The sequence below is a fragment of the Lycium barbarum genome, chromosome 11 (assembly GCF_019175385.1).
Source record: "Lycium barbarum isolate Lr01 chromosome 11, ASM1917538v2, whole genome shotgun sequence".
NCBI classification, from domain to species: Eukaryota; Viridiplantae; Streptophyta; class Magnoliopsida; order Solanales; family Solanaceae; genus Lycium; species Lycium barbarum.
The window spans coordinates 123,826,285-123,881,460 of NC_083347.1; the positions used below are offsets into that span (position 1 = coordinate 123,826,285).

The window sequence follows — 55,176 nt, forward strand, 5'->3', positions numbered from 1 at the left end:
TTTTTTTTTTAGTTTCCACTGTGGTACCCACATTGAATTTCCGATCGCCTCACACAAGCGATTCATTCCAACACAACCCTTAATGGTAACATAAGTTTTCTCATATTTCCTCAATATTTTTTTTATTTAATCATAATCGTAGATTTTTTATCTAACATTAATTCACTTACCTCTTATTCTTAATTAAATGTTGTTCACAACTAATATTAATACCATTATAAAAGGTTATTTGATAAGCTAATTGAAAAATGACGGGAAAAAACAATAAAAGAGGAAAAAGGTAAGTATATATTTATTGGTATATATAATTTAAAATATATTAAGGTAAAATAACAAATTGCTCATAATGGGGGAATTTCAAATAGTAATTATTGTGATGAGTCACATTAGAGTTGATTAGAAAAGAAGGCTCATTATCATTTGTTAAGGGAATACAATTACCGTGATTGTTTAAGATTACAGAAACATAAATTTTGGATGGAAAAAGGAAAATTCTTAATTTTCTCATAAATCAAAACTTAAATGGAAAAGAAATATGATTGGAATGGAAAATAAAAAAAGGAAAATATAATGAATCCATGCTCCGCAAAGACTACGAAGATAAACATCCCAACTCTCCTTCCAAATTTACCCAACCCTAAATTCTTAATTTTTCTATCCCATTCATTATGCCTTGTAAAATTATATACAAAATTATATACCTTGTAAAATTATATATAATAAAAGATATTTAAATCAATCCTTTTTCAGAGTATTCTTTCTTCCACTTTCTTTTTCTCATCGCACGAACAATTTGAGCAGCATCAACCGAAATACTACTGTCTTCAGAAGGCACTGAAGTGATACTATTTTCCATCAGACTCTCGTCTGCGTAGTCGAAAGTGTTAGAAATTCGTATGAACCCTGTTGAATACTAAAGTTAAGCACGTCTGTAAGATCTAAAACCTTCAAATGTTCTGAGAAATTGAGAGATGGAAGTGAAAATCTCTTATAGTTTAATGAACAAAATCATGCACACGAATTTGAATCTTGCAATTGCAATTTGTGTGTTGAAATATGGATTTATATGAGTCCAGAAAAGTTTCTTGACATTTATGGGGTAATTACATTTTGACGTTACAAGAAGAAGAAGTGGCACAGTATTTAGGGAATTCTTTTTAAAAGTGAAGAGAGGAAATCTCCATTATATTTCAGGTAACCATTTATAATTCTTCTTTATTGCATTAAAAGCTCAAACCTGATGATACTAAGAATTGTGGAACGTGCATGGCTTTTGGGTGGATGTATAACTAAGAGATCGTGGGCCATGATTTTTGGGAAGTAATGGATTTAATACAATGTACAGTAATTACAGTAATTATAATGGAAGTAATGGCAAATAATACTATTAAATGGTGAGTGAGTCTTTATTATATGTTGGGGATGAACCTTTAATATTTTATTTTATTTTATTTAGTAAAATAGAGAATGAAGAGAAAAATGTTAAAAAATTGAGATAAAAGATAAATACTAATGGAGGTCATAGAGAGGTGTCACATCACCTTCTCTATGCCTAGCTTTATATTATATATAGATTAACTAATAACCAGTGTTTCAAAAGCCAGGAGCGTAAGGCGGGGTGTTTTACATATGCCTCGGCGAGGCGTACGAGGCACGGTGCGTGAGTCACATAGGTATTTAATTTTTAATATTTCATAAAATAATATAATTACAATAGATATTTTTAAATAGGTAAATTACATTAAAAAAAATAAAAGAAAACTATAAATAAATGAAAGATATATATACATATATATATACACACACACACATATATATGTGTGTGTGTGTATACACACTAACTTTCAAACAATCAAAACAATCCATTATACGTCACTTACAACTAGTAGTTACATATAACATAATTTTACAAGTATAAACAATACAATGAAATGTAAATCAACTCTAGCATCTTAACTTTCAAACAATGAAAAAATCACAATTTCTTAAAACAATAATACTATCAGACTATTAATTTTTATCTCCCTAAGCAAATAATCAATAAACTTTGTCAGTATTATAATTAAAATGTAACTCCTTCGTGAATAAAAATAAAATTACTTTCAAATAGTGAAATAATAAAATATGATAATTTTGATACACATGACAAAATACCAATGACAAGTGAAAATATACAATTCGGCTATGTGTTTTAAAAGAAATATTAAGTGATATTCACCCTCACGATGTTCTCAACTAGTAAATATTCAATACTATGACTTGTTATTTGAGTTACACCCAGTCTTCTTATTTCTATAGATGAAAAACTATTAAGTATCATTAATTTGTTAAAGAATTATGAGGGTCAATGATTTTATTAAGGAATTTAACATATAATTTGTGTAAGAACTGTTAGGCGACCCCGACGTTGGCATTAGGTGTGTTTAGGGCCTACAGTCGGGCGCTTAGGGTGTAGACCTCACAGGAACTAAGCCCTGCACGTGAGCCCCAGGGCGTTTTGCTAGTGCCCAGCCCCGGGGCGAGTCTTGAAATTGCCTTTTAAAACACTGCTAAAAACTAATTAAGCCATGTGGCATAACCACAAATATTTAAAAATGTATAGAGCAAAATCCGTAGATACCAAGTGGACGTATCAAAAGGTTACATGTGGCGATGGCGACAAGTCAAGTTTGAGTTAGTAAACGAGGTGTTCCGGGAAAGCATATGAAGCTTCGGATTAGTTATTCAGTAACTTGCTTCCAGAGGCAGAAACTACAAAGGGTCCAGAAGAGCGTGTCAACTCACCGGTCAAAAGCCATTCAATGCATAGCTGTTACCGAAGACCCCCTAGGTTTCCTCTAGCCTTTATTAGGCTTTATTACTCTTTATTAAAGTTAGCCGGACATGTTATTTCGGACTTTACCAGAACAAGAAGATCTAAATTACTGGTCATTAACACCCCCAGCCTCCAAGGCTGCGAGATTATAAAGTTTCGGGTATAGCTAAAAATCCTAGAGTCATAAACTCTAAAATTAAAAGTTTCGGGTACAACTAAAAATCCAAGAATCAAATTCAACCACTAAAAGTTTTTGGGAAAACTAAAAACCCAAGAGTCAAAGATTAGAAGTTCTAGGTGAACACTAAAAACCGAGATCAAGCTTTTTGTGGTGGTGGTATTTTTTCAGTACTAACTGTCCGTTGATGGTAGAAGAACCAGTGGCGGAGCTATCACATGAATCCCTAAGTATTGCACTCTTTTTCCCTTCGCCCGATTTTTGTCCCAATCGGATTTTTCCGGCAAGATTTTTTATGAGGCAGTCGTGAGAGTAACTACATGATTTCCAAGCAAGAAAGGGAAAATCTTCCACTTCCGAGTCACAACAACGAGTAACCGGAAAGTGGGGGACCATGTGTATAGGGCAAAATCCGTAGACACCAAGTGGACATATCAAAAGGTGACACGTGGCGATGGTGACACGTGGCGATGGTGACAGGTCAGGTCGTAGTCAGTAAACGAGGGGTTCCGGAAAAGCATACGAAGCTCCGGATTAGTAATTCAGTAACAAGTTTCCGGAGGCAGAAACTACAAAGGGTCCGAAAGAGCGTGATAACTCACCGGTCAAACGCCATTCAATGAACAATCGTTATAGAAGACCCCCAAGTTTCCTCCAGCCTTTATTACTCTTTATTGCAACATTAATGTTGGTAATTGAGGGGGCACGATTCATGGAATTTGTACCCTATAGCTCTAGGTACTCATTCTATTGTAAGACATCAGAAACATTATGCAACAATACAAAGTATTCATATTATTCTTAGCATTCGCTCTTTCTTGCTTAATTCGTTGAGGTTATAGTGATTCATTGCTCGTAGACTCTAGCTCAAAGCTTCTCCAAGGCCCAAGCTACACAACTAGCTATGCTTTACTTTCATTTATCTTGTTAACTATTACTTGCTATTTCATAATTTTGATTACATTGATTCGCGTGTCCTTGACCACTTACACAAATTCAACTGTAACGATTTCCGTGTAAACAAAAATAATCAGGAGAAAAAACCTGCAGATTTTTTATATTACCTTTAAATCTTAAAATAAATTTTCATTGAACTTTTGAATTTAAAGTTATTGCAATTTCTCAACTTTATCCTTATTAATTTCAATAGTGAGATATTAATTATTCCAGTACAAAGAATTGATTTAACATTTTAAATTCTTAACAGTGTTCAGAACTAACTTTTACGATATATAAAGCCATGGGGTCTTTTGTAACTCACCTACTTAAGTTCCATTTGAAACTGAAACCAACTTTTTAAACATATAATCCAAAAAAGAAAAAAATAAATTGAATAATTTTTTATTTTTTTTTAAAGCAATTCATCTATCATGGCCTAAAAATACGGGTAATGGTGACATCTAGCAAATTTAAACCGAGAAGGTATTTTAATTATGCCTCTTCGCACCATTGGTAATCGTTTATTAAGTTTTTTTAGCTTTGATTTCGATTCTCTTTTTGGCCTTACTACTTCTAATGCTTGCAAGTTTCTAATGACAGCAAGCAGTAGTAGTGTAAAATTTTGCATAATATTACAAGCTTAACAAAATATGAACAACAAAATGTACTCTTGGCAGGGGAAACAAATTGGACATAGGTATAGAATCAAGGCGCATATTACAGAGGAATGATGATGATTGACGCGCATGGTGGATGCTCTTAATCTTTACTTCACAAGAAAGATTTTATATGTTTATCTCTTCAGGTATTAATGTTCAAAAGTATTTTTTTATTTCCTTGAAACACACAGTCAAATGGATTGCTTTCTTTTCTTCTTGAATTACAGCCTTTCTTCAACTTTTTTAGTTGTGGATATATATTATTGATGCTTATGCTGGTATGTTCTATTTCAAGTTTCGCTTTATGTTGTGGTAATTGCATGTTCGTGTGTGTTCAACATCTCAGAATTTGGCGGCTCGTTTATTGGCTTTCATTTTTTTCCTTACCTTCTCTCTGTTCAGAGTATTCTTTAGTTGCTATCTTTCGTTGATAACGAATTGTTTATTTTAAGGTCTTCGCAATCATATTTTGATATCCTTTTAAATTAAAAGGGGGTAATATTTCTGTTGGGAATAAAATAGACCCGTAAAATAATATTTACAGTATTAGTGATAAACGCGGAACACTAACTTATGGTTAAATCAGCAAGAATAAAATGCAGCAATAATGACACCAAGATTTTACGTGGAAACCCTTCTGAATAAGGGAAAAACCACAGCCAAGAGGAGCAGCTGATATCACTATAGTAAGGAATTTTACACTGTGTAGTAACGAGTACAAATACTCCAAAGACCACTACACACTCAAAAAGAAAAAAAAACACTCTTTTGATTTTCCCACCTTACTACAATATCACTCACACTCTATTTTTCTTCACAGACTATTTTCTTACACAGTCTATGGTATACCTCACTTTGCTCTCGCTCAGATGTATTGTCTGAGATTTTTGGTGTGTATAGCAAATGATTTTGGTGTGTTACAAATGAACCATAAGCTGCCTATTTATATGAATGCATTTCCTATGATGAGGTAAGCGCTTACATCACGACTATGATGAGGTAAGCGCTTACATGACTTGTTGGCCAATTCCACAATTGCTACCAATGTGATTTTGTCAAAGGAAGAAAAATCTTCCATCCTTAAAATATGGGATAGGGGACTGGACCCCACAATTTCTGCTTAATTTTGATTGTTTACGTATAGATATTGTACAGATATTGTATAAGTAACGAAAATAGTTGTTTGCTTCAACCTTTGTCCATTCATATGCTTTCGAAGACGAAGTGGAGAAGGCCTTGCTAGAAATGAATGGCAAGAGTGAAAAATATGTTGTTGCAATTGTAATGACTGAAAGATTGGCTCAATACACTGATGTGAAACATTATTATCTAAAGAAAAGTCAAGGACTGAATATGTTAATTGGAATGCTTTCGTTTATCGTGATAGATGATAATTTTTGGTATTACGTTGTTTCGTTTTGGGTCATCTATGAATCTTTTTCTTTTGGCGAATCGTTGTTGTATATTTTACAATGATTTACGTTCTCTGAAAAATATCTCTGTTGGTTTGATGATGATAACTTGAAAATTATATATATGAAATCATAAATGTTATGATTTTTGTACGGTGTATATTTTATTTGTTATGACTTTTGTTTCTGAGAACCTAATCCCCCAGTTATTCCCGTACTTTTATGTTCAGAAACTTTTGCTTACAATATATTATAGGTAAAAAGTTATCGGCATCTGATGTATGAACAAACTAATAATTAAAAGACACGTGTCTCGCATAAACCATGCTTATCAGTTATTGATTTTATTTGTTCCTCAGGTTAAATTGCATGGTTTAGTGTAAATACTGAGTACAATTATAGCTTACTCCAATTTAGTTAGGTAATATTTTTTTACCTTGGTTTGTTTTTCAATCAAGAACATGGTAAATTTTTCATCATCAATTTGCTTGCTAAATCTAGGTCTTATTGGTGATTCCATAATCAGATTTGTGATTGTATTCTATATTATATGCTTAACATGATAATTCAATGTTATTATGGCTCAAGGTGAAATTTTAAAAACAGTAGATCGTAGACTTCGATTAATATTAGTTTCCAAAAAGTACGATTAACATTTTTTTTTTTTTTTTTTTAAGATTTTACATTTTATGTTTGAGCATAGTTTTAGGTGTAATTAAATTATATGCGATGAGATGAAGATATTGTTAATATTTTGAGATTCAATTAGTTAAATCGGAGATGATTAATAGTTGATTACGTGATTTTCAACTATTCATGTGAACTCATATCTAATTATTAGAATTAGAGTTTAGAAATATGAGTTAACATATTGGAGAAGATGGCGACGCATCAGTTTTTATACCGACAACAACATCGGCACACACATTTATGTAAACTTGAATTCTTTTAATTACAAAAGCAAAAATATGGAAGCAGTAACAACTACATATATCATAAAATTTCTAGTCTATAATAAGATTGATCTAAAAAAGATGAGAGAATAAAATCTACAATATATCACACACGGTCCATATACGTGCATCTGTTTCTATTATCTCTCTCCGCTCTTTCTTTCTTTGAAGCGATCCGTGCAACGCACGGGTACGTGTGCTAGTATTTGAGAAAATGATAAAAATGGTCTCTTATTTTAGAGTCCGATTGGATGGGCTTATGGATTATGACTTATAAATCAACAACTATAAGTTAAGAATTTTAGCTTATTTTTATTATTTTGGCTTAAAAATAGTTGCTTGAAAGCATTTTTTTTAATTTTATCCAAACACGTCGAAAGTGCTTAAAAGCTATTTTTCTTTAAAAACACATAAAATAAGCCAATCCTAACATACTCTTAGTACTTCCCCCTTTGTCCCAATTTCAATTTACGCATACAATACGAATTTCGAGAGTCAAATAAGAAAAAATTTAACGCGATTTATTTGTATGCCCTTGAAATATTTTAAATTATTAATTATTTTGACTTTATAGTACTTTTTATGTAGTTTCTAAATATTTGATTATTATTTAAATACTTAAAGATTATATGTCCAAAATTCACAGTCACATAAAACAATTTGAAATCTAATAGTAGATTCAAAGTAGTCACTTAAGTGTCAACTAAATAGATTTGATCATTTAAGTTTGCACTTTTGTTCTTTGATTGTTAAGTTTAACCGAAACTGTGAAAAAAAGAAAAAAGCAACCAAAAAACACTAGAAGTTTTCGTCAAAATTCCCAAAACTGCAACGTAAAAAAAATACACCAGAGAAAAAAATTAGATAAAATATTATAACAAAATTTGCACATTAAAATATCTATTATACTAGGATCTTGATATAGGCAAAAAATACCATAAACTACAACATCTATACTTCTAAGTTCTAAATGTCTAAATATTTTTTTTATTTTTATTGTTCAATTAAATTTAATAATTAGAATTTGATAAATATCTTAAGGTGATCAAAATTCTAAAGCTTGTGCTTTTAAAAAAAGACAAAAAGAAAAAAGTGTCCCACGCGCAAAAGCGGTTGACATTTTCCTATTTGCAACCTCCATGAAATCGTCGAAATTTCATAGCTTGTTTGGTCAAGCTTCTAAAAATAGCTTATTTTAAAAAGTACTTTTTTAAAAAATATTTTTAGCTAAAAGCAGTTTGTGTTTGGCCAATTAATTTAAAAAGTACTTTTGAGCAGCAATTAGTGTTTGACCAAGCTTTTAAAAAGTGTTTATATGTGTATTTTTCTCAAAAATACATTTCAAAAAAGTGCTTTTGAGCAAAAGCTATTTTTTTAAAGCTTCTGAAAAACTGCTTCTGCTACTCCCTAAAAACACTTATTTTCTCCCAAAAGCTTAGCCAAACACCTCACTTTTTTTAAAATAAGCACTTATTGAAAAAATAAATACTTTTGGCAAAAAATAAGCTTGGTCAAACAGGCTATCAATTGGGCGTAGATTGAAATCAATGGTTTCTTGAGTCCGGAACCAAAATGACCCAAAAAAAATGCTTTTGATTCAAAATACCCTAATAAAAAAATGGTGAAAAAACTATCTTTAGCGCAGTAATTTACTACGCTAAAGGAGTTAATTGTAACGACGACATTAACTCCTTTAGCGCAGTAAATTACTGCGCTAAAGCGCCCTTTTCTTCTTCTTCTTTTGATTAACTCCTCTTTCTTTACACTTTTTTACGTACTTTAGCCGTATATTAATCATGCTTTGAGACTCCGGAACTTCAATATTTTATATAGAATCCTATTTATTTTTGTGCGATTAATAAGATAGGCTCAATACGTCAAGGATAAGCAAAACTTCGAATTGCCGTTTTAGTGGTTGAAAAGTGCTCGAACTCTATTTTTATTTGAAGACTTGGTGTCATTAGCTTTAAGTTCTTTATGAAAATACTTACACTTGTTCATTAATAATAAACCGAAAGTAGTTAAAATACAATCATCAAAAAAAGAAAAAACTTAAAATACATTCATCAATTCATGCCCTTGAATTGATGAAAAACTAAACATACTAATATTCTTCAAAATAACGACATCATCATAAATTAAATATAAAACTAAAATCACAATATTCTTAATCATTGTCAGAATAGAAGTCCTCCATATCGTCCTCGATTGGTCTGCAAGCGAAAATATCAAGGTTGCGAATGGATGCTCCGTGATAAGGAGACAGCTGAAAAGATGTGGACTATTTCAAAGTTCTACACAAAACACACTTGTGATGTGGGTGACCTCGAAGATGATCATTGCAATCTAGATACTAATATGATTGCTCGTGTGTTAATTGGCGACATTGGAAAAAGCCCAAGGTATCCCCTTCGCCTAAGTTTATTTTAATTTTGATGTTAATACGATGTTCCTCGTTGCTATATACTAATATTTCATCTTATTCAGGTTCCCTATTAAAGATTGTATTACAGCCGTACTGAAAGTATATCGCAAAACCGTTAGTAGGCGGAAGGCGTATCTTGGGCGTAGGCGTGCACATGAGATAGTCTATGGCAATTGGGAGGACTCTTTCAAGAAGTTTCCGAGATACATGGCGGCTCTACAACACTTCAATCCTGGTAATGTTGTTGAATGGAAGCTCAAATCGAAGCCTAGTGTGCTCGGTAATATTTTTGAGTTTGTGTTTTGGGCATTCAAACAAAGCATTGATGGTTTTGCTCATTGTCAGCCTGTAATATCAATAGATAGAACACATGTGTACGGGGTATACGACATAAAGCTGTTAATTGCAGTTGAAACGGATGCAAATGGAGCTATATTCCCTCTAGCTTTTGCAATTGTAGCTAATGAGAGCATTAGTACGTGGGGTATGTTTTTGGACTACTTGAGGCAACACATTATTAAGGATCGCATGGGAATATGTGTTATATCAGACAGAAATGTTAGCATATTGCACAATATGTTTAATTACACCAAGTCTTCAAACAAAAATGGAGTTCGAACACTTTTCAACCACTAAAACGGCAATCCGAAGTTTTGCTTATCTTTGATGTATTGAGCCTATCTTATTAATCGCACAAAAATAAATAGGGTTCTATATAAAATATTGAAGTTCCGGGGTTTCAAAGCATGATTAATATATGACTAAAGTACGTAAAAAAGTGTGAAAATGTAATAAGACCCTGTTTTGGGAAAATAGGGACTCCTGTAGGGCAATAAAATACTGCGCTAAAGCACTTAATGGTGCCGTTAGAGTTAAGTGCTTTAGCGCAGTATTGCACTAAAGGTACTTTTGTACCAAAAATTTTTTGGAGGGTATTTTAGTTCACTTGGATTTTTATTGGGTCATTTTGGTTTCGGACTCTGATTTCTTCATCCATTCCTAGTATATATTGATTTCTGCTAGATTTGATGGGAAAATTAGGGAGGAGAAAGCCTACAATATAGAGGGAAGAGAAGACATGAATTCGTATCAAATACGAAAATGCATAATTAGAGAAAATGATGAAAATGGTCCTTAAAATATGGGTTGTACTTCCATTTGGTCCTTAATGTATAAACATGACAAAAATGATACTTGTATTTTAAAAAATGACTAATTTGATTCTAAATTATATAAATAAAGATAATCGTTACTTTTACTGTCAAATACTATTGACTCCTTACTGTCAAATACTATTGACTCCTTACTGTCGAGTCCCTAGATTCCATTTTGAAAGTTTAGTCTTCCCTTTGTAAGCGTGTAATAACATGTAATCTCAAACATTTGTTTATAAAAAGGAATATGGAGATATCTAGTTTAATAATGTGCCACCTATGATATTCTGATTCCTTATTTATGAACTATGGTTTGTTTATTTGGTAAGATTGTATAGTTTTTACAAATTTTCATATTTATGAGGAAAAAATACTACCTTAAGAAATTTAATTGGGAAAATTTCACTTATAAACAACTTATGGGTCAAAATTACATATTCATAGCTCATATTTTAAATTACAAACCTACAGCCCAACATTTCATGGCTCAACTTGAATATTCACCTTTATACAACAATATACAACTTTATACACATACTATAGACAATGTATACACCTTGTATAAAAGTGTATAATAATATATAAGATTAGTATACAATATTATACAACAATATACAACTTTATACATTTACTGTAGACAATGTATAAATCTTGTATAAAAATGTATAATAATGTATAAGACTAGTATAAAAGTGTATAATAATATATAAGCTTTGAGGAATCGGTGTCACTCACTTCCAACGCAATGAACAGATGCTCAACCACATGGATAAGTTTGACATATACACAGAGAAACGTGTATATGTTACTTTTTTTTTTTGTCATAATCAGGAATGCATGTGAGACTTTCAGGACATGAAAAGATGGTGCATGCATCTACCCTCATATGCAAACACCGCACCAGAAATGGACTGCATCTAGCAAGAACAAAGTAAATGGAGAAACAAGAAAATAGTTGTAGCTTTAAAATGGAAAAAAAGAATCACATATAAAAGTGTAATGGGAGGAAGGGAAAAAACTGAAGAGGAAAAAAATGGCTATGGCGGGTATTAAATAAAAATGGGCTAAATCGGGTAAATATTTTGCCATAATTGGCATACAGTGTAAAAGTCTCATATTTTTTTGAAAATAAGTTAAAGGACATATTAGTCATTTTAACACAAAAATTGTTTGTTAAAACCTTTAACCAAACACATCAACTTTTATTATCAGATTCAACATTTTTATCCAAACATGTAGCTTATATTGCACAACCAAATAGCGATCTTGGATTATGCCTGATTTTCGCCTAGATGATGGACCAGATTACTTTATTTGTTCCAAGTTCAGTTTGCGGAATAATGATAAATAGAAACGTAATGACACAATATTTTTACGTGGAGATCACCCGACTCACAAGGATGAAAAAATCACGACCTACACCTCTACAGGATTTGTAATGAATTTCACTACGACTATGAGCCTTAACAAATTCAGATTCCAAAGCTTGCGACCTAGAAACTAACTCTAATCCCTAACTCAACAATCTACCTAGACTATTCAGTCCCCTCCAGTTGCCCTCAACTTGGAGCTTTTGACAATCGTTTATACCTATTACAGTTAGGGGTGTTCATGGTTCGGTTTGAGTCGGTTATCCTTTTAAAGATGACCAAATCAACTTAGTCGGTTTTTCAAATGTTAGAATCAAATTAAATCAATTAAGTCGATTTTTCATTGCTTTCGTTTTTGTTGGTTTTCTCGGGGTCTTTTTGAATTTTTGTTAAATATATGACAATATACGTCCGAGCACATATTAAATTGACTATTTTCTAGTATAACACTATCAAATCAATTACTCCTATATGAGAAAAAAAAATATAAACCTAATCAAGTTATATGTACTTTCTGCAAATTTTATATGCATCATCTAAGAATTTAGCCATTTTCAAGGAACATAAAAGAAAAGTTCTTACAATGAATTTGTTTTTGTGTAATAAATTAAAATCTGGTTGTGATATACCAAGATATTTTGATGAATAATTAAAGGACTCAAAAACAAGTTATTTTGAACAAGAAATATATTCTTAGTATTATCAAAATAAAAATAACAAATCAAACTATAAAGTGAATACAAAAATTAGATTACTATAAAAGCAAAAAACATAAATTATGAATCAATAGTGAAAAAGATTAATATCATAAAATTTCAAACTCTCTCTCTCAAAGTGACGGCGATGATTGTTGACCACAATTTGTGGTGGAAGACGATGGAATAATGAGAAGAGAATTGGTGTTGCCGTCTTAAAGGAGAAAAATGTTAGATTCTGAAATGGGAAATAAATTGGGAATACAGGTGAAAGACAAAATATGGGTACAATGCTAATCTAATATATATATATATATATATATGTTTGTGTGTATGTAAATTTTAGATAGATATTTATGTTGTCGGTTTGGTTCGGTTATTTTTTGCTTAAAGTCAAAATCAAATCAAATTTGTCGGTTTATAAAATGAAAAACCAAAATCAAATCAAACCAAAAAGTGTCGATTTTTTTTTTTTGGTTTGATTTGATTTTCGATTTGGTTTGATTTTTTTATTTTCCGTGAACACCCTTGATTACAGTGCTTCTAAGAAAGTTGAAAAGATACAACTCGATAAACAATCCTAAAACAAAATACTCTACTTGAAGACTATACTTGAAGACTGTAAAGCATTACACAATGAAACAAGCACTTCAATATGGTCCTTCGTATCAGGTCTCACTTCAGTAGCCAATCAGAAGTCTCTCAAATATTGCTTTCGCTTATTTGCTCGATTTATGTTTTTCTCTCTATGTGAGTGCGTAACATTCTTCAGTAGAAGACTTATATATATATATATATATATATATATATATATATATAACGACTTGTGAGTGGCAATTTAATCGGTCACAAACACCTTACTTGATAAGGCCCATGTGGAGAGATAGCGTTTCAGAGGAGGCAACCTCTTTGCTATCACACGACTTGGTATGCTTCATGGGACTCCCAAGTTTATCCTAGATAATTCTTGCATGGACTCCTAGATCTTGTCGGCTAAGTCCGTGTCCCGAAATCACTTTAATTCAAGAGTTCTACTAATTGACCTGGTTCATTCATTTTGCCAATCATCAAAACATGCAAGATCCAACAACATAACTACTTATTTCTAAAATCACTATAAAGTGTTTTTCGACATTTATTGCTTACTAGTTACTTTCAATCAACTAAAATGCGCTAGTTTATTGACAACTCCAGAATCATCCAACTATGAGTTTACGAGTTCAGAAGAACCAATATTTCGAGGTAGAACCACATACGATAAAGTGAGCTAAATATTTCAGAATCCAACTCTATAACGCCAAAATTTTGTTATCCATCCCCATCTAAAATTATTAGGGATGAAAATTGTTTCGGCCACTGAAAACTATGTGTTGGTGGCCAGATAAATAACATGTTGTGCTATTATTATAGAGTTACTTGCAATTGTCTTTTAAATATAATTTGCAATTATCTTTTAAATATTATGCAGAAATATTTATTATATCATCCGCGCATACAACTTAAACTCAAAAGTTTTAGAGATCCCAATTGCATACATATATATGAGGTATCTCCACCTGAACAAACCCCACATGCTTTGCCATTTCTCAGGTTCTTGTCTGTGGACCCGATGAAATATACGTAGTCTAGTTTTCTGAACACAGACCTTTCTTCACAAAGGACAATAAACTTTGGTCAGGGCTTCAATTCTTCAAGGTCACATGGAGAAAAACTGTTAAGACATGAGTCTAGCTATATCCCTATCACATTGTTTGAGCAAATAGTTGATAGAGTATGGATTTTGTGCTACAAAATATATTTCATTTTTGTGTTGTATAATATGTAGAAAATTACGTACACCAGCCATTTAAATCAAATCATATTATTTCATCATAATTAAGTAGAAATTAAGAATAAAATGTGCATCAATTAATTATGATTTAGCAATGAGACTGTAACTTAAGACATGTTTGATGTGTCATATATTTATTGAGATGATGTAAACACCTAGTACGAATAAGTTTTTACGTTTATCTTATCTAGTTGGTACTTATCTTAAGAAGTGCCCTGTTCAGGTTAACCTTCCTTTTTTCTTTTAATAGTCGCAATACTTCAAGAGCCAGATGTTGCGCACGCTTCAAAACTCGGTGAATAATAAGTTTATCTATCCATTTTCGCTTAAAATAGATTTTAATCTACGGCAAAGTTCGAACTCTGTGTGTCGTTCACACGTTATGCTTTGTACAAACATGTTAACAGTGAAACAAATCTTGGAACATTTTTCTTTTGAAGGAGGAGATTGAAATAAGGAAAATCTTCCCCTATTTTTTATTGTTTCTTCTACAAAACTAGGTAAAGTTTATTTGTGCTGTACACGGGCCCACCCTCAAATGCAGAAATTAACGTAAGTGAAGTTATTTGTTAGGTATGATTAACAACTTTAATCTCAATTTTAGTTTATGATCATTAGACAATTTCAGTTAATATTAATGTGACCTTTTTTTTACAGTTAAGTTATGGTGTTATATAAAAATGTTTTAAAAGCAAACCATCAGGAGAAGTGCATGTATCTGCTCTATTTACAAAAAAAAAAAAAATCATTGTATGCCTGATTACAAACTCAAGTATCGAAATGCTACTTCATGTGTTTCAATCAATGTAAAAGAAAACATAAATAACAAGAAGGGACGAAAGAAAGTGAAAACTCATTTAATGATATGCCACTTGACATTAGATAGCGAGTTAGCTTTTGACACGAAGCTAAAGTGACTGACGTGTGAGGAGTAAAGGATGATACTCTGTCTAAAGTTAAAGGGTAAATTGGTCCAAAGTTAAAGGGTAAATTAGCCAATGAGATTATCTCATTTAAGACTAATTCACTTAAGGCGTTTGGACATGCGGTTTGAAATCATGATTTGAAATCATGAGATGAAATTAACGTTCAGACATGCATTTCATCTCAAGTTTTTAAACTGCAAATCATCCAAAAAGACATGATTTGGGATTTTAAAAAATTTAAATATAAAACTTGACTCATAAGTTGGTAAATATATTTAACAATTACTCCCACCAACCATTTTACCAACCTCATTAACTTCCACCAACTTTTATTTATGTCTACCATGTGGGGGGATTATATTAAAAAGTACTAGTTACATTACTATTCATGTCAGAATTTTCGTTTTTATTGAACTAAAGTTTGATCAATTAATGTTGTATTTTTTAGAAAGACCTTCTAGTAGCTTATTAATTTTGTTATGAACTATGATTTGCTCATTTGGTAAGATTGTATAAGATTTGGGAATGTTTTAATTGTTTTCACAACCTGTGAGTTTTTATATCTATAAGAGAAAATACAACTTAAGATATTCAAATTACATATTCAAACATAATTTCAAACCATGATTTGAAATCATGATTTTAAATCATGATTTGAAACTATAGTTTCAAACCAAAATTTCAAATCACGTCCAAATGACTTGTAAATACCGTCACATGTTTCAGGCGCATGAAGTAATACAAAATGACAAAAGAACCGTCAGATTAAATGTTAAAACCAAGAAGCACATATGTTGACCCTAAGCTGGTCTAAGTTAGTGGCTTATATATTAATAAAATAAAAAAAAAATTACGTTTAACTGGACCAATTAAAATTTCACATAAAAAAATGATAAATGGTAAATAACATCAATAAATAATATTATAAAAATAATAACTTAATTCAATAATTAAGCCTATATTAAGATAGAAATTGAATGACATGATAATTCTTTGCTTGTCTATAATAAATTTTAAGGGAAAATATAATTTGAAACAAATTTAATAATATTTTCACATAAAAGAAAGATTCAAATATGTAGTTGTGGGGTCACTATTTCCTTTTCCATGACATCATCATTTTAGTGACATGTAAAAAGTCTTTGAAATTCATAAAATTTACCTAAATGTATGAAGAGTTACAACGTTATAAAACTTCAATTAAGGGGTAAAAAAGACAAGAAAATCTATGTGAGGACTAGAAAAAACTGAGATTCTCCTTTATAAGAGAAATATGGTTTTTCAGGGTATAAAATATGGAACGACAAGTTTGGTATAATTGTTTTGTATACACCATTATTGATCTGTAGGGTATGGATGTGATGTTTGACCTAATAATATAATATTATTGGTGATCAAAATGTACAGGGAAAAAATCTAAGTGGTCAACAGTCAACAGATGCATGGAATCAGGATAATGATCAATCCCAACCAGAAAACGACAAGTCAAGCTAAATAAAACTATGTTAACCGAAAGTAACTGTCTTTCAAGCCAAAAGGAGAAACTACCCGTAAAGTAGCAACTAATAAGACAAAGGAAAATGACAAAAGCAATTATAAAATCCTGTAAATTATTGTTTGTGATAAGATATATACGCGGTTTACTATATAATTTCACCAGTTATGATTTACGCGTTTAACAGAATTTAATAATTTCGGCTCAAACTCTGTGTGTTAAAAATTTACAAAATATATTAAAAATTAAATTTAAAACCTAGTTACTAACATTTGAGGTCTCTGTCTTATTATTCAAATTCATAAAATTCAAATCATGAATATTCATCTAATTACTACAAGTTACTTATCATTTAATCTAGGTTATCATTCCATGTTATTAAATGAAGTTAACTTACATTTACCTTTTAAGTTACCTGATCATATAAATATCTTTTACACCGTCAATATATAAAAATTCTTATATCCTAATAATATTACAAAGGGCTCCATCTTAGGGACGCCCCTCCAAGACAAACTCCGAATTGTCGCATTTTCCACTGCCCTATGTCCCTTAGAACATGGAAAAAATTATGCACCTTTCCCTACTCTAAGCTTTCACTTCTTCCATTTTCTCTTGTCACCCTTTTTCCTTTCTAGCCACTGACCTAAACAATCCAAGAAAACACTTCTTTTTATATGTATTAGCTAGCCAATCAAAAAAAAGATCTTGGTTTTGATATTCAAGAAATGGACATAGAATTGGCTAAGTGTGAGTGTTGTGGTCTTAAAGAAGATTGCACACAAGACTATATTAATGAAGTGAAGGCTAACTTTGAGGGGAAATGGTTGTGTGGGCTTTGCTCAGAAGCTGTTAGAGATGAAGTTGATAGAGGGAAGAATGTGCAGCAATTTCTTGGGATGGAAGAAGCAATGAAGGCTCATATGTCATTTTGTAGAAAATATATTAATTCTAATCCTGCAATTTGTGTAGCTGATGGGATTAGGCAGATGCTAATCAGGAGAAGGTCTAGGGAGCAAGATCAACAAGCACATCCCAAGTAGGAGATGAAATTTCTAACTACTCTTATGGTGGAACAAAATCTAAACATTTTCATGGTTAAACCCTAATCTCTATCCTTTTCTGTATTCAGAACTTAATGGCTCGACTAATTCAGATTTTCGCGCTATGTATAGCTCATTTATGGAGAAATGTGTCCTACATAAGATTTCTCCATTCTAAGGGCTCCCTAATCTCATCTTTCTCTTGTATGGAGGATGTTGTTTTGGTGGAGAGTAAGTAATGCATGTAGTTTTTTTTTTTTTTTTTTTTTTTTTTTTTGCCTCTTTGGTTATATGGATATCGCTTATTATGCGTTTAACTTGTTTTTCTTTTTTTTGGTTTTATCATTATGTATTCAGAACCTACTAACCTAATTAATTCATATTCATATTACATATGGTTCATGTATATTCCATTTCAATAAAAAAAAAAACCAATCACAGGATCTTTGCTGAAATGATATTTCCTCCATTTTATCTTAGGGTTGTAGGGACACGGAGACTAAAAAATTACTTGGATCAAACGTTTTACACCAAACTAATAGATCCGTTACACGTGTTTGCACATAAATTTCTCTCAATAAATTATTATTAATTGATATATATTCTCACCGCATTAAAGCACTAAACTATGGTAAAATCAACATAACATGATTTTACCTTACTACCAAAAATTTCTCCCTGATAATTCAATTCCTTATTTGAAATAATTATATATATCAACCTCCAAATTGCCTCATGATCATGGGGAATTGAGTCTTTCATTATGATACAAAATTAGGAATGCTGAAGTACGCCGATCACCTAAATTTAGCAATTGGGCCTTAGTTTGTCAAAGGATAAGTGTTTATTGGGCTTATCAGACAATATCACCAAGTACCTAGTGGGCCAACCAGACGATTGACCATCTTATAGCCCATAGTCCAAAATGCACGCAGAAGAGTGAAGCGGGACGGGTCATTGGCATTTATGGCCTTATTTTGTGCTGATCTTTAATTTTTTCGCGGACATAAGTTTATATTTTCTCATCATAATATCCCATCAGTTATGCCCTGCATGACTTTTGCCTTTAAATAACTTATGCCTTGCTAGACATAGATTCGATTGCTAGAGGACAAAAAATAAAGACCAGCCCATCTGAAGGGCAAAATTAAAACCAGCCATTTGAAGGACAAATCATCCAATTTCTTCAATTTTAACGCGATGACCCATCCGATTTCAAACAGGACTATGGTATATATTAGAAAAATTTACTTGACATAGCTACATCTAAGACTTATTTATGAATAATAATTACTTTATTTTTTATTTAATTTTTGTAGCTTTATTTTTCCAAAATTACATTTCATAACTGGTCCAGTAATTTTTGAAATACATGTAGCTCTCTATTCTCTCTCACTACACATTTAAGATTTATCATCTTCTCCAAACCCTAAAAAAAAATTCTCTCAAGAAAGGCGGCGGAGGAAGGAGGAGGGTTTTTCCAGTTGTTGTGGTGGTTCGGTAGGGTTTGTGGTTGTGGTGTTTCAATATATTTCAGTATATTTCATTATATTTCAATGTACTGTTTCAGTATATTTCTGTATATTTCAGTGTATTGTTTCAGTATATTTCGCTATATTTCAATGTATTTCTAATGTACGAAACAGTTTCTGATACATTTCATTGTATTCCATTGTATATACGCATACTACAATTTTATATTTCTTAAATAGTCAACCATATTTCATTGTATTCCAATGTATATTTTTTTGTATTTGGAAGTATTTCTAAAAGTTTGGAATGGAGTAATTTGGAGAGAGAAACGTGGGTTGTTATGGAACTTGAGCCGTTTGCGTGTTACATGGTTGATTTAATTTGATTTACCATTTAAAATGAAAGAAGAGAATATGTTCCATAAATACAGCCTATTTTTACTCCGCCAAATTTTGTATTTTCGTGTATTTCAAAAACGCGAAATACAACCGAATACAACAAAACCAGCAAAAAACTTTTGAATGGACTGATTTTGATAGAGAGATGTTAGCTGTAACGGAACCTCATGAGGTTTGCGTGAATCACGGAACCATTAATCTAAATTACCATATAATTTGAAAAAGATTTTTATTGCCATAAATATAGCCTTTTTTTAATTCAACAGTCACACTGTATTTCAAAAACGCGAGATACAACTGAAATACAGCCAAAAGCAGCTATGAATTGTAAATCTTCAACTTATAGCTATAACTTGTTAGAAGCTGTTAAAATGTAGTTATTTGTGTAAGTTTTACTATATATTATCATCAGGGTTTTTTCCCGGACTTTACTAATATATATATATATATATATATATATATATATATATATATATATATATATATATATATATATATATATATTATCAGCTTGTTGAAGAAGGCTCTAACTCATGCCATTCAATCACTAAAATGATTCCACCTTTTCACCGCCCCAAAATTGTGAACCTTATCAAGATTTAGATTCTTGTTACTTTATTCTCATGTTACCTTTATCGAGTGTGTAGTAGGATAATTAGGATCCCTATAATATTTAACTAAGAGCTACGAGTTTGAGCTATTGAGTAAAAACATACTTGGTAGATAACGTTTTACTCCCTAGTGGCATAATCATATACAATGAAGGGTGATTAGTTGAACATGGCATATTTGTCATAAAATTATATTGTATATATAAAAAAATTAAATTATAGTATAATATAAATTAAAAATTACTTTTTATACCTATATACTATTAAATCTTGAACCCTTAGCAAAATATCTCTCTTCCCCAGTGAGTGAGCCTACTCGAAAAGAATCTGGACTAATCAACCTAGAAAACTTTAAACACCAAAAGTTCAATTAGAATAAAAAAATATTCTGACGAGTTCAACTAGAATAAAAAAATATTCTGATGTCGTCATATGTAACCTATAAAACTAGAGCATGAAGGTCCATATTCTTGTCCATGCAACGATACGTTGCCATTAATTAGCTCTAAAGTATTGATTCCAATTACTCCTTTTCTTCTATTTCTTCTTCTTCTTCTTCTTCTCAATCTTGCCTCAGCCATAGTAATAATGTCAGGAAACGGCATGAAAAAACTAAGGAAACTGCCTCACGTGTTCGGAAAAGTCCTCGAATTACCGATCCCGTCCGATGCTGACGTTGAGGTGGAAGAAACACCGGAATTCTTCCGTTTCGTGGTCGAAATAATCGAGCAGCACGGTGAAAATATTCGTAATGTTAGGGCTGAGGCAGTTGAGATTCATCCGGGGGTTACAAAGATAGTGGTGAGAAATGGTGTCAAATCAGGTGGTGGTAAAGGGGAGTTACTGATGTTGGAACAATTGAAGGTGGACACGTGGAGGTTTAGGCTGCCCGCGTGGGCCCAGCCTGAGTTGGCGACAGCGGTGTTTGCTGACGGGGAGTTAATCGTGACGGTTGCCAAAGGGTGTGAGCGGCCGTGGAGGGTTTGGCGGAAGGGATGTTTTGGTATGTCACGACGATACCAGGATTATTGTTATACAATAGTAACATATACACTATTTTCATATTAGTTCGTAAATCTTATCACATGAAGGAGATTATGGAGCGCATCTGTATTGGAAAATAATTTAACTTAAATTTTTCATTTTGTCCTCATGAATGACAAGCTTTTATAGAACATATTTTATGGCTTGTTTAAGATAATAAGTTTCAGAAGTCTTATAGTCAATAAAAATGTTATAAGTAATATGTTTAAGAGCACCAATTTTAAACATTTCTTTTTCATATTTCCTTCTAACTGTGATTGGAGGGAATATATTAACAAGAAAAACTTCATACCTTTTAACTAGACAATATACAGAGGTGCTACACTTAGTTTGCTTTAAAAATCAAATATATAATCCAATTTTGAATAATTGACATTGAAAATGTTGAATATTGTACCATTCAATTATTTCTTGGTTGTGTAAGATGATTTCCCTTGAACATATTCCTCACGAAGAGTCATTAATTGCTCCGCAACCTGATTGTATTTTAAAAATTAGTTTAACTTATATATACGAATTATATGTAAAAACATATTTTACACTATCAAGTCACTTAAAATATATTTACTTGTAACATTATAAAAAAATATTAATTACCTCCTCAATGCTTCCATCATCAATGTCAGTGTTGAAAGACAGTAGCAACCTTTCGTAAAGCATATTCTCTACGTCCTCTACACCAACAGCTGCTGCTGCGTACATCATTTAACATTATCATTTATACAAGATTTTAAGTTATATACATTAGCATTAGCAGAATATTTTAAAAAAAATCTTCATCAGTTCAATAATCGATTATAATAGGTGGTTACTTTATTTCCCATATTACCATATTAAGTATGTTATGATTAGTTATTTATCGTTGTAAGTCAACTTAAATAATTGTTAGTGTAACATATAATTAAAAAAACAATTATGTAACAACGTTTTTTGTAAAACTAAAAAGAATCAACAAAGAGACCTACATCTTGAATGAATAAATATTGAAAATGCTAAATTTTCAACTATTTTCTTAATAAGTAAACATATATGAAAATCAAGAATAACACATTTAATGTGATATGGATGAATTAAATTTTGTTTTCATAGTACATTGGATAAACTAATTTTATCTTCAGTTTAATGCAGGCAAGGACAAATTAAAACTTTTAAAAATTCCTCGTTATCTTTCATGATCAAACTCGTAAGGAAAAAATGTGTCTTATGGGATTAATTATTGTAATATCATATTATTATATTATCAAACACATGCTTTGTTGATAGAAAGAGCAAGAATCAAGAAACGAAAGGAGGCATGTTCGAGCTTAGGGAATGGAGAAACGTTTGGCAGACAACGCTTCTCCCTTAAAAAAACTTTATGTGATGCGAATTTAAATTAAACGGGCCAGTTAATTTCAAAGATCAGATGGTTAAAAAAAATAATGAAGGAAAGGGTGAAGGGAGAAGGAACGTACCATTTGATTGAGAAAGGCAAGAAAAAATATCAGAGGAAAGTTGTTTCGATTTTTTAGGAGAATCTTGGCCACCCCATTCATTTTCAATAGCCATTTGCAATCCTGGCCATTGAGATAATAGCTTCGATATTCCTTCGTGAAGAGGAGACAAAGTTATTGACTCGGCTTTCATATTTCTATCATTTGTAGCAACACATGCTTCATCTTTAGCATAAAAAATTTCCATCGACGAGATCCCTCAACCCTTAATTAGAGATATCTCGGGCTCCAGCCCTTAAAATGGAGAAATTCTTGGTAGGGTAGGCTTTTCCTTTTAACGGGCCCTAGAAACAAGAATTCAAATTAGTTGATTCAATGGGTACCGGATACTGAATGGTTATACCAAAACAAGTTGTTGTTCTCTCTCTTCCCAAAGAGGAAAGAGGAAGACAAAACAGAACTAAATAGAAACAAAGAGATGAAAGAAACAAATGTATGTATACATACATACACTATATAATAAAGGGAATGAATTAGATATATAGCTCGAGAAGTGGAGGTATGGAGAGAGCTTCGGAGGATTGAATGGTGTGCACGCAGTTGCTATAGTTTTAAAACAACTGTTAAGAGCTGCAACTTCAAAATATTACAACAACATTATTGGGAGCACAAATATTTCATTCCAAAAACCTAAAACAACTTCATCTTAGGCACTAGGAATCAGGGGTGGATCATTTTGGAACAACTATTTAGTAAATGATCTTTTATTTATTTCTCTTGCAATTTTTGGACCTATCAGGCTACGGTCTAAAGATCTATTTTTAGCAAACTAAAAATCTTATGAAAAAAACGTTAAATCATGGCGTAAAATTTGTAAGTTATTGCAAACATTAGACAACAAGGTTGAACAATATATGAGCACACATTTAACCCGAGTCTAACATCGTTCGGAATGGTAATTTTTCAGGGGTTATATTTGCACAATTTTAAAAATAGAGACAATCTAAATAGGGAAACTTACTCAAATGACTACACTTTGTGTGTGTGTGGGTGTGTGTGTGTTTAAGGCATATATAGCTACACTTTTGCTAATTACATTTTGTAACTACGGTAACGTGTATTCAAATTCGGTTGTATTCCAATTAGGCTGTATTTCACTGTATTCAATTCAGATGTATTCGATTCGGCTGTATTCATTTATAACTACTTTTACATTGTATTCAACTTATTGTATTTAAATTCGGTTGTATTCAAACAACATAAATGCAAAAAAATACAGGGATATTCAGCTGTATTCAAAATTCACAGTATTCATTTGTATACAAAAAAATCTCCTTCGAAATACAGGTGAAAAATGCATAAAGAAACATTGCATTTTACACTAGAAAAAACGAATATACTCAAAATACACTCAAATCTGAGATACAAGAAAAAAAAATACACTCGGATTTGAGATATAAGAAATAAAATACACTTCAAAACTTCAAATTCACTGTATTTATTTGTATACAAAAAGATCTCCTCCTTCAAAATACAGGCGAATAAAGTGTATTTTTCGGCCAGATCTGGACAATAAAATGTATTTTCCGATCAGATCTGGATAATAAACTGTATTTCCGGTCAGATCTGGATGATAAAGTGTATCATAAAAACCAACTGCTTTAGTTGTTGAAGACCGAAAGGATGGTGATCTCCCATTGGACAGATTCCTTAATTGCCCTTCAACTTTGGAAGTTGATCGTAGGACTTCAAGCAGATTTAGCTGTAATGAAAATCTCGATGAGGAAGAAATTGATAGGACTATTAGAGCTATTATTATTGGAAGAAAGGTGGTTCGTTAGACTTGCCGGAGATTAGAGAGAGGGACCGGACGTTAGAGAGAGAGGAGGAGAGAGTTTCAGACGTTAGAGAGAAAGGAGGAGAGAATTATGTATTAGTTATCTTGTGTAATTGAAATACAACATTTAGCTATCAAATGTAATTAAAATAAAATATAATTACTAAATAAAAATATCACTTATATGTTCTCTAGTCTCTATCCCAAGTAAAATTCTCATCTAAATAATGGCCTAAAAAGGGACATTTGCGTAAATCAAACAAAATCCCAAAGCTTTAGACTGAACAATGTAGACCAACATTAGATCCCAATTTGGAAAAGGCCAGGAAAACACAGCCCAATTTTCACAACTCATACTTAACAAGACAAACATGGGTAGTAGCCCATAGGCAGATTGTAGACCAAAATCTCACCAATTATTTCCAAAAGAACCTTATCTTCTCATCAACACATCTTATCCACACCAACAAAACCTTCGCTCCACATTTTCCTCACTGACAATGGCAATAATTCATTTTACAACCTCTAATGTTGCGTAAGTTATTGCAAACATCATACAAGCGATACAAAAATCTAGGTTTTGTCCGTAAGATTGAAAAATATATTGGCATACATTTGAACGAGTCTAACAGTGTCTGGAAGGATAATTTCCCAAGGGCTATATTTGCACAATTTTCAAAATTAGGGACAAAATCTAAATGATGGCCTAAAAGAGGACATTTACGTAAATCACACAAAATCCAAACTACAATGTAGATCAACACTAGAGCCCAAATTGGTAAAGGCCAGCAAATGCGGCTCAATTTTCAAAGGGCAGCAAAAAGCAGCCCAAAATTTCCAGAACTTAGACAAATATGGATAGCCCATAACCAAAATTCCACCAATTAACTTCCAAAAGAACCTTATCTTCTCATCAAGACATCTTATCCACACCAACAAAACCTTCACTCCACATTTTCCTCACTATGGCCACAATTCAATTTACAACCTCTAGTGTTTTGTAGGGGTGTACATGAACCGGGTTGGTTCAGATTTTTCAAATACTAAATCAAAGCAATTGCGTCGGGTTTTTAAATTTATAAACCAAACCAAACCAATAAAATTCGGGTTTTTCAACTTAGGGTTTTCTCGGGTTATTCGATTTTTTCGGGTTTTTCCCCGAAAAAGTCTTCATACAAAACATACGACTTTTACGTCAAATATTTATTTAGTCCTAGTAAGATACGACTATATAACTAAGGTGTTTCATAAGAAAATAACACAAAATGTGAGATGGGTGATGATATCGTATTAAAATATTTAACAAAAAAGATAATAAAATCGGTTAAAATAAGTATTGCTAATTAATAAGCCATGACATCGTATTAAAATATTTAACAAAAAAGATAATAAAATCGGTTAAAATAAGTATTGCTAATTAATAAGCCATAAATAAAATGACTTTAATATAAATACTAAGTTATGCTAAAATAAGTACGGCTAATAATTATTAATTACATGACAAAGAAAAAAATTAAGCTATGTATGTTTACGCTCTAAACCAATTATGCAAAACTAAAGATTAGATATCCAACATTACGGTAATTCCTAGTGTTAGAATTGAATTTCTTTTGTTAGAACTAGTATTGAGTTGGTTTTGATTTGGACTTTATTTGAGTTACCAACGTCCATGGCTTATAAAACTTATTGGCATTCAAAATTCTAAGTTCAAGCTTAAAATAATATGATAAAAGACAAAAAACTATGAAAAAATTTAAGAAATATTTACAAATTACATTACAAATAAATATTTTTATGTATAAAATATTTTAAAAGTAGAATACACGTAATGTCGGGTCGGTTTGGTTTGACTTTTTTTTAGCTAAAATCAAACCAAACCAATTATGGTCGGGTTTTTTTTTCCGGTTTGACTCGATTTATCGGTTTGGTACGGTTTGTCGGTTTGCTTTGTACACCCCAATTGTTTTGTTTTGTAAGGTATTGCAATGATAGTCTAATATTTGGTCTGTAAGATTTAACAATATATGAGCAAACATTTGACTGAGTCTAGCATCGCGTCAGAAATAGTAATTTCCTAAGGGCTATATTTGCACAAATTTTAAAAATAGGAACAAAATCTAAATGATGGCCTAAAAGAGGACATTTGCGTAAATCAGACAAAATCCAAACTACAATGTAGTCAACACTAGCCCAAATTGGTAAAGCAGCTCATTTTCCACAACTTAGTAACAACACAGACAAACATGACTAGCCCATAGGCAGATTGTAAAACCAAAATTCCACCAATTAATTCCCAAAAGAACCTTATCTTCTCATCAAGACATCTTATCCACACCAACAAAACCTTCACTCCACATTTCCCTCACTCACTATGGCAACAATTCAATTTACAACCTCTCCATCTTTCACCCTCCTTCCACCAAGAAAACAAACCAATCTTGCTGCTATTCAACTAAACAATCCCTGGTCACTCAGAAGAACCGGAAATCGTCGAGTACGGGGCCTTGTCCGGGCTTATAAAGTATTAGTAGAACATGAAGGTAAAACAACAGAGCTAGAAGTTGAACCTGATGAGACAATTTTGTCGAAGGCACTCGACGTTGGCATGTCCGTACCGTACGACTGCAATCTCGGAGTGTGCATGACATGTCCAGCAAAGCTTCTTAGTGGGAAAGTTGATCAAAGTGATGGTATGCTAAGTGATGATGTTGTGGAGAGAGGCTATGCATTACTATGTGCATCTTATCCAAGATCAGATTGCCACATTAGAGTTATACCTGAAGAAGAACTTTTGTCTCTGCAACTAGCAACTGCCGATGACTGATGTAAAACTGATACAAGATGTTGTACTTTTTGAGGAATTCAATGCAAAATTATGTGTTTGTATTGCTATAAATTGTCTTTTTCAAAATACATCATTCGTCGCTGCATAAGGCATTCAAACAAATAAATGGAAAAAAAAATTGCTCTTGATCCTATAAAGATTAAAGGTGTGCTAAGGCAGGGGCGGAGACAGCATTGTGGTTACGGGGGTCGGCAGAACCTAGTAGCTTAGGATCGAACCATGTATTTATATTGAAAAGTTCATTTAAATGCATAAATGATATATCTAGAACCCAATAAGCAAAAAAAAAATTGTGATTCAGAACCCATGAACTAAAAATCTTGGCTCCACCTCTGTGCTAAGGTCCCAGACTATCTTTTTGGAAATTGCCAAATTTTTGTTTGTTGTATCAAATTACAAAGAATGCTAACATGTAAACCAGATTTCTCCATTAACAGTAATGTTCACAAAAAGAATACAAATTGCAGGAAATAAAAGATTTATTCCCAACTTTGTAACTACTATGGAAACCCCTTCAATGACATATAACAATGAATTTAGTGAAATGTTCTTCAACCTTGCAAAAAAGGTAAATCATTTTTAACCTTGTTCCACTTACTACATTGCTCTGTTTGCGGGCTAATAAAGCATTGATAAATCTTCCTTGTCGCTTTTAATTACCGGACTCTTGAGTCTTGCATGACTCCACTACTTGTCAGTGTGCCGATAAAGCATACTTTCTAAAGCAATAGACCTGATTCACTTTCCTAAATCCAGTTTCAATAAAAATCGTCAGGATGATATTTATAACAATTCTTGCCTTGGTGAATAGTAATGTAGGATGACCATCTAAGCAGTTGGGCGGTGGAAACCAGGTTTCTTGGTTTTCCTCTGCTTAAGCTTCACCTTCACGTTGACGCCATTGTTAATAACGGACTGAAGAACGATATTAAGTTTCCCCTCCAATTTCTCCCCTTTCCTTGGAGTATAAACTACGTTATGAATATCATCAGCCAAGGCTCTTTGAGCCAGAACTTCCCCAACAGCAGCACAAGTAGCATTATTCTTCGTCGATCCCAAGTCAAATTTCATGTCCTTGGAAATCGAATGTGCCACAGCAACAACCTTGCTAGTAGCTCTATGAATAATGCTAGCACTTACAGAGCCTTTCGAGACAAAAATATCCAAACAAAATGGCTCGTGATAAGGAGCAGTAAGTTGATTAAATGTTGGAACCCTTGACCTCTTTGTCTCAAAATCTAACATCAGTCTGTCCACTGGAAAGGCCGAGCTATAGCTCAATTTCTCCTTCTTGCTTTTCTCGACCTCAAAAGTCGAAACTTTACTTGCTTTTTCCTTCTCTTTTGGAATTTCATCTCCATTATTCTTGTTCTTATTCCTTCTATGGAAATCGAACTTATATTCCTCGTATTCCTTGGAATCTTTCTCAAGCTTGTAAAACAAGTTCCCACGTATCCTCATTTCCTCAATATCATCAAAATCAGGGTGTTCGTCATTATAATTGATCGCTACATCATCAATATCATCCTCTTGTTTGAATAAAACCTTTTTCTTCGATGCAACATTTGCGTTGCTTTTCCAAGCGTCAGCTAAGCTAGATGACACATTCCAAGTGTCATTATCCGTTATTTCAATCCTGCAATCTTTTAACGCCTCGTTATTATCCTTATACAACGGCGAAAGCTGATGAAAAACCCCACGACCGAAATTTTCTGCTTCGGAACGTGGTTTACTATCCTCAACGAAATTAAATACATTTTCTTGATTAGTTCTTGAAGAATATGAACATACTCTTAAAGGGCATTGGGACTTAAGTATACAATACAAGTTGATAATTTTTCTTCTCAACATGGAATAATCCAATTAGCAACAACTGCAAACTAGCATAAAGGGTGCCTGAAAATGAAACTATTTGTTGATGAAAGTATATATACTCTTTGAGACAATATATCGAACAGTTGGTGGGCAAGTCTGTATTCACTTCAATGCTTATTTGAACTTAAATAATTTGTGGGTTTAGCTAATATTGAATTGCATATATTACTTCTGAAAAAGATTTTGCGAAGCAAATGTATAAATAATTTGAGCTAAAAGAAGAAAAAAATAGTTCAGGTTTTGCTCTTACATAGGGAGTTTATATAAAGCAGTGTTATTTTGAGAGGAAGTCTATATAAAAATTTAATTTTTTTTTCCAGATATAAAAATTATAAATTGACCCTCAAACTTTTGCTACAATTCATTTTGGTTCTCATCATTACTTTTATTTCCCTATCTAAATTTTACGTTAATAGGGAAAAAAAAAATTAGATTGGTGGACCTGTGGTCTAAAATAAATCATAAACATTTTTATGGCTGTAAAATAATGTCATGAAATGTAATGTAGAAGTCAAAACTAAATTCTTTTTGAATATATAAATATGTTCTTTTTCTACCTCAACGATAAACTAAAAAAAGAAAATGTACAATATAAAATGGGATAGAGAAAGTACTTTATTTAAATTTTGTAAAGTCATTTTAAGGGGATGCTGGTTGATTTAAATAAGTACTTAGGTGTTATTTAAGCCAAATCGGCAGAAGTGACAAAATACTGGCATACACTTGTTCTTAAGAGAAAAAAAAAAATGATTGAGAGTGCTAATTCCTCTCCGAAACATGGTACTACCATGAAGAAAGCACCATCCATTCAAAATTATAGCGGCGTATATATAACAATAGAACAACATATCCAGTATAATTTCACAAGTGAAGTGTAAGAGGATAGGGTATACGTAAACCTCCCCCTACCACAAGTCGTGTGCATACTGACAATCTCAAATTGAAAGCGCAACTTCTATGTGTGAAGAAGTCTATACCTCTCGGACCTTTTTTATCAACAATATCTCTATCATTTGATCCAATAGTGTTCCATTAGGTAGAAATAGATTTGATAAGTACTGCTAACTCTCGAATAAAGTATTAAAACGGAAAGATTCATTAGATAATGAGCTCTATTGGTTCTAATCAACCCATTCCCGCTATTAATCAACAAACAACATATCCACCGAGATCACATGGAAACAACTTTTTTTTTTTTTTACTGAATGGAATAGTATTAATGAGAATATTTTTGGCAATGCCAACAATAATCTTTAAATGAAATATTGAAGTTTCAACAATCACATCCTTGAAATACTTGACACACTACTTTTTTCTGCTTCATGTCACCAGAAAAAAGCCTTCCAAGATAATGAGAATTGAACCAGATATGGGTGAAATTAGCCGCTCAAATGATGAATTTCACTGATTTCAAGGACCTTGAAAAATGAATTTTGGATCTACAATATGTACATTCAGAATCTAGACGAATATCATTTACCGATAAAGTCAGCAGAATTCTCAAAAAATTTCGCCCAAGCCATCAAGTATAATGCACATCTTCTACTGTTGTATAAGTAATCAACCATCTAGACTGCAAGGTAAAAACTATTGGCGCTATTATATTCCAACAAAACAAATGCACTCATTTCTAGTCAAGCCATCACATACACCACACTGGTGGTAGATACGCTGATGCTGCTTTCCCCAGCTCATATAAACGCATTTATCGCACACGTCCTCAAAATGGTAGAGGATCTTGCTCAGTGCACACCAAACAAGAAGCTACCATAGCTTCCAACTTCATTTCAACTTCCACCTAGATCAGAAGGAGATAGCATAATTTAGACCATTTTATCCAATAGCCTTGCTGGGTAGTTCTTTTCCCACCCGCCTACAAACTGCCTGTTGCACAGTTGAGCCGAAGCTTTGAAGGAAACATCAAGAATCAGTTAAGAAAAACCGACCCAAATAGCTCCAAACATCAACGATGCCTGACTAGTTGACTATAGTTTTGACTGGAGAAACGTCATACCTCAAGTTGGCAGCTGATTCAGGTAATGTTTACACAGCATGGCCAGTATGACTAGAACACTAACAGGATCATAGTTCTCAAGTTTTTTCTTCAGCACATATCGTGCGGAAACATCAGCAGAACACGGAAAATACAAGCGTCTTATCACATTCACTTCAATGATTTTCGCCTGACCAAGATCAGAAGACTGAACAGTCCTCTTGACAAGAGAAACTTTTTGCTTCAGAACCGTTATCATAAGTGTTAAAGCCAGAGTCACACACTCGAGATCCAGAAGAGCCAAGATGATAATTTGAATTATTCTCTAAAGCAGTATTATGCAAAAAAGTTCCATTTGATGAATCAATTCCAGCTTCATAGAAAGAAACTTCAGCACTAATGCCTCCATCATAAACTGCAGAGGAATCCAAATTGCCGTCATTCGTAGGAAATTTGCACCCCTAACACATTTAGAATCGGAAGCTTTTTTTGGAGCCACATGTAGCTCATTTCCCCCATCTGATCTACTAGATTGATTCAACACTGAGTAAGACTGTAAAGCTTTGCCAATTCCACAGGGAGTCAAGGTAGATGCCAGACCATATCTATTGCTGCTGACTTCTTCACTAGCACTTTGGACAGCGGGGTCTAGAAAACAGCTATCTACAAAAGTCACACAAATATATTTCTCTGTTATTAGTGGCAGAACTATCAGAAGCATCTTCAATCTGTTTTTCTGCCAATGTGTTCCCGGATGTATCTTCAGCTAATGAATCAAGACCAGATTATTAACAAGGTGGTTGGTCATATTCTTTCTAAGCTTCTTGATTGATAGGCTCTACACCAGAGTTGACATCAATTTTTGCAGGATGTAGCGCTGCATCTTCAGTATCAGAACTGCCATTACTTGCCCCAGATGGAGGAGAGAGCATCCACTTTGTGGCTGATTCAGCAAAATTCTTCTCTACCTCCTTACTGGAGATCTGGATATCTGACTCGCAACGACCACCTTGTGCTCTAACCACAGTGCTCTCACTTAAGTGAACGGCAGAAGCTGGAGAGCCAGAATCCATGACACCAAACCTGTCATCAGATTTTTCTACTATGTTCACACATACGCCATCATGCAGATGTCCGTCACGCCTGATAGATGATTCCTGATCAGCTTTTTCAACCAAAGCAGGTGACGGAGAATGATTATGTTGTAACTCACAAGCTGCAGAAAATGTTGTACAAGTCCAAGTCATAAATATCGACAGAAATGATAAAATTCTTTACTCAAATCGCAAAATGTTTAAAAACAAAAAAACAAAAAACAAAAAAAAAACAAAGAGGGAGCAGGAATATATAATTATCCTATTACCCTCTTGCATATCTTTCTTCAGTATCTTCTTTTGCAACAGGTCTGTCCCAGGAAATACTAACATATTGATAGATTTCATTTCTTGCTTGTTTGATTCCTCAAGTTCATCAAATCCAAAAACCTTGGTCCAGATATGCAGATGCTCAGACATAGCAGGAACGATTAACTTCTCAACTTTTAAATTGGAGAGGACCTGAATGGAGGATGTAAAAAATATTGGTCTCATAATAAACGTCATGTATAAAACACATTGTTGATACATGTGATGAACATGCTGTTGGAATTTTCTAAGTGGATTCTGCACAGATGCACAGGACAATTAGAACAGGCATGGTATTCATAAAACTTAAGCCTTAAGAGGTCGGACAACATTAAATCTCGTAGTGGGAAATGAAAACAAAATGACAATGACCAAAGCAATATCACGATTCTTGTTTCACAAAAATATTACTGTTACTCAAGTAAGCAATATAACTGTTCAGTAAGGCTAAAATTTATGTGCTTTTGGCTAAGAACTTAAAAGATTTTCTCATACGTTTCAAATATTAAAAGTGAGTACAATTGTGACAGCTTTTGCCCTACAGCATTTTGGATTCTCTAAAGCCGCATTCCTTCACATATTTCTTGCAAACAATGTTCCGCAATAAGGCAGGCTTTGATAAATTTTATGCCACTTTAGTAAAGACACGTCAATTGTAAAATTGCTAGTTCTGAAGAGTGAAATCGCCAGTCCTGAAAAGCAATTTGGATACTTCTCCCTCCTATAATCTTTTATATGAACAACCAAAAAAGTTACAATAGCAGTTGCACGCACGTAAAGGAACATGGGATACGTCGGGAGTGGGGCTGATATGCCGCCCTTCAACAAAATTATATGCAAGAAATCAGCAGAAAGAATTAGAAGCATAAAGAAAGTCTAATCAGCAACAGTAATTCTCATACCGTCTCAATAGCAGAAAACAGTCGACGACACATCCCTTGCCGCCTATATATATTCCGGGTCCCAATGAACGGCATTTCTGCAAGTTGAGTTCCACGGATCCTAACAGATAACCAGCGAAAACAGTATTTAATGATTGGTAAGGAATGAATAATCACAGCACAAGCACAGATGACGCGGAAGGAAAAGGAAAAGCAATAAGTGTTTTAACAGTTTAGTAAAATTGAGAAACTGAAGACTTGAAGAGTTCCTCTACTTCTCCTACATGAAATGATAAGGTCGAGAATAAGAAGTTAACCAAAAGAAACTCATTAAATTGTCCCCTTAAATAGCTAGGAGTTTTACTTGTAAGAAAACATGCAATCATCATTCTAGATAGCATTCAAAATGTTACAACATCAAAATAAAAATTAAAAATAATCGTTTGGCTAGTAATCTGGAGCAACTAGCTACACCTCTAAAAAGATGAGATAGATTCAGTCCAACACTAGTACAGGATGGTCTGTTTGATATAAGTTCACACTTTAATCAGTGCACATGCTCAAAAAAAGAAAAAACAACACAATTGTATCTGCTAGAAATCTAAGATGATTCAGTTTTAAAACAACACACCATATTATCTTGTGCCCGACCTCTTCAGATCTGGGGGGAAAAAACTTGCATTGTAACATATGAACAAATTTGAGCAATCATCCTACCTTATAGATGCAGCAGATATTATGTCATCACCTCTTTCCAAGATTGCAGTGAAGAAGCCACGAAAGTTCAGCCGACTAAAATTTGAGCTTCAGAGGAAAGAGAATAATTTCAGATAACTACTCATTAAGGAAAAACAAATTCAGATGAAGGAAAAGACAAAAGAACAGTGGGAGGGAAAAGATAGATGATTGATTCTAAAGACAAATTATTTTAGGAGGATCACTTTGTATGAGGAAGTGTACGGGGGCAAGATGACAAATGAGTAGAATATGTTGTGTCCTCCATTAAGTTAAGGAGAAACAAAAGGAACAAGGAAAAAGAAATAAGAATAGAAAAAATAATTCTACAATGCTTTAACTCTCTTCTTTATTCCTCCGAGTATCAACCTACATAAAGGAAGTTCAATTATTAACAGTCCACTGCCTCCCTTCTCAATCAAAATGCTTGGCACTGCTTTGTCCTAGCAGTCAGCCAGACAAACTTAGGAGTGAAAATGAAAGATGAGTAATGTCTCGTAAAGATGAAACTTGTGAAACCCCAGCTAGGAGAATCCCACATCGGCAAAACACGGGAGGGATGCTGGGTATATAAGTAAGCAGGCCTTACACACTAGTGAGGCGTTTAATGGCCGTGCGTGCCTAGGCCCAAAGCGGACCATATCACTAGCGGGCTGGGCTGTTACAAAACTCACTATCTGGAGGCATCGAGAAGAAAAGGTACAAATTCAAATTTCTAAAAAAAGAAAAACCTATCTGAAGACATAAACCAAAAAGTTATGCTTTGACTTTTGTAAAACATATGTACAAACAAAAATGTATATCCAAAGTTATATGCTGCTTTCATGGACCCAATGTAGAAACTGCAATCACAACTGAAAATAAAATCTGAAAGATCATATGCGCAAACCAAAATGGCCAAATCAAATCAGCCGGCCAGCTCTTCTCAAGTTAAACAATAATGAGTGCCCATAGATTTAATATCAAGCAACTTAAAAACACTTGACAATATTATAAAAGCTGCATACCCAGTGTTGTAGAGAACATTGTGGATAATATTTATCCCACTTCTCCTGTCGACAATGGGTACAAAACATTCATCCATAACAGCCAGTGTAACAGCTAGCTTAGAATTACACTCCACCTTTTGAGGAAAAGGGCGACGAGAAATATCTGAGTCCAAATCTGTTCGTTGAATCAGGGACCATGAAAATCCTTCTTCAAGTTCATGCTTAACACCAAGAATATTCTGTAAATGGTCATACAGCTGCATAACCAGAGAAGACAAATAAGACAAGACGTTAAAAGACAAGTCCCATCGGAGATCGCAACTCTGTTAAAAGGCAGACAGTTGAAAGCAAAAAAAAAAAAAAAAAGGGAAGCACATATATAGAAAACAGTCACCACTAGAGTAGAAAATGTCTCTCAGATCAATGAAAAAGTTTGCAAGATTTCAACTTAAACTGTATATCCCTCTACCAAAATTCGATTACACTATTCGATTCAACAGTCAATTAACTCAGTTTTGGAGAAGGATTAAACAGATAAATTTTTTTTAAAATTGTTTTTTTTTTTTAAATTACATAGTGGGTAGGGGAAGGGGAAATGGGGAGGGGATTACAATGTGGGGATATATTTGTTTTCCTGAAAATAAAATTCAGATGTTTAGAAATACAAGATTACACTATATGTTGTAACTTCTCGAATTATTATGAAAATATTTACAATCCTAAGACAGACATCATTTTTTAATAAGACAACCTTTTTGAGACAGGAAGTATCAGATAGATAGCATTTGACATCAAGGAAAATTCATACTTCTCAGATCACTATGAGAAGATGATATTATTTTTTCCTAACCAACTTGATAGTTTCAAAGATCATGTACTTGCAGAGTTGCAGGATGCCTTGCAAAAGCAAGAAATCAAAGTACAAGAACACACCCCAGCAGGCATTCAAAGAAGAAGCAGAGAAGATTTGGCCTTTCAAAGAAAATCCTCTGACAAGTACAAGAAAATATCTTCTTATCCTTTCGACAGTTTTGGACCTGTGAATGATCATGAAAACAGTGCATAGGAGTGCCTTGGAATAAAAGTGGAACATACTTTAAAACCGGAATTACTAGTTGTGAGAGAGCACTAATTCTAAAATAGTTCCCACTATTTGATACCTCACTTCATGATCTTAATATGTTATACACCACACAAGGAAAATAACTCACAACCAGAATAATAGAAATACCTCCTGACATTTATGCCCACAAAATGTAGCAGATGGATTATCAGAAATAGCAGATAAACCATTCATCTCCAAGCTGCATGATTTGTGATCTGCAAAGGGAAATCTAAAAATCCAGCTCCAACATAAACGAGTTAATGTGACAAAAACTTCAATAAGATTACACTTTACATTTTTTATCACAGAGGCTGCAAGCAAGAAATTCGTTGGCAGTTCTCTCACTATCCTCAGCAGGGTTTCTACTAGCAGCCCCACAAAATTTGCAAGTGCAATTTGGACAATGCCAAAGGCCAGGAGGAAGCATCTGCACCAAGAGGAAGCATGTAAATGCCTAGCTGCTTAAAAACAGAAAAGTCCTTGTATGTTCAAATTAAAAAGCATGATAATAAAGGGTAAGCTAAAAAAGCTCATCCATCATCAGATAAACGCACTTTTTTTTGTTTGATAAGGTAACTGTGCGAGTATTGTTGGATTGAAAAGGTGAAGAAAGAGAGGCGAAAACACAGGACAACAGATTCACGCACTTGATAATAAGTAAATTACTAAAAGCTTATGTGTTCAAATCAAAAACTCCATGTGCTGAATTCTTTGATATGTCTGGATAGAGATGAATTACCCTAAGAAACTAACATCCTGCAGAAGAAAGCAGGAACCTTACTGAGGAGGACATGATCCAGAAGGCAAGTCTGGCTATGGAATTGGAAGAAATTGCAAAGAATGAAGAGATACCGGGAGACAGAAATCAAGAATTCAATGGTTGAAACGGGGTGATAAATAAAATAAAAAAAAGTGACCAATGCTAACAGGAGGTATAATACTATTGACTAGCTCAATATAAATGATTCTCAGGTGGAGGATTTGAGTGTCATCAAAAATGAGATCTTGGCCTTCTATCAACAGTTATACAAAGAACCAGAGGTGTGGAGGCCTGAGTTCAATTATCTACATGGTCCTAAGATCAATGCTATAGGGGAACAGTGGATGCAAAGGGATTGATGAACAGGGAATCGTGGAGTGTTTAAAGTCTTGTGCATCAGACAGCGCTGCAGGTCCTGATGGCTTTACCATGGGATTCTTCATTCATTGCTGGGATGCGATCAAAGGGGATCTGCTGCTTACTTTTCAAACTTTCCCTTCCCAGGATTACTTTGAGAAGAGTTTCAATGCTACCTCTATAGCTTTAGTTCCAAAGAAGGTGAGGGCAGGGGACTTTAGGCTTATTAGCCTAAACGGGAGTGTGTACAAAATCATATCCGAAGTGTTGACAGAAAGATTGAAAAAGGTGATTCACAAACTAGTGGACAATCAGCAGATGACTTTCATTAAGGGTAGACAGATCATGGATGCAGCTCTTATTGCCAATGAATGCGTGGATTCCAGACTCAAGGGTAACATCAAAGGTATTCTATGTAAATTGGTTATTGAAGAGGCTTTTGACCACCTCAACTGGGATCTCTTGTTAAAGCTTATCAGAGACATGGGATTTGGCAGCAAATAATAAATTGGATAAAATTTTGCGTCTCTAAAGTAAAATTCTCCAATCAATGGCTCACCAGAAGGTTTCTTCCCTTCACAAAGAGGCTTAAGGAAGAGAGACCTCTTCTCTCCTTTTCTCTTTATTATTGCCATGGAAGGCTGAACAACATGATCAAGAAGGCAAACATAGAGGGATGGATATGGGAATTTAGATCCCTAAACAATGAGAGAAGCAATTTGGAGATCACACATCTCTGTATGTTGATGACTCAATTATTTTTTGTGATGGAGGAGCAGGTCACTCATCTCAAGTTAATCATGTCCGTTTTTGAAGTTGTCTCTGGACTTCATCTTAACGGAGAAAATCTCAGATCTTCACGGTGAATGAAGTTTCAAACATCCAGAGTTTGGCTGGACCCTTAGGGTGTGAAGTTGAGGTCCTACTAACTACTTTATTGGGCCTATCTTTAGGGGCAAAGAGCAAATCTCAGCAGATATGGAATGGGATCATAGAGAGATGTGAAAAGAAACTCTTCAGATGGAAGAACAACTGTATTTTCCTGGGAGGGAGGATTTCTAGTCAACAGTGTCATCGACTCTCTTCCTACCTACATGATGCCCCTTGTCACTTACCAGTGAAAATTGAAAACAAGACTGATGCTCTGAGAAGAAACTTCATCTAGCAAAGGAACAAGGAAAAGAGGGCATTCCAGTTAGTCAAATGGATAACTCTTACAAACAGCAAGGAGGGGGCTTGAGAATCAGAAAAATGAGACAACATAACAAGAGCCTATTGGTGAAATGGCTCTGGAAATTTCCTATGAAAGAAAAAGCTATGTGGAAGAGAGTATAAATGAAAAATATGGGGACTAAGGGACAATGGTGCTCGTGTACTGTTGACAGTTCTTATGGAGTGAGTGTGTGGAGATCCATAAGATCTCTCCGGCAATTCTTCACCAGCAACATCAGTATGAAGGTGGGAATTGGTTGAAGAACTCCTTCTGGAATGATGATTGGATAGGCAATGGGCCCCTCAAAGAGAGCTTCCCATTTTATTTTTTTGCCTGTTCCAACAGCTAGAGGCTACCCTGGTTGAAACCTGAAGCCATCAGGGATGGACCCTTGTTTTTTTTTTTTTTTTTTTTTTTTTTTTGATAAGGATCAGGGTTCAGGGATGGACTTTCACCTTCAGAAGAGAACCACCTTTAGAAGACTACTAAATAATTGGGAAGTGAATAGAGTGATTGAACTGTTTAAACTACTCGAAATCTACAAAGGACCACTTGAACAAGAGGACACACAGGTTTGGCACGTAAATAACAGTGGTACTTTCTCTGTCTATTCTGCATAGCGGATCCTAAACAGATTTGATCAACTCAAATTAGCAGTCTTCTGCTGGCTAGTGGTCAAACAATGTACTGATACATGGCAGTTTGATGAAGAGAGGAATGTAGTTGTGCTCAAAATGTTTCTCGTGTGGTGTTGAGAATGAAACAAACAACCATTTATTCCCACATTGTCAGGTCACTAATAGGTCATGGCATTTGTTCATGAGTATGAGTGGCCTGAGATGGTCCATGTCCTAAGATACTGATGAGATGTTGGGCTCCTGGAAAGTCACATGTACTGGTACTAGACACAAAAAGTGGTGGAGCCTCCCTGCTTGTATATGGTGGACAGTTTGGAGGGAAAGGAACGCTAGATGTTTTGAAGATTTAGCAAATTCTGAACAGAAGATCAAGATGAATTGTATATTTTTGTTTCACTTTTGGTGTACAGAAGCTTTAGTACAGGATGTAGAGTCATAGTGGACCTCATTGGGTCCTTCTAATTTGTCACACGGTAAGTTTTTTGGTTATACTCGGTTTTTGGGAATCTTGTAACTATGTTCTGTTTCCCTCAGCACAGCCTTTGTGCTGAGGTCTATATCTTATATATGAAACTTGTTAACTTTCAGAAAAAGAAACTAACATCCTAATAATTATTTTTGATAAGTAATTAACATCCAAAAAATAATGTTCATTCACATGGTATTTGTAATGCACTTTTGTCTTTCCATACTGTGGTTGACACAATCAACATCCTTAAACAGTTCTTTACATGGAGGGAAGGAATAGGATTAATCTGTGAAACAGTTTATCTGAAGAGTAATGGTCAGACGATAGTTCAGATGTTGCACCGAAGATCATGGGTCAGGAAAACTGCCTAGAGTTAGTTTTATCGTTGATTGTCTTTTGTAACTTAGCTCCTTTCTTTCACTTCTTTTCTTATTTTAATAAGGTAAAGATAACCTGGCTCCTTTCTATTGTTACCCTGAAGGAGTCCCATGTGGGGTGGAAGCGGAGGGTTCAAATTTAGTGGTTAACTATCCATGGACAGTGAAGACAGCATGTGCTAACATGGACAGTGCAACCATAAAAGTGCATATCTATTCCAAAGATATATAGAAGAAGCCAGGGAATGGATTTAAATGAAGACTTGCATCGCAACTAAGAAGTTCTTGCCAGTGTTATGTTCTTTTTACCCTGGGACAGAGATACAACAACAACAACATACCCAGTTTAATCCCATAGGTGGGGTCTGGGGAGGGGAGAGTGTACGCAGGAGGTAGAGAGGCTGTTTCTGGAAGACCATCAGCTCAAGTAACGCATATAAAACAGTTTTAAGAAAATAAAATACAGAAGTAAAGCAGACAAAGCAAATAATAGAGAAATCATTCATAAAAAATGGAACAGAAACAACAACAAAATAATGCGATAACCGAAGCAAAGAAACACCAGGCAGTAACCCTAGGACATAGATAATAAATGAAATTACAAGTGAAAACTTGCACCAAGTGTCTTTTTCCTACTTCATATGATTTTAACCCCCACCTTCCCCCTCTGATATTTTATTCTCTCCTACTTTGCCTCATTGATCAAATTTAAAAGTTCTTTTGACACAGAGATCCAAAATTAACAAAGTTATGCATGGGGATAAGTCGATTCACATGCTTAAAATATCAGTATAAAAGTTACAATAATTGATGTCAGACAAAGGAAGGATGAAGTGCGTGGAAAACTATGACAGCACGCAGAGGCAAATCCAGGATTTTTAGTCATGGGTTTTGGACCCAAATCCTTTTTGCTTATTGGGTTCTAGATCAGATAATTACAGGTTAGCCAAAGTTATTGGTTGAACCCGTAATTATAACGGTGGCTCCGTCCCTGACAGTATGGAGTAACAGTGGATAGATATGAAACAGCAGTGAGGTAAAGAGAGCATATGCTCATTGATACATACTTGTATGCCCAGACAGCTCTGATGAAAAGTAGATGGGCAACCATCACAACAGATAAGGTCCCCACCATCACCACAAATACCACAAGCATCATCTTCAAGATCATCACCATCAATGTCTAAATTGTAGAAATCCCGGCGATCAGATTCTTTTTGCTTATTCCATGCGTCAACCAAGCATTCTAGTAAGGAGGCTCCAGACTCTAAAACTATGTTTTGAAATGGTTGATGCCGTTTACTTCCTGCATGGAGCTCAAATTTTGAAACTGGAAGGATTTTACTACAGCAATCACAGTGGATACCATCTTGTGTGATCAAACCTTCTAGTTTTACTCTTGTCCTTCTGCGGTTCACATACTGAATCTTCTGTCTCAACGTCAATGTTCCGTTGTCAATCAACCAGGACAATAAGGTTCTTTTTCCAGTATATGGAACATATCCATCAATATCTGAATTTTCCCCTTTGTCAGAATGACGGACCAGCAATGTACATCGCCCAATTAATTTACTTTTTCTTCCATGTATTGAATTAGAAGCAACTCCAACAGATGATTTTCCAACCATATCCTGTTTAAATCTCCTTACCTTCAATGAGTTATCACTTGAATTATCCCCACTCTCCTCGTCTGTCGCATGTAATTTCCCTTGCAGCAGCTTATCTTTCTTCTTCATATAGCTACCGAGTCTCTTCTCTTGCTGATCACTGTCTGTGCCCAACACAGACTCTCTCACAGAAGTCTTTTTAGGATCTTTTCTCTTGCCATCATCTTTTCTCTTCTGTCTCATTTCTTTCTCCATTTTTTTCCGTGTTTGCCTGGTAAGTTTATTAATTAAATCATTTGATATTGGATCAAATGAACAAGAGCTTCCATCAGGTTTACTTTTACCTGAATCTACCTCTGATCGTTTTTGAAATGCTTCGTAGGCCTTAATTATTGACCAATAGGCTGTTCCGCTAGGATTAATGTACACAGCGTCCAAATAGTCTCTATTCTTTCTTGGTCTATAATCGATGGTCCATCCAGCTTCAATGAGCATTCCCCTTATTCGTTCTCGCAACTGCTGCTTCTCAGTGCTTCCACCTCGATTCACTTTTCCGTCTTTTCTTTTAGCGGGGGTAACATATTCAGAAGCCAAGGGCCTGCTTTCTTCCTTTGGCACCCGCGTTGCTGAGCTAGCAGGCTGCACACTAGGTGGTGCCAACTTAAGTAATGTATCAGCCTCATCTTTTTCAGAGGACACTAAATGGGTGCTTTTACCCAACAAAGGTTTTTGTGGTTTCAGCTCATTTCTCTCTGTTTTAATAGACAAAGGTAGCTTTTCAGGCTGTTTAGAACCCGAGCAAAAGGACGGACGGACAAGTAAATTCCTCTTGAGAACATCTGCAGACAAAGAACCTTTTCTACTTTCAATTTCCACAGGATCATATTCCTTGGGCATTAAGTCTATCTTCTTCTTCTTATTCACCATAACCTTCAATACCCCATTTTTCCCTTGCAATCTGATTGGTTCATCACAGACTTCTCTATGCAATGAAATGGGCATATGCACTTTATCCTCTAGCAAATCATACCTTCTATTAAAGCCATTGTCATCGCCCTTTGTCCTACTACCCGATAAACTACTTGAACTATCCACATACGAAAGCTTCCTCTTCTCAGCCACTACACTCCTAGACCCACTCCCAAACTCTCTACAACTCCCTCTTCTTTCAACCATGTTCAATCTGTCATCACTATACCCATTCAAATGGATTTTCATATCACATTGTTGATACTTGTTAACTTCAGACAAATTTACATTTCTACCAAATTCTCCATCTCTAACACCACTTTTCCCATAAACAACAGAACCATTACTAAAAGTTTGACCATTTTTTCGCTGAATTGACTCTGATATCTCATCACTATACCCATTCAATTGCATTTTCAAATCACATTCTTCATACTTGTTAAAATCAGACAAATTCATATTCCTACCAAATTCTCCATCTCTAACGCTACTTCTTCCATAAACAACAGAACCATTAGTAAAACCTTGACCAGTTTTTCTCCGAATTGACTCCGATATCTCATCACTCGACTCGTAATCATTCATTACAAACTTTGGCCTCTTCGAAGAACCGATCCCTCCAATGCCAATTCTATCATCTTTCCTTTTGATAATTAAACAACCAGAAGAGCTTCTTTTCTTCAGTACACCACCACCTGATCTCACACTAATCACACTATCCTCCATCTTCACACCTTAATACAAAAGTTCAATCACAAAATCACTAAAAAAAAGCTCATTATTACTATCATCCAATCAACTATATTATAATCTTCCAATCATTTTTTGTTCCAGATCTCTTCATCTTCACACCACTTTATTCCTACACATTAAAAATATAATATTAAGCACAAAGCAATATGATTTGTACTCAAATGACAATAAACGTACTAAAAAGCGAGGCAAATAATGACTAAATATATGCATTTTTGACCGAACATCAAAATGTGGTCATTTTCTCTTTCATTTAAGTGTTACCAAAAATTATTCATAACTCCAAATTCTACCTAAAAGTACTAAAACGTGAGGCAAATAATGACTAAATATATACATTTTTAACTGAACATCAAAATTCGGTCATTTTCTCTTTCATTTAAGTATTACCAAAAACTCTTCATAACTCCAAATTCTACCTTCAGTTATTCAACATTTAGCAGAAATGAAATATAATACTAAGCACAAAGAAATATATCTGTACTCAAATGACGACAAAAGTACTAAAAGCAAATAATAATGACTAAATAAACACATTTTTGACCGGCCATCAAAATTCAATCATTTTCTCTTTCATTTAAGTATTAATAAAAATTCTTCATAATTCCAAATTCTACCTTTAGTTATTCAACATTTGGCAAATACTAAATCTCTTCATCTTCACACTGCTTTATTCCTACACGTTAAAAATATTATATTAAGCACAAAGCAAGATATTTTTTGAAACTTGGTACTGTAACACAAAGCAAAATAATTTGTACTCAAACGACGATAAAAGTACTAAAACATGAGGCAAATAATAATGACTAAATATATGCATTTTTCACCAAACATCAAAATTCGGTCATTTTCGCTTTCATTTAGGTATTACCCAAAAAAAAAAAACTCCAAATTCTACCTTGAATTGTACTCAAACGACGATTAAAGTACTAAAACGTGAGGCAAATAATAATGACTAAACATATGCATTTTTGACCGAACATCAAAATTTGGTCATTTTCTCTTTCATTTAAGTACTATTGCCAAAGATTCTTCATAACTCCAAATTCTACCTTTAGTTATTCAACATTTAGCACATCTGAAATGTAATATTAAGCACAAAGCAATACAATTTGTACTCAAAAGACAATAAAAGTACTAAAATGTGACGCAAATAATAATGACTAAATATATGCATTTTTGACCAAACATCAAAATTCGGTCATTTTCTCTTTCATTTAAGTATTACCAAAAAAATTTCTTAACTCCAAATTCTAACTTCAGTTATTCAACAATTAGCAGATCCGAAATATAATAATATTAAGCACAAAGCAATATAATTTGTACTCAAACAACAATAAAAGTACTAAAACGTGAGCCAGATAATAATGACCAAATATATGCAATTTTTACCAAACATTAAAATTCAATCATTTCTCTTTCATTTAAGTATTACCACAAAATTTCTTCACAACTCCAAATACTACCTTCAGCAAAATAACTTGTACTTAAACGACGATAAAAGTAGTAGAACGTGAGCCAAATAATAATGACTAAATATATGCATTTTTTGACCGAACATCAAAATTCCGTCATTTTCTCTTTCATTTAACTATTACCAAAAAATCTCTCCACAACTCCAAACTCTACCTTCAGCTATATAATTTGTACTCAAACGACGATAAACTTACTAAAATGTCAGCTAAATATATGCATTTTTTACCGAACATCAAAATTCAGACATTTTCTCTTTCATTTTCATTTAAATATTACTATCAAAAATTCTACATAACTCCAAATTCTACTTCAATTATTCAACATTTAGCAAATCATCCAAATTCTACTTCAATTATTCAACATTTAGCAAATCATGATTTTGAGCTCGTTAATTCCACTATTTGACCGTGGTCAACTCTTAATTAAATACAAAACTTCAATCACAACATCACATATAAGTATTACCAAAAATTCTTCATAACTCCAAATTCTACCTTCAATTATTCAATATTTAACAGATCTGACGTATAAACAACAAAAATCATAACATTAGATCCAAAACAGAAAAAAAAAAAAAAACAAATCGATTTGTAGATAAAATTGAGAATTAAGTGAATTACACGAAAGAAAAAAAAATTATTGCGATTTGCTAATTTTACCGGAAAATTGATGCTACTGATCAACGATTTGTTTTTTCCGGCGAACAAATCGATAGAAAATAAAAGAGAAAAATAAATATTGGTTGGGTTACTTTGGGGGTGTTGTTGTGTTGCTTGTATTTTCAGTACAGAACAAAAACGTGAAACTGTAACACTTTGTTTGGATAGTTGTTAGTTCTTTTTTTTTTTTTAAGTGTTTTACAACCGGTGTTCAGTATTCGTATTGGATCCCGACTATGAGCCCGTTTGGCTCAGCTTATTAGTTACTGAAAACAGCTTATAAGGTATTTTTAGTTTTTTTGAGTGTTTGAATGGCTAGTTTATAAGCCATTTTGTGCTTAAAATAAATCCAAAAAAATAAGTTAGGGGTAATCTAACTTATTTTTTTGGCTTATTTATAAACTGTTTTTTTTAAGTTAAGGCAAACGGGCCCTATATTGGAATTCGTATTTTATATGGGCCCGTTCAGATGGAAGCACTCTCTAGAAAGGTTTTTTTATATTCAGGGCTCGAACCCGAGTATTACTCCCTCTGTCCTAATTTATGTGGCACGATTGGAATCTCGTGATTCAAACTTTTAAATTTGGATCGTGAATTCGGTCAGACACAGAAGCTTTAAATTTTTTGAAATAAAATTTATATATTTGGAAATTACGTAACGTAAAAGTATTATAAATTATAATAATTAACAACTTAAAATATTTAAAAGGCATATAAAGAAACTCCGGTCAAAGAAAAACTTAGTTGAATCTCAAATTTTAATTGTTCCACATAAATTGAGACTGAGGGAATATATGTATTGTGTTGTATTGATTTGATGAATATAATGTTTGAATAGATTGTATTTCCCGTTGTTACGTAATATTAGACATCAACAATTTAAAGGATAAACCTATAAGAAAAGTAGGCTACATTGTAGAGCAATCATCACGATAAAGAATGAAATATGATTATTAAATAATAGCATATCCAAAATGAGAAGAAAAAAAATAAGGTAATAACGCGATAACACCAAATCAGTCGTTACATAAATTGGGACATTTCGTCGTTACGTAACGATGAATTTAACAATACGGTACAATAAAATTAAAGTAACAATCAAAATTCGGCATTTTCTCTGTCATTTAAGTATTACTACCAAAACAAAAAGACCAAGTGAACCCTTATTATGACTGGAGGGAATAGTATTTGTTTTTAAGTTGACATTGCTATTTGAAAATTGAAGTTGTGTTTGGAGATGAATATAAATTTGAGTTGCTTTTTGAATTTTTATGAGTAATTTAGAGTAAAATTGTAAAAACAACTTTTTGGACTTTTTCAAATTTCATAAAATTTCAAAATTCAACTCCAAGTTGAATTCAGCAAAAAATTATAACAATTCTATATCCAAATAATTTTGCGGTGTAATATTTCGGAAAAAAAAAAGTAAAAAGTGCCCATGGTGAAAGGGCAAGGGAAAGGGGGAAAAGAAAAGAAAAAACATTAGTTAAATCGGGATTTGGGAATGCGATTTACAGCTAACACTTCTTTTTATATATTATATAAGGCTGGGGTTCGGGTCAAACGCACAGTTAAGATCGTAGCTTTATAAAAAAAGAGATTAAAACAAAAAAGAAAAATTATGCCCAATTGGTTTCACTATTTTTCTAATAGCATAGCTTTCTTTTTCTTCATTTAATTAATCTCCTCTTTAATTTGTTAAGAACAAGTTGAACAGATTCCAATTTTAATTAGTATAGAGCAAAGTTGAAAATTTCAACAATCTGCATGCGGATTAGCTTTGGCTACTACTCTTTCCGTTCCAAAAAAAATTTATCTTACTTTTCTTATTAATTTATTTCAAAAAAATTGACACAATTTTATATTTAGAAACAATTTAATTTTAGGAGATAATTTACAGCCACACAAATATCTAATACTTGTTTTGAATCACATATTTTAAAAATCTTTCTTTATTTGGTAAACTCTTTGTCAAGTCAAATTAAGACATTCTTTTTAGAACGAATGGAGTAGAAAATAGTCATAAAGTTTGTACTTCAATATCAAGCATAATATGGTAGCTTAGCGTAGAAAATGTTCGAATACCATTGCGTGTGACAATGTAAATATTTTATTATTATGATATTGGCACGTCATTGCTAAGGAGATAAATATAAAGACAAAAAATCATTAGACAGATAGTTTGCACATTCTTTCCACAATAAATTTTAATTTTAATCTTTATTTTTTTGGTTAATCGTATTTAACCTTCAATTAATAAATATGTGCATTTTTGCTCCTTTTATGTAGGAAATATGTGATATTCAGACTATTTATAAAACTCTTTCATCCTCAAATATGGAATAACAATATAAATTCAATGGCTGAGCACTTACTAACTCATTCAATTGCTAAAGATTCATAGTCAGAGAGATCAAAAGTGCATATATCAATTAATTAAATGTTAAATATAGTTAATCAGAAAACGAAAGGACCAAAATCATAATTTATTAATTTTTAAGGGATTAAAAACTCAAAATTATCATATTAATAAGGAATGGTTTTGGTTAATTGTGTGATTTGAAATGACATGTTCCAAAGAATTTTTCTCATTCTAAATGGAGAAAAAAAATCCATTAAATGATTTATATTTTTGGTGTTCACAAATTATGCTCTAGCTAAAACAAAACAAAAAAAAATGTTTTGGTTCTTCTTGTTTGATTATATTGAGGTGAAACAAAAGGGATAAATGCTCTCTTTGTGTTAATTATTTCTTTTGATAATGCTATATACCCACCTACAATTCACTTTTGTGCAGAGTGATTTATACATTTGCTATGTATATTCTGTAACTTGTTCACCAAAGAAATAGAATTTAATAGGGTTAATTTAAATTTTGAACCATTTCGTTATCTCCAATATGTTACTGAAGGGTATAAAAGTTCTATGCACTAATGATGTAAAATGTAATCAACTCGATTTAATAAGCATTTGATAGTTTATCGTAAGTGGCAGGCAATATACTATAACAGGTAATTTATAGACAAGGGAGTTCTTGTAGTTGGATGATGGGATAAACATATGTAAATCTTTTTTTTCTTTGACCGGCGATGGAAAATGGTTAGTGTTAGTGTTAAAAAACTCGATGAACACTTATTTTGATCAGCCTGTCGTTGTAAACTTGCTCCTTCACATGGATTACGGATTACTGCTACTCCCATTGGCGCCTTAACTCCTCCAGAGAAAAATAAATTTAATTCTTTCTTGATTATGTCAGTGAACACTTATTTTGAAACAAAATAAAAAGATTAAGTGAATACTTATTATAAACGGTAGGGAGTAGTATTTGTTTTTAAGTTGAAAATGGTATTTCAAAATTGGAGTTGTGTTTGGACATGAATATAAATTTGAGTTGCTTTTTGAATTTTTGTGAGTAATTCAAAGTAAGAACAACTTTTTTGGAGTTTCTTAAATTTCAGAAAAATTCAAAATTCAACTTCAAGTTGAATTCAAAAAACATTATAACAATTCTATGTCCAAAATAATTCCGGTATCATATTTAGGAAAAAAAAATAAGTAAAAGATCATAGCTGGCATTCGAGTCAAACGCACAGTCAACCTATAATAAGATCATAGTTTTATAAAAGAGATTAAAACAAAAAGGGAAATATATTACCAATTGGTTTCACTACTTTTTTTCTAATAGCATAGCTTTCTTTTTCTTCTTTTAATCTCCTCTTCAATTTGTTAAGAACAAGTTGAAGATATTCCAATTTAATTAGTATAGAGCAAAGCTGAAAATTTCTAACAATCTACATGCGAATTAGCTTTGGCTACTAGAAAATACGACATAAAGTATGTAATTCAATATAAAGCATAATATGGTAGCTTAGCGTTAAAAATGTTCGAATACTATTGCATATTGCGTGTCACAAGGTAAATATTGTTTATTATGATTTTGGCACGTCATTGAATAAGGAGATAAATATAAAGAAAAGATTATTAAAACAAATAGTTGCACATTTGTTCCGGCATAAACTTTAATTTTGGTCTTTTATTATTTGGTTAATCACATTTAACCTTCAATTAATTGATCTCCCTACCGTGAATCTTCAGAAATTTAATGAATTAGTATGTACCCAATCTAGAGCGGATTTATTAAGGGCTAAGGGTTATCATCCGACACTGCTTGATTCAATATTTTTACGAAATACGGATGTAAATAATTTGCAAATACGAAATAACGAGTATTATCCAAGTTGACGCCGCTTGACAGTGTTCGCTTCTAGCACAGCGGTTGTGAGCTCCTTTTCCACTAACCAAGTCGCGAGTTCAAACCTTGTCGTTGATTCTTTTTTAAAAAAAAAAAAACTTTGACCTCTCTTTTTTAAAAAGATAAGAGAGGTCAATAGGTATTTAGCTCTTGAACTCGTCCAAATAAGTACCAACAAAACCATTGGGACTAAATTGTTCTGATACTTTATTCAAAAAACGAATATATATAATGTCGACACCGCTTATAAAAATCCTAGACCACTGACTCAACCATTTTCATTATCGATGTGTTATGCTAAATTTATATTGTTACTCCATATTTGAGGGTGAAAGAGTTTTATGAATAATCTACATATCACATGTTTCCTATATAAAAGGAGCAAAAATGCACATTAACCAGAAAACAAAAACACCAAAACCATAATTTATTATATTTAAGAACTAAAATCGTAAAATTTTCATATTAAAAAGGAACAGCGTTGGCTAAATGTGTGATTTGAAATGACATGTTGTGAAGAATTTTTCTCATTCTAATTGGAGAAAAAAAAAACCATTAAAGGGTTTATATTTTTGGTGTTCACAAATATTGCTCTAGCTAAAACACCAAGAATGTTTTGGTCTATCAAAGTAGTAAAGCATTTCATGTTCTTGCGCTTTGATAAACTTTGTGCTCTCGGTCCTGAAAATTGGATAACTTAAGGTAATTCTTGTTGTCGATATGAAAGTTCTAGGATTGAAATGAATTACGGTCCTAATGTAGAAATTGAATTCTAAAACGGTGCGAGTTAATATTGTCATTGTTGTTGCAAATGAAGATTACTGAAGTATTTGCCTATCACGTCTATAAGCTTAAACTGTTAGAGAGAGCACGTTTTTAATATTCGTGCCGAAGGGTTATCGACTGACTAAGCAAAGCAAAAGTACTGTCAAGTTGGGACGGAAGCAAGTTACTTCTCAAGCACAAGGAGGGAGAGTTTCACCTACAATGACGACAGATTCATCAAAAAGTACAGAAGCATGTACAAAAGAAAGAACCTTATGCACACAAAACAATCATCTAATGTTCGACTTAGAAGTGTGTTCTTGTTCTCATACTCCTGTTGTAACAGTTAAACTCTAGAATTAATAATGGAATTGTATGTTTGCTATTCGCCATCCAGTTCAAATGAGAACAAGTCGATAATGGGGACGGTGATTATTTTTTCCTTTAAGAAGGATATGTAAGTTACTCTATGACTCTCTCCCAAACAAGGGCGGTGCAGTGCTTTAGCACCGGATTTATCCGAACCCAGTATTTTCAATGTGAATATGATTTTAATGTGAAAGAACACAAAAATTTCATCAAATATTGGATTCCACAAAAGATGTAAGCTTTTAAGCATACAAAATTCTTGGTGTTAAAGACAGAGTACGAAAAAGTCAAATCTTTAACGATTGTGTCATTTATGATTTAATTCCAGAAACTTTTGAACATTTCCCTTCATCTACTTAATAATGTTGTAAGCTTTTAAGCATTTGAGTCAAAAATAATTTGTGGTGGCTCTTTCTTTTTATTTGTGCTTCAATTGGAGGGGTAAATGTCACATGTGGTCACTTAGGGTGTGTTCGGTATGGAGGAAAACATTTTTCAAAAAATGATTTCCAATTTTCTCTTGTTCGTTTGGTAAAAAAATTTGGAAAACATTTTCCTTAGGAAAACAAGTTCCTTAAAAAATGGGAAAAATTACTTCTCTAATTAAAGTAGGGAAAACAAGTCCACAAATGACATTTCACCAACCACTCAAACCCCCAACTACCAAATCCCAACCACTCCCGCAACCCATGCATCCCCTCCCCCCCCCCCCCGGCGCCCCACCCAACCAAACCTATTTTTTTTAAAAAAAAAAAATTCTTCTGAATTTTCTACACCACCACATCCCCTCCCCCCCCCCCCCCCCGCGCCAATTTTTTTCCTTTTTTCTTCAAAAAAAAAGTTTTAAAAGTTTCTTTCTTTATTTTTCACCCCACCACCCCTCCAAAAAAAAATATTTTTTTAAAAAAGTTTTGAATTTTTTTATTTTTTGATTCTCTACACCCACCCCCTACCCCCTCCCGAATTTTCTACTTCATGTTTAATTTTACCTTTATAAAAAAATTATAAAAATTAAAAGTTTACGTGGTTAAAAATTAAAAAAATTGGGGGGTGGTGGTGTAGAAAACCCAGAAAAGAAAATCGAAAACTTCAATTTTTTTGGGGTGTGGGGGGTGAGTGTGGAGGTTGGTGTGGTATGGGTCCACCGGGGAGGGGGGATGTGGTGGTCTAGAAAATCAAGAAAAAAATTAAAAAATTCAAAAAAAAAATTGGGGTTTGGGGGGTGTTGGTGTGGTATGGGGTGGAGTTGGTGGGGCTTGGGTGAGTATTTTCCAAAAAGTATTTTTTACCAACCAAACGAACATGAGAAAATAATTAAGAAATTCACTTATTTTCTACTAGCCAAACGAACATGAGAAAATAAGTAGAAATTCACTTATTTTCTAAGAACACATTTTCCAGGAAAACATTTTCCTCCATACCGAACACACCCTTAACTATCACTTTTTTCACAAAAGTCACTTAACTATCGTTTCTAACACAAAAATCACTTAACTTTGAGTATACTAACATAAAAGTCACTAAACCACTTTCTGATGTCCCTAAATCACTTTATAGTGAAAACTCATTTTTTACTCTATTTTTTTAAAACAAAATTGGATAAATAAAAAATTAACTAAAAGGCTCAACCCGACCTGACCCGAACCCAAAATCCATATAAGAAAAATAAATATTAAAGGAACGGAAGTCCACACTTCCCCCAAGAATACGATATTATTTTTTACTCTTATTTTTTTAAAAAAAATTAATTAAAAAGGTTCAACCCGACCCGATCCAAAACCCATTTTGAAGAAAGCATAAAATTAATCCAATTTTGGAACTTGGAATGAAATTTAGGAACTTTGAGCAGGTTAAAGATGCTTGTAGGAATTATGGTATTAAGAGCAGGTTTCAGCTTCGTTTTTCTATCACGTTAGGTGTCCTTTTAAAGTGTATGCTCCTGGGGTTGAACCTTTTTAATTAAATTTTTATTTATTAGTTTTTTTTTTAAAAAAAGAGTAAAAAATAATATTGTATTCGTGGGGGGAGTGTGGACTTCCTTTCCTTTAATATTTATTTTACTTATATGGGTTTTGGGTTCAGGTCGGGTCGGGTTGAGCCTTTCAGTTAATTTTTTATTTATCCATTTTTTTTAATAGAGTAGAAAATGAGTTTTTCACTATAAAGTGGTTTAGGGGCACCGGAAAGTGGTTTAGGGACACTGGAAAGTGGTTTGGTAACTTTGTGTTAGTATACCCAAAGTTAAGTGACTTTTATATTAGAAACGATTGTTAAGTGACTTTTGTGGGAAAAAAAAATAGTTAAGTGACCATTTATGAAATTTACCCTCAATTGGAGTGCAAACTCCTATTGCTTTGTTCCCTTTTGCTTTTTGATAATAAAAAGTCTAATAGTTGTGTTTGAGATGGATTTTACTTATATATAGTGACAGTGTAAATACTAATAGTGTATTTTAAATTGTTGTAGTGAGTTACTTGATTTATTTTTCAAATTATCACGAGAAGTTACCTATAGTTAATAGTAACAATAAAATACTAGGTCAAAATTCCGTGTTAGGTCCCTAATTAATTAGCAGCCTCAAAGACTTGGTCATCACTAGTTGTTATAGGCTTGATCGTTGAAGGTCAATTAACAAAGATTGCATTACTTGCTTTATTTTACAAGTTATTAATTTCATTTATTAAGGGAAGTTACCTATAGTTAAAAACCAACAATAAAATACTTGGTCAAAATTCTGTTTAAGGCCCCTGATTAGCAACCTCAAAGACTTGGTCATCACTGGTTGTTATAGGCTCGATCGCTGAAGGACAAGAGACCGATTCAAAACACTACTTGTTTTATTTTTTTAAATTAATAATTTCATTCATTACGAAAAGTTACCTATAGTTGAATAGTAACAATGGAATACTTGATCAAAATTTTATTTTGGTCCCTACTTAACAACCTCAAAGACTTGGTCATCACCGGTTGTTATAGGCTCAATCGCAAGGTAAATAACAAGAGATCGATCCAAATACATTACTTGCTTTATTTTTCAAATTATTAATTTCAGTTATTACATAAAGTTACCTATAGTTAAATTGAAACAATAAAATACTTGGTCAAAATTCTGCTTTCGGTCCCTAATTAGCAACCTCGAAGACTTTGGTCATAACTGGTTGCTATAGGCTCGATCGCTAAAGGTCAATAACAAGATCGATTCAAATACATTACTTGCTTAATTTTTCAAATTATTAATTTCATTTATCAAGAAGTTACCTGTAGTTAAATAGTAAAAATAAAATACTTGGTCAAAATTCTGTTTTTGGTCCCTAATTAGCAACCACAAAGACGTAGTCATCACCGGTTGTTATAGGCTCAATAGCTAAATCAATAACAAGAGATCGATTCAAATGCGACGTTGCTACTTTTGTCTAGTCCCATAACACACACATGATATTGTCCATATGGATATACAGTCAAACTTTTCTATAACAACATCGTTGAGTCCGAAATTTTTTGGTTGTTATACACATATAACAGCATTGACATTTAGATAATATTTCGCTGTTACGTAAAATTTATTTTTTCATTTTTAATTGTCAAATTCTAAGCTTAGTCACACTTTATATAACGAATTAAATCTTTTAATGATGAAAATATATATATTCAAATGATATATTTTGTCATAAATAGTGTATTAAAGGATCAAATATTTGGTCAAAATCTCTACACTTATTATTCGTAATCATAGATATTCTATTTTTATAAAGATGAGTAATTATTATATTACCAAAAAAAAAAGATAGCTGTTATATGGGGGGTAATTTTACAAAGAGCGTACTGTTATAAAGTTGGTTGTTGCTGTTATAGGTGAAATGCTATTATAGAGAAGTAAAATATAACATAAAAGATCGGTTCCGGAAAAACTTGGTTGTTATAGAGAGGTGCTGTTATATATGGATGCAGTTATAGAGAGGTCCGATTGTATATGTCTGTGTTTGTTGTCCATAAAA

General features: G+C 33.1%; 4 protein-coding genes across 7 annotated transcripts; 1 reads left to right on the forward strand and 3 right to left on the reverse strand.

The window, feature by feature from the left end:
- Positions 1 to 21,494: 21,494 nt before the first annotated feature.
- On the reverse strand, positions 21,495 to 23,387 carry LOC132618901 (uncharacterized). 2 transcript variants are annotated; one of them, XM_060333896.1, is made up of 3 exons: positions 22,876 to 23,387; positions 22,019 to 22,113; positions 21,495 to 21,897 (listed from the first exon to the last, which is right to left on the reverse strand). In XM_060333896.1, exons 1-3 carry the CDS (start codon positions 23,099 to 23,101, stop codon positions 21,826 to 21,828), a joined length of 393 nt encoding a protein of 130 aa, XP_060189879.1. In that variant the 5' UTR covers positions 23,102 to 23,387; the 3' UTR covers positions 21,495 to 21,825. The 2 variants fall into 2 exon arrangements, with proteins under 2 accessions (XP_060189879.1, XP_060189880.1); XM_060333897.1 differs by having other exon boundaries at positions 22,019 to 22,110; positions 22,876 to 23,385.
- A 3,594-nt stretch (positions 23,388 to 26,981) lies between these two features.
- On the forward strand, positions 26,982 to 27,604 carry LOC132618536 (ferredoxin C 1, chloroplastic). Its single transcript, XM_060333572.1, has one exon. The coding sequence runs from the start codon at positions 27,063 to 27,065 to the stop codon at positions 27,513 to 27,515; it is 453 nt and encodes a 150-aa protein (XP_060189555.1). The 5' UTR covers positions 26,982 to 27,062; the 3' UTR covers positions 27,516 to 27,604.
- A 617-nt stretch (positions 27,605 to 28,221) lies between these two features.
- Positions 28,222 to 30,201, reverse strand: LOC132618535 (uncharacterized). The gene has a single exon (XM_060333571.1). The coding sequence runs from the start codon at positions 29,385 to 29,387 to the stop codon at positions 28,365 to 28,367; it is 1,023 nt and encodes a 340-aa protein (XP_060189554.1). The 5' UTR covers positions 29,388 to 30,201; the 3' UTR covers positions 28,222 to 28,364.
- A 589-nt stretch (positions 30,202 to 30,790) lies between these two features.
- On the reverse strand, positions 30,791 to 45,953 carry LOC132616835 (uncharacterized). 3 transcript variants are annotated; one of them, XR_009573424.1, is made up of 11 exons: positions 45,796 to 45,952; positions 44,278 to 44,336; positions 41,399 to 43,769; positions 36,812 to 36,944; positions 36,644 to 36,732; positions 35,431 to 35,669; positions 34,406 to 34,492; positions 33,710 to 33,809; positions 32,768 to 32,960; positions 31,426 to 32,620; positions 30,791 to 31,317 (listed from the first exon to the last, which is right to left on the reverse strand). XR_009573424.1 is itself a non-coding variant. In XM_060331542.1 (10 exons), the coding sequence occupies exons 3-10, from the start codon at positions 43,631 to 43,633 to the stop codon at positions 32,220 to 32,222; spliced, it is 3,477 nt and encodes a 1,158-aa protein (XP_060187525.1). In that variant the 5' UTR covers positions 43,634 to 43,769; positions 44,278 to 44,336; positions 45,796 to 45,952; the 3' UTR covers positions 30,791 to 32,219. The 3 variants fall into 3 exon arrangements, 2 of the variants coding, with proteins under 2 accessions (XP_060187525.1, XP_060187526.1); XM_060331542.1 differs by having other exon boundaries at positions 30,791 to 32,620; XM_060331543.1 differs by lacking the exon at positions 44,278 to 44,336 and having other exon boundaries at positions 30,791 to 32,620; positions 45,796 to 45,953.
- Positions 45,954 to 55,176: the final 9,223 nt, after the last annotated feature.

Bases quoted from the DNA above. Each gene is read 5' to 3' on its own strand.
- LOC132618901 (XM_060333896.1), bottom strand. From the start codon at position 23,101: ATGGAAATTTTTTATGCTAAAGATGAAGCATGTGTTGCTACAAATGAT. The intron at 22,114-22,875 runs GTACGTTCCTTC...TGATGTACGCAG, and splicing joins TTGCCTTTCTCAATCAAATG to CAGCAGCTGTTGGTGTAGAG. The intron at 21,898-22,018 runs GTAATTAATATT...AAATACAATCAG, and splicing joins ATGATGGAAGCATTGAGGAG to GTTGCGGAGCAATTAATGAC.
- LOC132618536 (XM_060333572.1), top strand. From the start codon at position 27,063: ATGGCAACAATTCAATTTACAACCTCTCCATCTTTCACCCTCCTTCCA.
- LOC132618535 (XM_060333571.1), bottom strand. From the start codon at position 29,387: ATGTTGAGAAGAAAAATTATCAACTTGTATTGTATACTTAAGTCCCAA.
- LOC132616835 (XM_060331543.1), bottom strand. From the start codon at position 43,633: ATGGAGGATAGTGTGATTAGTGTGAGATCAGGTGGTGGTGTACTGAAG. The intron at 35,670-36,643 runs GTATTTCTATTA...CTGGTTATGCAG, and splicing joins GTGGGCATAAATGTCAGGAG to CTGTATGACCATTTACAGAA. The intron at 32,621-32,767 runs GTAATAGGATAA...CATTTTCTGCAG, and splicing joins GAAGAAAGATATGCAAGAGG to CTTGTGAGTTACAACATAAT.